Raw genomic sequence first — 71055 nt, 5'->3', positions numbered from 1 at the left:
CTCCCGAAGGCACTGACGACTTGACAAGGGATTGATCGAGACACATGAAGCCATTCTGCCCCTCGAGCCTGTTCGGGCTGATCTGTATCTTAACTCGATCTACCCGTAGTGGTTCCATAACCCTAAATACCCTTGCCAATATTCCGGCTCACAAGCTGTTGCCACTGGAGAGAGAGTTTGAGGGGGAAGAGAGGGTGAGAGAGAGTTTGAGGGGGAAGAGAGGGTGAGAGAGAGTTTGAGGGGGAAGAGAGGGTGAGAGAGAGTTTGAGGGGGAAGAGAGGGTGAGAGAGAGTTTGAGGGGGAAGAGAGGGTGAGAGAGAGTTTGAGGGGGAAGAGAGGGTGAGAGAGAGTTTGAGGGGGAAGAGAGGGTGAGAGAGAGTTTGAGGGGGAAGAGAGGGTGAGAGAGAGTTTGAGGGGGAAGAGAGGGTGAGAGAGAGTTTGAGGGGGAAGAGAGGGTGAGAGAGAGTTTGAGGGGGAAGAGAGGGTGAGAGAGAGTTTGAGGGGGAAGAGAGGGTGAGAGAGAGTTTGAGGGGGAAGAGAGGGTGAGAGAGAGTTTGAGGGGGAAGAGAGGGTGAGAGAGAGTTTGAGGGGGAAGAGAGGGTGAGAGAGAGTTTGAGGGGGAAGAGAGGGTGAGAGAGAGTTTGAGGGGGAAGAGAGGGTGAGAGAGAGTTTGAGGGGGAAGAGAGGGTGAGAGAGAGTTTGAGGGGGAAGAGAGGGTGAGAGAGAGTTTGAGGGGGAAGAGAGGGTGAGAGAGAGTTTGAGGGGGAAGAGAGGGTGAGAGAGAGTTTGAGGGGGAAGAGAGGGTGATAGAGAGTTTGAGGGGGAAGAGAGGGTGAGAGAGAGTTTGAGGGGAAGAGAGGGTGAGAGAGAGTTTGAGGGGGAAGAGAGGGTGAGAGAGAGTTTGAGGGGGAAGAGAGGGTGAGAGAGAGTTTGAGGGGGAAGAGAGGGTGAGAGAGAGTTTGAGGGGGAAGAGAGGGTGAGAGAGAGTTTGAGGGGGAAGAGAGGGTGAGAGAGAGTTTGAGGGGGAAGAGAGGGTGAGAGAGAGTTTGAGGGGGAAGAGAGGGAGAGGGAGAGGGAGAGGGAGAGGGAGAGGGAGAGGGAGAGGGAGAGGGAGAGGGAGAGGGAGGAGTCGAGAGAATTAGAGAGAGGGGAGAGAGAGTTAGAGATAGGGGGAGAAAGAGAGAAAAAACTAGAGAGGAATCAAAATTAAAGCGGGGAGTTAGAGGAGGGAAGAGGTTGGAAGTGAGCAGCGAGGGAAGTGTATCTATAGGATCTAGAACCAGAGACCTGACTGAATGAGAAGACATGGAGGCTGATTCAGGGTGATTTACAGCGGTTTTGTGTGCCTGTGAATCTGACATCATTTCAGTCGTAAGTGGGGCAGGTAGAATTTTAAAACGCTGTACCAACTGGGATATAAATCTCTTACTGACGACTGTTTCAATGCTGCCCGGCAGAAGTCTACTTCTCCGAGTAGAGCGCTTGTTTTGGGAGTCTCGTATCGGGCATGCGGACAATGTGGCCCGCCCAGTGGAGCTGGTCGAGCGTGGTCAGTGCTTCAATGCTGGGGGATGTTGGCCTGAGCGAGAACGCAGACGTTGGCGTGCTTACCCGGCCAGTGGATTTGCAGGAGCTTGCGGAGGCAGCTTCTCCAGTGCTTTGAGGTGCCTGTTGTACATAGTCCATGTCTCTGAGCCATATAGGAGGGCGGGTATCACTACTGCTCTGTAGACCATGAACTTGTTTATACACCACACGAGTCTCCGCCCATTCCATCGACCTCATCTCAGCCTTTCTGCACATCTTTCTATCCTCTTCTCGCGTGTACACAACAGTACTGTTTTTATTATAGAGCTGCAGGGTGACTTGGACAGATTAGGTGAGTGGGCAAATGCATGGCAGATGCAGTATAATGTGGATAAATGTGAGGTTATCCACTTTGGTGGCAAAAACAGGAAGGTGGAATATTATCCGAATGGTGACAGATTAGTAAAAGGGGAGGTGCAACGAGACCTGGGTGTCATGATTCATCAGTCATTGAAAATTGGTATGCAGGTACAGCAGGCAGTGAACAAAGCAAATGGCACATTGGCCTTCATAGCGTGGGAATTTAAGTATAGGAGCAGGAAGGTCTTGCTGCAGTTACTTGGTGAGACCATACCTTGAGTATTGTGTGCAGTTTTGGTCTCCTAATCTGAGGAAGGACATTCTTGCTATTGAGGGAGTGCAGCGAAGGTTCACCAGACTGATTCCCGGGATGGCAGGACTGACATATGAAGAAAGACTGGATCGACTAGGCTTATATTCACTGGAATTTAGAAGAATGAGAGGGGCTCTCATAGAAACATATAAAATTCAGACGGGATTGGACAGGTTAGATGCAGGAAGAATGTTCCCGATGTTGGGGAAGTCCAGAGCCAGGGGACACAGTCTAAGGATAAGGGGTAAGCCATTTAGGACCGAGATGAGGAGAAACTTCTTCAATCAGAGAATTGTGAACCTGTGGAATTCTCTACCACAGAAAGTAGTTGAGGCCAGTTCGTTAGATATATTCAAAAGGGAGTTAGATGTGGCCCTTACGGCTAAAGGGAGAGAAAGCAGGAATGGGGTACTGAAGTTGCATGATCAGCCATGATCATATTGAATGGCGGTGCAGGCTCGAAGGGCCGAATGGCCTGCTCCTGCACCTATTTTCTATGTTTCTATGTACACGTCTAGTTTCATTTAGAATGCATCTATGCTATTCGCCTCAACCTCTCCCTGTGGCAGCGAGTTCCACATTCACACCGCTCGCTGGGTAAAGAAGTTTCTCCTGGTTTCCCCGTGACTACCTTCTGTTTACAGCCCCTAAATTTTGGCAAAAGAACCAGAGGAGAGATAAAGGCCTGGAAATTCCAGCCTCCCGGGTCCGTACGGAGTGTGTACGGGAAGGCATCGCAAAAGCCGGCTTTCAGTGCACAATGCGCATGCGCAGATAACCGGCTTTTCCGATCGCTCAAGCTGGAACTGGAGCGCGACAGATCCAATGCACATCGGGAGCGAGGACATTTGCATGGGAAAGATTGCGGGATTTACCCATCTTGCCCAGCAAATGTCCTCAAACCTCTTGCGCCTGATAAAAGCAGACACAGGGAGATAGAGGGAAACAAAAAGGAGGCAAAAACAAAAGACAGAAAGGAGATGAGGAAAAGTGGAGGGCAGAGAAACCCAAGGCAAAGAACAAAAAGGGCCATTGTACAGCAAAATTCTAAAAGGACAGAGGGTGTTAAAAAAACAAGCCTGAAGGCTTTGTGTCTTAATGCAAGGAGTATCCGCAATAAGGTGGATGAATTAACTGTGCAAATAGATGTTAACAAATATGATGTGATGGGGATTACGGAGACGTGGCTCCAGGATGATCAGGGCTGGGAACTCAACATCCAGGGGTATTCAACATTCAGGAAGGATAGAATAAAAGGAAAAGGAGGTGGGGTAGCATTGCTGGTTAAGGAGGAGATTAAGGCAATAGTTAGGAAGGACATTAGCTTGGATGATGTGGAATCTATATGGGTAGAGCTGCAGAACACCAAAGGGCAAAAAACGTTAGTGGGAGTTGTGTACAGACCTCCAAACAGTAGTAGTGATGTTGGGGAGGGCATCAAACAGGAAATTAGGGGTGCGTGCAATAAAGGTGCAGCAGTTATAATGGGTGACTTTAATATGCACATAGATTGGGCTAACCAAACTGGAAGCAATACGGTGGAGGAGGATTTCCTGGAGTGCATAAGGGATGGTTTTCTAGACCAATATGTCGAGGAACCAACTAGGGGGGAGGCCATCTTAGACTGGGTGTTATGTAATGAGAGAGGATTAATTAGCAATCTCGTTGTGCGAGGCCCCTTGGGGAAGAGTGACCATAATATGGTGGAATTCTGCATTGGGATGGAGAATGAAACAGTTAATTCAGAGACCATGGTCCAGAACTTAAAGAAGGCTAACTTTGAAGGTATGAGGCGTGAATTGGCTGGGATGGATTGGCGAATGATACTTAAGGGGTTGACTGTGGATGGGCAATGGCAGACATTTAGAGACCGCATGGATGAACTACAACAATTGTACATTCCTGTCTGGCATAAAAATAAAAAAGGGAAGGTGGCTCAACCGTGGCTATCAAGGGAAATCAGGGATAGTATTAAAGCCAAGGAAGTGGCATACAAATTGGCCAGAAATAGCAGCGAACCTGGGGACTGGGAGAAATTTAGAACTCAGCAGAGGAGGACAAAGGGTTTGATTAGGGCAGGGAAAATGGAGTATGAGAAGAAGCTTGCAGGGAACATTAAGATGGATTGCAAAAGTTTCTATAGATATGTAAAGAGAAAAAGGTTAGTAAAGACAAACGTAGGTCCCCTGCAGTCAAAATCAGGGGAAGTCATAACGGGGAACAAAGAAATGGCGGACCAATTGAACAAGTACTTTGGTTCGGTATTAACGAAGGAGGACACGAACAACCTTCCGGTTATAAAAGGGGTCGGGGGGTCTAGTAAGGAGGAGGAACTGAGGGAAATCCTTATTAGCCGGGAAATTGTGTTGGGGAAATTGATGGGATTGAAGGCCGATAAATCCCCAGGGCCTGATGGACTGCATCCTAGAGTACTTAAGGAGGTGGCCTTGGAAATAGTGGATGCGTTGACAGTCATTTTCCAACATTCCATTGACTCTGGATCAGTTCCTATGGAGTGGAGGGTAGCCAATGTAACCCCACTTTTTAAAAAAGGAGGGAGAGAGAAAACAGGGAATTATAGACCGGTCAGCCTGACATCGGTAGTGGGTAAAATGATGGAATCAATTATTAAGGATGTCACAGCAGTGCATTTGGAAAGAGGTGACATGATAGGTCCAAGTCAGCATGGATTTGTGAAAGGGAAATCATGCTTGACAAATCTTCTGGAATTTTTTGAGGATGTTTCCAGTAGAGTGGATAAGGGAGAACCAGTTGATGTGGTATATTTGGACTTTCAGAAGGCGTTCGACAAGGTCCCACACAAGAGATTGATGTGCAAAGTTAGAGCACATGGGATTGGGGGTAGTGTGCTGACATGGATTGAGAACTGGTTGTCAGACAGGAAGCAAAGAGTAGGAGTAAATGGGTACTTTTCAGAATGGCAGGCAGTGACTAGTGGGGTACCGCAAGGTTCTGTGCTGGGGCCCCAGCTGTTTACACTGTACATTAATGATTTAGATGAGGGGATTAAATGTAGTATCTCCAAATTTGCGGATGACACTAAGTTGGGTGGCAGTGTGAGCTGCGAGGAGGATGCTGTGAGGCTGCAGAGCGACTTGGATAGGTTAGGTGAGTGGGAAAATGCATGGCAGATGAAGTATAATGTGGATAAATGTGAGGTTATCCACTTTGGTGGTAAAAACAGAGAGACAGACTATTATCTGAATGGTGACAGATTAGGAAAAGGGGAGGTGCAAAGAGACCTGGGTGTCATGGTACATCAGTCATTGAAGGTTGGCATGCAGGTGCAGCAGGCGGTTAAGAAAGCAAATGGCATGTTGGCCTTCATAGCAAGGGGATTTGAGTACAGGGGCAGGGAGGTGTTGCTACAGTTGTACAGGGCATTGGTGAGGCCACACCTGGAATATTGTGTACAGTTTTGGTCTCCTAACCTGAGGAAGGACATTCTTGCTATTGAGGGAGTGCAGCGAAGGTTCACCAGACTGATTCCCGGGATGGCGGGACTGACCGATCAAGAAAGACTGGATCAACTGGGCTTGTATTCACTGGAGTTCAGAAGAATGAGAGGGGACCTCATAGAAACATTTAAAATTCTGACGGGGTTAGACAGGTTAGATGCAGGAAGAATGTTCCCAATGTTGGGGAAGTCCAGAACCAGAGGTCACAGTCTAAGGATAAGAGGTAAGCCATTTAGGACCGAGATGCGGAGGAACTTCTTAACCCAGAGAGTGGTGAACCTGTGGAATTCTCTACCACAGAAAGTTGTTGAGGCCAATTCACTAAATATATTCAAAAAGGAGTTAGATGAGGTCCTTACTACTAGGGGGATCAAGGGGTATGGCGAGAAAGCAGGAATGGGGTACTGAAGTTGAATGTTCAGCCATGAACTCATTGAATGGCGGTGCAGGCTAGAAGGGCCGAATGGCCTACTCCTGCACCTATTTTCTATGTTTGTATGTTTCTACATAGCCTACTGTTACAGGCGTAAGAGTTTTAAAACATTCAAAAATATAATTAAATTACATTTTAAAAATACATTTTATTTTTTTAAAACCCTGCCAGCTACATTAAATTTATTTCAAACCATAATTAAAAAACTCAGAGAAAAAGCTTTTTATCTAAGATGTTTATTAACTTTAATTTTAATTATGTGAGGTGTGTTTTTTTATTTTTTATTATGGTGCTTAGTGTCTTTGTTTTTTTTTCTCATTAATAGCGATGAGAACTGGTCGATACGGAGTGCCCATTGCTATTAATGAGAAAGCTGTGGAATACTGTACCCTGATTGGCTGAGCCCTCACACGTGACTGCACCGTCTCCGTGGGAACCAGGAGGACGGGAACGCGCTCCGCAGCGCGGGAAGAGAAGGCCTCTCCACCGGAATCCCATGCTGCTCCCGGACCACCATGTACTTGTGTAGAAATGTTTCAGATCGCAGGCAGTTGCCCACGGGTAGACTCCGGCTCGAATTTCTGGGCCATTGGAACAGGAGGAGGCCATTTAGCCCCTCGAGCCCATTCCACCATTTAATATGATCATAGAAACATAGAAAATAGGTGCAGGAGTAGGCCGTTCGGCCCTTCGAGCCTGCACCACCATTCAATATGATCATGGCTGATCATTCCTGCTTTCTCTCCGTATCCCTTGATCCCTTTAGCCGTAAGGGCCATATCTAACTCCCTTTTTGAATATATCCAATGAACAGGCCTCAACAACTTTCTGTGGTAGAGAATTCCACAGGTTCTCAATTCTCGGAGTGAAGAAATTTCTCCTCAACTCGGTCCTAAGTGGCTTACCCCTTATCCTTAGACTGTGTGACCCCTGGTTCTGGACTTCCCCAACATCGGGAACATTCTTCCTGTATCTTACCTGTCCAATTATGGCTGATCAGTACCTCAACTCCATTTACCCAAACCTAACATAGAAACATAGAAAATAGGAGCAGTAGTAGGCCATTCGGCCCTTTGAGTCTACACCACCATTCAATATGATCATGGCTGATCCTCTATCTCAACACCATATTCCCACTCTCTCCCCATACCCCTTGATGCCTTTTGTGTCTAGAAATCTATCTATCTCCCTCTTAAATATATTCAGTGACTTGGCCTCCACAGCCTTCTGTGGTAGAGAATTCCACAGGTTCACCTCCCTCGGTGAAAACATTTCTCCTCATCTCAGTCCTAAATTTCCTACCCTGTATCCTGAGACTATGACCCCTTATTTTAGACTTCCCAGCCCAGGGGGAAACATCCTCCCCGCATCCAGTCTGTCCAACCCCGTCAGAATTTTATACGTTTCAATGAGATCCCCTCTCATTCTTCTAAACTCCAGTGAATACAGGCCCAGTCGACCCAATCTCTCCTCGTACGACAGTCCTGCCATCCCAGGAATCAGTCTGGTGAACCTTCGCTGCACTCCCTCTATGGCAAGTATATCCTTCCTTAGGTAAGGAGACCAAAACTGCACACAATACTCCAGGTGCGGTCTCACCAAGGCCCTGTATAACTGGAGTAAGACATCCTTGGCTCCTGTACTCAAACCCTCTCGCAATGAAGGCCAACATACCATTTGCCTTCCTAACTGCTTGCTGCACCTGCAGGTTTGCTTTCAATGACTGGTGTACAAGGACCCCCAGGTCCCTCTGTCCATTGACAAGCCTTCACCATTTAAATAATACTTTGTCCAAATGGAGAGTTTTAAACATTTTTAAATGCAGCGAGTTGTTGTGATCGGGAACGCGCTGCCTGAAAGGGCGGTGGGAGCAGATTCAATAGTGACTTCAAACGGGGAATTGGATAAATACTTCAAAAGGAAAAAATGTGCCGGGGAACGAGAAGCAAGGGCGGGATTAACTGGCTATCGCTTTCAAAGAGCTGGCACAGGCATAATGGGATTCTGTGATTGCATAGTATAATGTATTTGCTTCATGGGTTCTTTGCTTAAGAATTCACAGCAACACATTCTTATTAAGAACTAGTTAGTTCATTAGCAAAAGGTTTAACAATCACACTACACATTACCAGTTCATCCATTAGGCTCACAACTGCATACCTCATCCCCCGAACCCAACTGGCCGGGGTTTTATTGAGTCTTGTGAACATCACGTGATTGGTTAAGCCACTCATCACGCAACAGCTCCACAACTACGATTCTGCCTATTGTATCTGTGTCGGCCCTTCGGGAGATCATCCTCATAGGCAGATCCTCGAAGCGAGGATGACTTGCTTCCACGCCAGAACGGGATGAGTTCACACTTGTTTCAATGAAGGGCCTAATATTCCGGATCCCAAACTACATCCTGAAGGGTGGAAGATGCCTGTGGGTGGATTTTTTTTAACGTGGGGTGACCGTTGCACACCAGCCACCACACGGGGCTTGACAGAGCGAGGTCTTGGTCCCAGTGGCCAGGGTTAACCAGGACGACTGGCGTCCAGCTCTAATGCACGGACCCAGTGCGCACAGTGCCTGCTGCCCCTGGGCCCCTTGCCTCTTCTGGGCCCCAGACTCACGCCTCTCCTGGGCCCCGGTCACATCCCTCGACAATCTCTCGCCGCTCCTTCGCCCCCTCCTGCTGTGCCTGCCCGCACTGCAATCGGCGACCGGACTTCGCAGCCGTCGCCCTCCTGCAGCCCTTCGGGAGAGCGATCCAATTAAAGAACCGATTTCCCCCCCCCACCCACCGCCAACCCCACCCCCCTCATTCATGTTTGACTGACGTGCAGCAGGCTGAAGCTGGCAAGGGGAGGGGGGGGGGGCGGGGGGGGGATGTTGGGACTTGCAAAAGAGGTTTCTTTCCCTCCCGCTCAGAGCATTGTGAATCTTTGGAGTCCTCTCCCCCAGAGGGCTGTGGATACTCAGCCGTTGAACACTAGAACATACAGCTCAAGAAATCGGAGCAGGAGTCGGCCATTCAGCCCCTCGAGCCTGCTCCGCCATTCAATGAGATCACGGCTGATCTTCGACCTCAACTCCACTTTCCAGCCCGATCCCTCAATTCCCCTCGAGTCCAAAAATCTATCCATCTCGGCCTTGAATATACTCAACGACGGAGCCTCCACTCTCTGAGGTAGAGAATTCCAAAGATTCACCACCCTCCGAGTGAAGAAATTCCTCCTCATCTCAGTCCTAAATGGCCGACCCCTTATCCGGAGACTGTGTGACCCCTGGTTCTAGACTCCCCAGCCCGGGGGGAAACATCCTCCCCGCATCTACCCTGTCAATCCCCCTCAGAATCTTACATGTTTCAATGAGATCGCCTCTCATTCTTCTAAACTCCAGAGAGTATAGGCCCAATCGACTCAATCTCTCCTCATAGGACAACCCTCTCAACCCAGGGATCAATTTAGTGAACCTTTTGTTGCACCGTCTCCAAGGCATGTACGTCCTTCCTCAGATAAGGAGACCAAAACTGTGCACAGTACTCCAGGTCTGGTCCCACCAAAGCCTTGTGCTATTGTAGCAAGACTTCCTTGCTCTTATGCTCCAACCCCCCTTGCAATAAAGGCCAACATGCCATTTGCCTTCCTAATTGCTCACTTTCTGCAGGTACAGCATATTCAAGGCTGAGATAGATAGATTTTTGGACTCTAGGGAATATCAAGGGATCTGGTGGGAAGGTGGAGTTGAGTGAAGATCAGCCACAATTTTATTGATGGCAGAGCAGGCAGAACCCCTGCTCTTACCTTTTTAGGATAGTGTTTAAATAATTGAATGTTGCAAGGGGAGTGATGGATTGTCTGTCTCAGCTGTGACTTGGTCGGTCGCACTCTCTCGCCTCTGAGTCAAAGTCGTGAGTTTGGGTCCCGCTCTGCCATTCCCCATATACCACCTCGACCACTCCCATATACCACCGCCCACCATAATACCATCTCCTCCAATATACCACCTCTACCATCCCCCATCTACCACCGTCCACCATAATACCATCTCCTCCCATATACCACCTCTACCTCTCCCATATACCACCGTCCACCATAATACCATCTCCTCCCATATACCACCTCGACCACTCCCATATACCACCGCCCACCATAATACCACCTCTACCATCCCCCATCTACCACCGTCCACCATAATACCACCTCTACTTTCCCCCATATACCACCTCCACCTTCCCTCATATACCACCTCTACCACACACCCCCATATACCACCTCTACCACACACCCCCATATACCACCTCTACCACACACCCCCATACACCACCTCTACCACACACCCCCATACACCACCTCAACCACACACCCCCATATACCACCTCAATCACCAACCCACATACCGCCCCCTCCCATATACTACCTCCACCCCCATAATTCCACCCCCATATACCACCTCTACCACACAGCACCTCCACCCCCCAATATACTACCGCCACCCCCACATATCACCCCCCCATATACTATCTCTAATCATCACCATCATAGGCAGTCCCTCGTATCGAGGATGACTTGCTTCCACGCCAAAAATGGATGAGTTCACAGGTGTTTCAATGAAGGACCTAATATTCCGGATCCCGAACTCCATCCTGAAGGGTGGAAGATGCCTGTGCGTGGATTTTTTTAACGTGGGGTGACCGTTGCACACCAGCCACCACACGGGCTTGACAGAGCTAGGTCTTGGTCTGGTGGCAAGTGTTAACCAGGACGCCTGGAGACCAGCTCTGCTGCACGGACCTAGTGCGCCCACATATCGCTGTGCCTGCCTGCACTGCAATCAGCGACCTGTCTTCGCAGCCGTCGCCCTCCTGCAGTGGTATGCCATCGAACGCTGCTCCCTCTGATGGCCCCGGCCTGCTGATGGTCTTGCAGGCCGGGACGGTACCGATTTCCGGGCCGGGCGGCCGCACACTGCTTCCTCTAATGCAGCCTTTCAATCAACTACCTCTACCACCTCCCCCATATACCACCTCTACCCGAATATACCACCTCTATGTCCCATGTACCACCTCCCACAATATACCACCTCTACCACCTCCCCCAATATACCACCTCTACCCAATATACTACCTCTATGTCCCATGTACCACATCTACCATCTCCCCTAATATACTACCTCTACCACCTTCCCCAATATACTACCTCCACCTTCCCCAATATACCACCTCTACCTCCCCCCAAATATACCACCTCTACCTCCCCCCAAATATACCACCTCTACCTCCCCCCAAATATACCACCTCTACCTCCCCCCAAATATACCACCTCTACCTCCCCACAAATATACCACCTCTACCTCCCCCCAAATATACCACCTCTACCTCCCCCCAAATATACCACCTCTACCTCCCCCCAAATATACCACCTCTACCTCCCCACAAATATACCACCTCTACCTCCCCCCAAATATACCACCTCTACCTCCCCCCAAATATACCACCTCTACCTCCCCCCACATATACCACCTCTACCTCCCCCCACATATACCACCTCTACCTCCCCCCACATATACCACCTCTACCTCCCCCCACATATACCACCTCTACCCCCCCCCCCACATATACCACCCCCCACATATACCACCTCTACCTCCCCCCACATATACCACCTCTACCTCCCCCCACATATACCACCTCTACCCCCCCCCCCCAATATACCACCTCTACCCCCTCCCATATACCACCTCCCCCCAATGTACCACCTCTACCCACCCCCATATACCACCTCCCCCCGCCCCTCCGCAGTGTGCAGCAGCGGCCCCACAGCCCAGACAGACAATCAAAGCCCCGCCCCCTCCCTTCCCACCACACGTCAATCAGACGCGCGAGACGATGATTCCCGCCCAACACCACCTCCCCAGTGAAGCACGCACCGCACCGCACCGCCCCCCCCCCCCCTTGCCACGCCATTGGCGGACGACACGCCCTAGCGGCTCGGCTGGGGGCCGCCGATTGGCCGAGACGGACGTCAATCGGGGCGATGGGTGGGCTTGGGGAGGAGGAGGAGCAAGGAGGAGGAGGCGCGGCTCCAGGTGACAGCGGCGAGCGGCCATCTTTGGCGGGCGGTTGGCGTGAGGCGAGCGGGAGCGACGATTTCTCCCGGCAAATTCTTACTGTTCCCCCCCCCCCGCGCGCGATAAATCAATAACAAAACATTTAAAATCATCCGAGAAAAATCGAAATCGGCCCCAACAACCGCCGCCATGTCGGAAAACCGCGAGCTCGAGACGCAAGCTGAGGAAACCGGCGACGAAAAACAGGTAAAAAAAAACATCTTGATTTTACCTCACCAACAAACAAATCCCCCCCCACTTTTTTTTTCCTGGAGGTCGACGTCTTTCGGCGGAAATTTCGACTTCAAAGTGGGGAGTGTGTGGGGGTGGGGGGGGGTTTCCCCCCTTTTATTTAAAGCGAGAGCGAGAAATGGGGGCGTTCTCGGCGGCTCGGGCGGAGGTCCCGCCTCCCCGGGCCCCCGCTGATTGGCCGGCCGCGCCGACGCTGGGCGGGGCAGGGCGCTTGCGATTGGCCGGCGCGGCCCGTCGATCAAGCCGGGCGGCGCGGGCCGGCGCGGGCGGGGCCTGACCAGCAAGCAATTGCACGGCTTAAACTGTGTGGGACGCCAGCGCCCCGGGGGGGGGTCAGCTGTGCGGGCGGGCGGGGGTGGTGGGGAAAAAAAAAAGGACATGTTTCAAATTGAATTTTTTTTTTTTACATTTGAGCTTTATTGGTTAAAGAACCAGGGAGATTTTTGTCTTTTTTACGCAGCCAGTTATCTGATCTGAAAGAGAAGCACATTCTGTACAAACTTGCAAAAGGGAATTTGGATAAATACTTCAAAAAAGGCAAAATTTGTATTTTTACGGAATAAGAACAGCGGGCGGTAATGGGTCCAATTGGGTCACTCTTTCAAAGAGCCATAATGGGCCGAATGGCCTCCCCCCTAAGAGTGAAAGACTTTCATTTCGATAGCGCCTGTCACGACCGCCGGACGTCCCAAAGCGCTTCACAGCCAATGAAATGCAGTGGCTGTTGTAGGAAATGCGCCAACCAATTTGCGCACAGCAAGCTCCCACACACAGCGATGTGATAATGACCCGGATCATCTGTTTTAGTGATGTTGGTTGGGGGATAAATATTGGCCCCAGGACACCAGGGAGAACTCCCCCTGCTCTTCTTCCAATAGTGGCCCCGGGATCTTTTACATCCACCCGAGAGGGCAGACGGGGCCTCGGTTTAACGCCCCCTCCGACAGCGCTGAGCTCCCTCAGTACCGCCCCTCCGACAGCGCGGCGCTTCCTCAGTACCGCCCCTCCGACAGTGCGGCGCTCCCTCAGCACCGCCCCTCCGACAGTGCGGCGCTCCCTCGGCCGCCCCTCCAACAGCGCGGCGCTCCCTCAGCGCCGCCCCTCCGACAGCGAGGTGCTCCCTCAGCACCGCCCCTCCGACAGCGCGGCGCTCCCTCAGCGCCGCCCCTCCGACAGCGCGGCGCTCCCTCAGCGCCGCCCCTCCGACAGCGCGGCGCTCCCTCAGCTCCGCCCCTCCGACAGCGCGGCGCTCCCTCAGCACTGCACTGGGAGTGTCAGCCTGGATTATGGGCTCAAGTCTCCAGAATGGGACTTGAACCCACAACCTTCTGACTCGGGCGAGGGTGCTGCCCACTAAGCCACGGCTGACATGTTATGGGGAAAGAGTGGGGGAGTGGGATTAATTCGCTATTTCGAAGAGCCAGCGCAGACATAATGGGCCGAACCGCCTGCTTCTGTGCTGCAATCGTTCTACATAAGGAGCAGGAGTAGGTCATTTGGCCCCTCGAGCCTGCTCCGCCATTTAATATCATGGTTGATCTGATCATGGACTCGGCTCCGCTTCTCTGCCTGTCCCCTATGATAAATTATTTGAAACCATCTTCTCCCTACTGTGTTTTGACAGTTAGGCTCGGTCAGTAGTAATCCTCTGTGTCAGAGAGTCTGGAGTTCCCTCCCCCACTCCAGAGATTTCAGCCCATAATCTAGGCTGACACTCACAGTGCAGTACCGAGGGAATGCTGCGCTGTCGGAGGTGCCCTCTTTTGGTCAGCCTGTTGTGGATGTTGAAGCTCCCGTAGCAACAATTGGAAGACAAGCAGCATCCTGGACAGTATTTCCCCGACCATCGCAACTAAAACAAAAACCAGACTAACTGGTCTGATTGCTGTTTGTGACACCTTGCTATGTGGATATTGGGTGAGGGCCTGGCTGTCTGTGTCACCCTCACGGTTGAGTGGCAGGCTGGCACGCTGTCGGGCCTCGCACAGAGGGCTGCTGGGTGCCCGTGGAACTGTCCCTCCCCAAGAGTCTGTATTCAGGAACGGAGAGGCAATTGTCAGAGAAAAGTCTTCGCTTATAGAGTGATACAGTGCAGAAGGAAGCCAATTTGGCCCATCGTTTCAGTGCCTGCTCTTTGGTGGAGTTATCCATATAGCCTCACTCCCCTCCTCGTTCCCTGAAGTCCTGCAAGTATTTATTCAATCCCCCGTTTGAAAGTCACGATTGAATCTGCTCCCACCGCCCTTTCAGGCAGCGGGTTCCTGATCACAACAACTCGCTGCGTAAATAAAACGTTTCTTCATGGTTCTTTTGCCAATTGCCCTCAATCTGTGCCCTCTGGTTACCAACACTCCCGCTGCTGGAAACAACTTCTGTTTACTCTTATCAAAACCGTTCGTGATTCTGAACGCCTCTGGTCAATCTTCCCTTAACCTTCTCTGCTCTAAGGAGAACAACACCAGCTTCTCTGAACTTTATGGTTTAAATAGTGCTGACGAAATGGCTGCTACGCTCTATTAAATAGTTATCTATCAATGTTCAGAGCTCTTGTCAGGGCTACAGGTAATTAATTGCATCTCACAACCGATTCCCTCAGAGCTGAGCATACATTTGACCCAATTTGTGAGATTAGTGCAGTTAGAGTATGTACTGTCAAACTGGGGTGATTCTTTTGCATCAAAGGACTCAATACCTTGCTTTTCTTCTCTCTCACCTAAAAAGAAACACTCATTTATATAGCGCTTTTCACGACCACCGGATGTCTCAAAGTGCTTTTCAGCCAATGAAGTGCATTTGGAGTGTGGGCACTGTTGTACGAAATCAAGATGTGACGCCTAAATCAAGAAATTGGGGCACTTTAAGCTTTTGGCTGGCAGAACTTGGACAGCCCTGTCTGCTCTCTCAGGCAGACGGAAAAGATCCCACAGCCACTTGTTCAAAGAAAGACAGGGGGAGTTCTCCCCGGTGTCCTAGGCAATATTTATCCCTCATTCAACATCACTAAAACAGATGATCTGGGTCATTATCACATTGCTGTGTGTGGGAGCTTGCTGTGCGCATAATTGAGCTGCCGCGTTTCCCACAATACAACAGTGACCACACTCCAAAAGTACTTCATTGGCTGTAAAGCGCTTTGAAACGTCTGGTGGTCGTGAAAGGTGTTTTATAAATGCAAGTCTTTCGTTGTATGTTCGTTCTTAACGCCATCAGTTAATTGAGGACACATTGGTATTGCAAGCTGGGGACTGGGGGGGTGGAGCAGTTCTCCTCCTTCAGGGAGTCAGGGTTAATATTGATCACTCCCCGGCAACCTGCAGCACGAGTTAGCTGCAGAGTTAGCGGTCAGGATTACACTGCCCGGCCGAGCCTAATGTCACTGTGACACTGCCTGCCTTTCACGCTCTGCTGCTTTAGGCTTGCCACGATGACTGTTGTGTTCGTCAGCAGAGTCGGCTATGTCGCAGTGGCTTTCACCCTTGCCTCTTCAGTCAGAAGGTCACGAGCACAAGATCTGGACTGGCACTCGCTGTCAGGATGCGACATAAAACTCGAGGCCCCCGTCTGCCCTCTCAGGTGGATGTAAAGGATCCCACGACCACTATTGGAAAAAGAGCAGGGAGAGTTCTCCCCGGTGTCCTGGGGCCAATATTTATTTTATTTAAAAAAAAAGAAAGACTTGCATTTATATAACGCCTTTCATGACCACCGGACGTCTCAAAGTGCTTTACAGCCAATGAAGTACTTTTGGAGTGTGCTCACTGTTGTAATGTGGGAAACCCCAATTTGCGCACAGCAAGCTCCCACACAGCAATGTGATAATGACCCAGATCATCTGTGCCACGTGCTAGTCAGAGTAGGAATCGCAGGATAGCACAGATGAATACGTGGCTTGAGCAGTGGTGCAGCAGGGAGGGATTCAAATTCGTGGGGCATTGGAACAGGTTCTGGGGGAGGTGGGACCAGTACAAACTGGACGGTCTGCACTTGGGCAGGACTGGAACCAATGTCCTAGGGGGAGTGTTTGCTAGTGCTGTTGGGGAGGAGTTAAACTAATATGGCAGGGGGATGGGAACCAATACAGGGAGACAGAGGGAAACAAAAAGGAGACAAAAACAAAAGACAGAAAAGAGATGAGTAAAAGTGGAGAGCAGAGAAACCAAAGGCAAGAAACAAAAAGGGCCACTGAATATAAAAGGGCTGCAGGAGGGGTCAAAACTAAAAATCATGGTTTAAAAACTAGGATGAAAACATTCTACCTTAATGCACGCAGCATTCGAAATAAAGTAAATGAGTTGACGGCACAAATCATTACAAATGGGTATGATTTGGTGGCCATTACAGAAACATGGTTGCAGGGTGGCCAAGACTGGGAATTAAACATACAGGGGTATCTGACGATTCAGAAAGATAGGCAAGAAGGGAAAGGAGGTGGGGTAGGTCTGTTAATAAAGGATGATATCAGGGCAGTTGTGAGGGATGATATTGGCTCTAATGAACAAAATGTTGAATCATTGTGGGTGGAGATTAGAGATAGTAAGGGGAAAAAGTCACTGGTGGGCGTAGTTTATAGGCCCCCAAATAATAACTTCACGGTGGGGTGGGCAATAATCAAGGGAATAATGGAGGCATGTGAAAAAGGAACGGCAGTAGTCATGGGGGATTTTAACCTACATATCGATTGGTCAAATCAAATCGCACGGGGTAGCCTGGAGGAGGAATTCATAGAATGCATACGGGATTGTTTCTTAGAACAGTATGTTACAGAACCTACAAGGGAGCAAGTCATCTTAGATCTGGTCCTGTGTAATGAGACAGGAAAAATAAACGATCTCCTAGTAAAAGATCCTCTCGGAATGAGTGATCACAATATGGTTGAATTTGTAATACAGATTGAGGATGAGGAAGTTGTGTCAGAAACGAGCGTACTATGCTTAAACAAAGGGGACTACAGTGGGATGAGGGCAGAGTTGGCTAAAGTAGACTGGAAACGAGGACTAAACGGTGGCACAATTGAGGAACAGTGGAGGACTTTTAAGGAGCTCTTTCATAGTGCGCAACAAAAATATATTCCAGTGAAAAAGGAGGGCGGCAAGAGAAGGGATAACCAGCCGTGGATAACCAAGGAAATAAAGGAAAGTATCAAATCAAAGACCAATGCATATAAGGTGGCCAAGGTTAGTGGGAAACTAGAGGATTGGGAAAATTTTAAGCAACAGCAAAGAATGACTAAAAAAGCAATAAAGAAAGGGAAGATAGATTACGAAGGTAAACTTGCGCAAAACATAAAAACAGATAGTAAAAGCTTTTACAGATATATAAAATGGAAAAGAGTGACTAAAGTAAATGTTGGTCCCTTAGAAGATGAAAAGGGGGGTTTAATAATGGGAAATGTGGAAATGGCTGAGACCTTAAACAATTATTTTGCTTCCGTCTTCACAGTGGAAGACACAAAAACCATGCCATAATTTGCAGGCCACAGGAATTTGGGAAGGGAGGACCTTGAGACAATCACTATCACTAGGGGGTAGTGCTGGACAGGCTAATGGGACTGAAGGTAGACAAGTCCCCTGGTCCTGATGAAATGCATCCCAGGGTATTAAAAGAGATGGCGGAAGTTATAGCAGATGCATTCGTTATAATCTACCAAAATTCTCTGGACTCTGGGGAGGTACCAGCGGATTGGAAAGCAGCTAATGTAACGCCTCTGTTTAAAAAAAGGGGGCAGGCAAAAGGCAGGTAACTATAGGCCGGTTAGTTTAACATCTGTAGTGGGGAAAATGCTTGAAACTATCATTAAGGAAGAAATAGCGGGACATCTAGATAGGAATAGTGCAATCAAGCAGACCCAGCATGGATTCATGAAAGGGAAATCATGTTTAACTAACTTACTGGAATTCTTTGAGGATATAACGAGCATGGTGGATAGAGGTATACCGATGGATGTGGTGTATTTAGATTTCCAAAAGGCATTCGATAAGGTGCCACACAAAAGGTTACTGCAGAAGATAAAGGTACGCGGAGTCAGAGGAAATGTATTAGCATGGATAGAGAATTGGCTGGCGAACAGAAAGCAGAGAGTCAGGATAAATGGGTCCTTTTCGGGTTGGAAATCAGTGGTTAGTGGTGTGCCACAGGGATCGGTGCTGGGACCACAACTGTTTACAATATACATAGATGACCTAGAAGAGGGGACAGAGTGTAGTGCAACAAAATTTGCAGATGACACTAAGATTAGTGGGAAAGTGGGATGTGTAGAGGATTCAGAGAGACTGCAAGGAGATTTGGATAGGTTAAGCTAATGGGCTAAGGTTTGGCAGATGGAATACAATGTCGGAAAGTGTGAGGTCATCCACCTTGGGGGAAAAAAACAGTAAAAGGGAATATTATTTGAATGGGGAGAAATTACAACATGCTGTGGTGCAGAGGGACCTGGGGGTCCTTGTGCATGAAACTCTTTTTGGAGTTCATCTGCAAAACAAAAAACATTAAACCGTGCCACCTGACCTGGGTGACACACCAGACATTTACAAGGCCCTTTTTTTTTTTCCCCCTTTTTTTTGTGTTTTTCTTTTTTTGGTTTTTTTTTTGGGCACTAAAATCACAATTTTTCCCCAGTGCCCCCTATAAAAGGGAAGGGGGACACTAAAAGCACCGGCAATTAAAACAAATTAAACTTTAAAACGTAAAATCAAATTAAAATTTGGTTGCCGGGCGTGATGATGCACTCCAGTCCCTCCGGTGCCCACCTCTCGCGGAAGGCCGCGAGCGTACCGGTGGACACCGCGTGCTCCATCTCCAAGGACACCCTGGACCGGATGTAAGAGCGGAAGAGAGGCAGGCAGTCAGGTTGAACGACCCCCTCGACCGCCCGCTGCCTGGACCGGCTGATGGCACCCTTGGCCGTGCCCAGGAGCAGTCCTACGAGGAGGCCTTCGGACCTACCCGCTCCCCTCCGCACAGGGTGCCCAAAGATCAGGAGAGTGGGACTGAAGTGCAGCCAGAATTTCAGGAGCAGCCCCTTCAAATAATAAAACAGGGGCTGCAACCTTGTGCATTCCATAAAAACATGGAACACGGGCTCTTCCAGACCGCAGAAATTGCAGGCGGCCTGGGAGTCCGTGAACCGGCTTAAAAATTTGTTGCACGGCACTGCTCCGTGCACCACCCTCCAGGCCAAGTCCCCGATGAATAGTGGGAGGACCCCTGCGTAGAGTGCCCTCCATCGGGGACCCCCGCCTCCTCCGGACGGAAAATGCTGAGAATCGGAGTCGGCATGATTCGAACCTGCGCGGGATAACCCAATGGATTTCTAGTCCGTCGCCGTAACCACTCGGCCACGATTACTGCTAATGTTTCTGCCCGGTTTCGAACCGGGGACCTTTCGCGTGTTAGCCGAACGTGATAACCACTACACTACGGAAACGCTGTGGCTCCCAAAAGGTTAGTTTGCAGGTGCAGCAGGTAATCAGGAAGGCGAATGGAATGTTGGCCTTCATTGCGAGAGGGATGGAGTACAAAAGCAGGGAAGTCCTGCTGCAACTGTATAAGGTATTGGTGAGGCCGCACCTGGAGTACTGCGTAAGTTTTGGTCACCTTACTTAAGGAAGGATATACTAGCTTTGGAGGGGGTACAGAGACAATTCACTCGGCTGATTCCAGAAATGAGGGGGTTACCTTATGATGATAGATTGAGTAGACTGGGTCTTTACTCGTTGGAGTTCAGAAGGATGAGGGGTGAACTTATAGAAACATTTAAAATCATGAAAGGGATAGACAAGATAGAGGCAGAGAGGTTGTTTCCACTGGTAAGGGAGATTAGAACTAGGGGGCACAGCCTCAAAATACGGAGGAGCCAATTTAAAACCGAGTTGAGAAAGAATTTCTTCTCCCAGAGGGTTGTGAATCTGTGAAATTCTCTGCCCAAGGAAGCAGTTGAGGCTAGCTCATTGAATGTTTTCAAGTCAAAGATAGATAGATAGATTTTTAACCAATAAGGGAATTAAGGGTTACGGGGAGCGGGCGGGTAAGTGGAGCTGAGTCCACAACCAGATCAGCCATGATCTTATTGAATGGCGGAGCAGGCTCGAGGGGCTAGATGGCCTACTCCTGTTCCTAATTCTTATGTTCTTATGTTTTAGTGATGTTGGTTGAGGGATAAATATTGGCCCCAGGACACCGGGGAGAACTCCCCCTGCTCTTCTTCCAATAGTGGCCCCGGGATCTTTTACATCCACCTGAGAGGGCAGACGGGGCCTCGGTTTAACGTCTCATCCGAAAGACGGCCCCTCCGACAGTGTGGCGCTCCCTCAGACAATACTGCCCCTCCAGCATCGCTAAAACATACAAAAGCAAACCACTGCGGATGCTGGAATCTGAAATAAAAACAGAAAATGCCGGAAACACTCAGCGGGTCAGGCAGCATCTGTGGAGAGAGAGAGAGAGAGAGAGGTAACGTTTCTGGTCGATGACCCCCTCGTCAGAACTTGCTAAAACAGGTGATCTGGGTCATTATCACATTGCTGTTTGTGGGAGCTTGCTGTGTGCAAATTGGCTGCCCACATGACAACAGTGACTACACTCCAGAAGTACTTGATTGACTGTAAAGCGCTTTGCGATGTCCCTAGGTGCTGAAAGCGGCTGTTGAAATGAAAATCTTTGTCCACTTCACTCAAAGCTACAAATGAAAGTGTCCAGAATTCTGTGCGGTTTGCATGTAGGTCGGTAGCAATGAGGGGTTAGATTGAGATTGCCCAGGATACTCTGTCAGTGGGAGCGCAGATTGTCCTTCGGTCCAACTGCTGGATCAGAAACCGTGTCCGACATGGCGGTGCGAGTATTTATTCAGCACCACTTTGCCACCCTCTTCTCCCTGATAAACCAAGTTCTATGATCAAAGCTGCCACCTCACAGTGTTCGTTCCGATTCTTTGAGGCACGTTGTTTCTCGGAAAGAGAAGGAAAACCCAGCCAGCTGAGCCCTCTGTGAGGAATGGTCAAAGAGAACTTCAGTTCATCCACAACTCTCCCATCACCCCCTGTGCTCGCTGCCCCGTGTCCTAACTCGCACCGAGTCCCGCTCACCCATCACCCCCTGCTCACTGCCCCCATGTCCTAACTCGCACCGAGTCCCGCTCACCCATCACCCCCTGCTCACTGCCCCATGTCCTAACTCGCACCGAGTCCCGCTCACCCATCACCCCCTGCTCACTGCCCCCATGTCCTAACTCGCACCGAGTCCCGCTCACCCATCACCCCCTGCTCACTGCCCCCATGTCCTAACTCGCACCGAGTCCCGCTCTCCCATCACCCCCTGTGCTCGCTGACCTACATTGGCTCCCGGTTAAGCAATGCCTTGATTTCAAAATTATCATCCTTGTTTACAAATCCCTCCATGGCCCTCGCCTCTCCCTATCTCTGTAACCTCCTCCAGTCCCTACACCCCTCCCTATCTTTCTAACCTCCAGCCCCTACACCCCTCCCTATCTCTGTAACCTCCTCCAGCCCCTACACCCCTCCCTATCTCTGTAACCTCGTCCAGTCCCTACACCCCTCCCTATCTCTGTAACCTCCTCCAGCCCCTACACCCCTCCCTATCTCTGTAACCTCCTTCAGCCCCCACACCCCTCCGAGATGTCTGGTCTCTTGAGCATCCCCCGATTTCCTTCGCTCCACCATCGGCGGCCGTGCCTTCAGCTGCCTGAGCCCCAAGTTCTGGAATTCCCTCCCTAAACCTCTCCGCCTCTCTCTCCTTTTAAGACACGCCTTAAAACCGACCTCTTTGACAAAGCTTTTGCACATCTGCCCCACTGTTTCCTTGTGTGGCTCGGTGTCCAATGCTGTTTGATAATCGCTCCCGTGCCGTGGGACGTTTTACTACATTACAAGCACTGTATAAAGTTGTTGCGATTCTAACTTTGAGCAGTGAGGCTGCCCAGCAACAGTGCGTCAGCATCCGTGCATTGGTATAATCCAGAAAAGCAGCTTCGCTCCACTCTGCTTTGTAACGATAATGTGTGGTGTGCTTGTTGTCTGAAACTTTTAACTCCTCGCCCTCAAATTACTGCTGTGTACTCCAGACAGAGAAGATGGCACGTTATCTGATGGGTGATCCTTCTCAGCTGTCTGTTTTATCAGTGTAACTGTCATCATTGCACCTGTGTGGTCTCGACCCCTCTGAACTAACCCCTTTTATCCTCCAAATCCCCCACCCGACACAAGTTTCCTTCTGTTGAAATCAAGACGTGTGCCCTATCCCACGTGTTCTTTCCCAAGACCAAAGCTAGCCGCTGACTTGACTTGCTTCTCCTACACTCCAATATTGGTGCTGGACGCATAGAATTTTAAGAACTTCTATTCCTGCAGCGCCTTTGACAACTCCGGACGTCCCGAAGCACTTTACAGCCAATGAAGTACTTTTTGAAGTGCGGTCACTGTTGTATTGTGGGAAACGCAGCAGCCATTTTGCGCACAGCAAGCTCCCACACACAGCAATGTGATAATGACCAGATAATTTTTTGTTATGTTGATTGAGGGATAAATATTGCTCAGGATACCGGGGTGAACTCCCCCTGCCCATCTTCAAAATAGTTCCATGCGATCCTTTACGTCCACTTGAGAGAGCAAATGCGGCCTCTGTTTAAAGTCTCATCTGAAAGACGACACCTCCAACAGTGCGGCGCTCCCTCAGCACTGCCCCTCCGACAGTGCGGCGCTCCCTCAGCACCGCCCCTCCGACAGTGCGGCGCTCCCTCAGCACCGCCCCTCCGACAGTGTGGCACTCCCTCAGCACTGCCCCTCCGACAGTGCGGCGCTCCCTCAGCACCGCCCCTCCGACAGTGCGGCGCTCCCTCAGCACCGCCCCTCCGACAGTGCGGCACTCCCTCAGCACTGCCCCTCCGACAGTGCGGCGCTCCCTCAGCACTGCCCCTCCGACAGTGCGGCGCTCCCTCAGCGCTGCCCCTCCGACAGTGCGGCGCTCCCTCAGCGCTGCCCCTCCGACAGTGCGGCGTTCCCTCAGCGCTGCCCCTCCGACAGTGCGGCGCTCCCTCAGCACTGCCCCTCCGACAGTGCGGCGCTCCCTCAGCACTGCCCCTCCGACAGTGCGGCGCTCCCTCAGCACCGCCCCCTCCGACAGTGCGGCGCTGCCCCTCCGTAGATTTTTGTTGGGTATGGGTATCGAGGGGTATGGAGTTGAGTGCAGATCAGCCACGATCTGCTTGAATGGCGCAGCAGGCCCGAGGGGCTGAATGGCCTCCTCCACATATTCCCAAGTTGTCGCATGGTCCTTACAAAGATGATGTTGCCAGGTGTTTTGAGGGAGCTGTATCTTAAGAATGGCATTTTATTTATAAGTAAGATCTTGAACAACAAAGTAAGGTGACAACTGGAGGAGTTTGTGAGATGCTGAAAATTAATTGGACACCGAAGAATTACTGAGGGGCCTTTGGACCAGAGCAGGAAAAGGGGGAAGCAACGAAGTTGATTACTATGACTCAGAACTGTGTCGCACGGGAGGTGGCCATTGGAACTTTGTGTCTGCCCGCTCTTTGAGGGCGCTATCTGATTAATCCCGATCCTTCCCCCATAGCCCTGCAAATGTCTCCTTTTCAGGTGTATACCCATGAGATCACGGCCACCTTATTCAGGAGTTGCTACTGTCTGGATATGTTGCTGGGAGCAAATTGCAAGGCAGGAGAGAACTGATGTGACGGAGCGGATTACGGTAACAGACCGGGTGCAGTTCACCCGGGCGAGCAGAGGATCTGAAAGTACAGAGAGCCCTGCCTCGCGTCCTCCAGGGTGGAGAAGGTACGCTGTAGAAACATAGAAAATAGGAGCAGGAGTAGGCCATTCGGCCCTTCAAGCCTGTTCCGCCATTCAATATGATCATGGCTGATCCTCTATCTCAACACCATATTCTTGCTTTCTCCCCATACCCCTTGATGCCTTTTGTTTCTAGAAATCTATCTATCTCCCTCTTAAATATATTCAGTGACGTGGCCTCCACAGCCTTCTATGATAGAGAATTCCACAGGTTCACCACCCTGAGTGAAAACATTTCTCCTCACCTCGGTCCTAAATTTCCTACCCCATATCCTCAGACTGTGACCCCTTGTTCTAGACTTCCCAGCCCGGGGAAACATCCTCCCCGCATCCAGCCTGTCCAACCCAGTCAGAATTTTATACGTTTCAATGAGATCCCCTCTCATTCTTCTAAACTCCAGTGAATACAGGCCTAGTCGACCCAATCTCTCCTCATACGACAGTTCTGCCATCCCAGGAATCAGTCTGGTGAACCTTCGCTGCACTCCCTCTATGGCAAGTATATCCTTCCTTAGGTAAGGAGACCAAAACGGCTCACAATACTCCAGGTGCGGTCTCACCAAGGCCCTGTGTAACTGGAGTAAGACATCCTTGCTCCTGTACTCAAATCCTCTTGCAATGAAGGCCAACGTACCATTTGCCTTCCTAACTGCTTGCTGCACCTGCATGTTTGCTTTCAGTGACTGGTGTACAAGGACACCCAGGTCCCTCTGTACATCGACACTTCCCACGCCATCACCATTTAACCAGTACTTACAAACTGGGGTGGTTGAAGTCACTACGGGGCAGTGGAAAGTCTTAACCGAATTGAGTGGCGTCTAGCCGGTTGAGAGGGATTGCACACCAAGCTCATTTGGCAATCTCTGCTGAAATACCGAGGAATGCTCAAATGCAGCAATGATGTGTGGGGTAGCCAGAACCATTCCTGCATGCTCCCCACCATCTATCCTGTCACGGTTACATAGCTACCCTCGCCTGCCTGGAAATGGCGCAGGTGGGATTATATGGGATGGGCCAAGGGAGCGCCTTCCACACCTGGAGTACTTCGTACAATTTTGGTCTCCTTGTCTAAGGCGGGATAGACTTGCATTGGAGGCAGTTCAGAGAAGGTTCACTCGGTTGATTCCTGAGATGAAGGGGTTGTCTTACGAAGAAAGTTGAGTAGGTTGGGCCTCTACTCATTGGAGTTCAGAAGAATGAGAGGTGATTTTACTGAAACTTATCAGATAATGAGGGGGCTTGACAAGGTGGATGCAGAGAGGGTGTTTCCACTCATAGGGGGCACATAGTCTCAGAATAAGGGGCCGCCCATTTAAAACGGAGAAGAGGAAGAATTTCTTCTCTCTCAGGGTTGTAAATCTGTGAAATTCTCTGCCCCAGAGAGCTGTGGAGCTGGGTCATTGAATATATTTAAGACAGAGATAGACAGATTTTTGAGCGATAAGGGAGTGAAGGGTTATGGGGAGCGGGCGGGGAAGGGGAGCTGAGTTCATGATCGGAATGATCGTATTAAATGGCGGAGCAGGCTCGAGGGGCTGTATGGCCGACTCCTGCTCCTATTTCTTGTGTTCTTCCAATCTGTCTCTTGCCTCATTCGGGGCTTGTTAATCCCATATCCGTGTTCCAGGGTCCTGGCTGGGGATTATTCTTAACTTGGGCCAGGCTACTCTGCAGCGACAGTGGTCATCCACCTCCAAGTTAGTCGCGAACGTTTAGCTGGAGGCCCAGCCAGTGCCTTGCTCAAGGACTACCCTCGGCAGCACTGGGCCTTTGAATGACGGGGCGCGGGTCTGCTCCCACTGTTCCGCTACACCACACCCTGAGCTCCTCGCTCCAGTTGAGTTGCTGCAGGCAATTGTCAACCCCGGGCCGAGGAGAGAGAGAGAGAAAGAGAGAAGATAAACACTCCAGGGCCAGTGGGTCCATTTTTACTTGCTGGGCGGTGAGAATGTGGAACTCGCTACCACACACAAATGTAAGAAATAGGAGCAGGTTTCGGGCCCTCGAGCCTGCTCCGCCATTCAATAAGATCATGGTTGATCTTCGACCTCAACTCCATTTTCCCGCCTGATCCCCATATCCCTTAATGCCCCCCTCGTCCAAAAATCTTATCGATCTCCACTCTGAATATACTCAACGACTGAGCCTCCACAGCCCTCTGGCAGAGAATTCCAAAGATTCACCACCCTCGAGTGAAGAAATTCCTCCTCATCTCAGTCCTAAACGGCCAACTCCTTATCCTGAGACTGTGTGACCCCTGGTTCTAGACTCCCCAGCCCGAGGGAAACATCCTCCCTGCATCTACCCTGTCGAGCCCTCTGGGAATCTGATACAGGGAGTGGTTTGAGGCAAATAGCAGAGATGCATTTAAGGGGAAGCTGGATAAACACACGAGGGAGAAAGGAACAGAAGGATATGGTGACGGGGGAGGTGGAGAAGGGTGGGAGGGGGCTGGTGTTGAGCATAAACACCGGCACAGAGCGGTGGGGCTGAGTGTTTGCTGTGCTGTAAATGCGACGTCATACCAAGTATGGACGTAGAGATAACAGTGCGCCTGATGCCACTCCCTTGTCTTTTGCTGGCAAGCAAGACAAAGAGCGAAGAGAGAGAGAGAGAGCACAGTCGGTGTCCCGTACACCGGGCTGTGAATAGAGGGCGCCGTGAAGCAGCAAGCACTCCGAGGGTCACGGGTGAAGGTCTACCGGGCCCCAAATAGCTCCTGGCTTGTGTTACTAATACCACTGCTGTTCCAGCAACACGATCCTCCATTGTCTGCTGTCCCTCTTCTGCTCCTGTGGCCCGATTCAGCTCCTCTCCCCACCCACAACCTAACTACCTGCACTTTACCCCACGCGCTGATTCATAACCTTTGCTTCAAGTGCATGTTTTTGAGGTAAAAGGTCGCCTTAAAGAAAGACTTGCATTTCTATAGCGCCTTTCACCGACCAACGGACGTCCCAAAGCGCTTTACAGCCAATGAAGTACTTTTGGAGTGCGCTCACTGTTGTATTGTGGGAAACGCGGCAGCCAATTTGCGCACTGCAAGCTCCCACACACAGCAATGTGATAATGACCCAGATCATCTGTTTTAGTGATGTTGGTTGAGGGATAAATATTGGCCCCAGGACACCGGGGAGAACTCCCCCTGCTCTTCTTCCAATAGTGGCCCCGGGATCTTTTACATCCACCCGAGAGGGCAGACGGGGCCTCGGTTTGACGTCTCATCCTAAGGACGGCACCTCCGACAGTGCGGCGCTCCCTCAGTACCGCCCCTCCAACAGCGCAGCACTCCCTCAGTGCTGCCCCTCCAACAGCGCAGCACTCCCTCAGTACTGCCCTTCCGACAGTGCGGCGCTCCCTCAGTACTGCCCCTCCAACAGCGCAGCGCTCCCTCAGTACCGCCCCTCCGACAGTGCGGCGCTCCCTCAGTACTGCCCCTCCGACAGTGCGTCACTCCCTCAGTACTACCCCTCCGACAGTGCGGCGCTCCCTCAGTACTGCCCCTCCGACAGTGCGTCACTCCCTCAGTACCGCCCTTCCGACAGTGCGGTGCTCCCTCTACTGTCTCTGGGAGTGTCGGTCTGGATTATGTGCTCAAGCCTCTGGAATGGGACTCGGGCGAGTATGTGCCCACTGAGCCACAGCTGACTTGGCATAACTAACCTTGTTACCCCCAGAAAAACAATTATTCTGCAACACTGGAAGCAATGACTGGAATGTTGTCCAGGAAACTGTACTTGTGGGGGGTGGGGGAGAGAAATATCAAGGGAGTGTTCTTTGCCATCTGCTAATTACTGTATTCTGTTGATGACTGTATTTCTGATGGGTTGTACACACTGGCTGCCTCTCCTCCATCTCTGCTTGTTTTGATCTCTCGATCCGAATCAGGAGTCTGACCTCATAACCCCAGACGACGCAGTGTATCGTCAGTGGAGCAAAGCCTCCCCATGGCACGCTAAACCGAGGGCCCGTCGCCCTCTCCAGCTGGGATCTGGTTTGAGAGGGACCAAGTCCCAGAGTTAGTTAGTTCACCGAGGATTCGCAGACTCCCCCACCCCCCCCCCCCCCCCCCCCCCGTGCGTCAGTGTGGGCTGGGTTTGGAATCTAGGGTTCGGGAGGTACCAGGAAGGGGTGTCCCGTTTCTCAGCATGTGCGTCCTTCCCGCTCTGTCGTCGTGCAAAAGAAACTAGAGACCATGTTTTTTGTTCTTTTCTGTTGCCCATTGCCGTTTGCCAAAATGTTTCAATTCCGACGCTGACATTTTAGTTCTACAACTTTATGCTTCACGGCGGGCCACATTGTCCGCATGCCCGGCACGAGACTCCCAAAGCAAGCGCTCTACTCGGAACTCCTTCACGGCAAACGAGCCAAAGGTGGGCAGAGGAAACGTTACAAGGGTCACCTTCAAAGCCTCCCTGATAAAGTGCAACATCCCCACCGACACCTGGGAGTCCCTGGGCCAAAGACCAGTCCGCCCTAAGTGGAGGAAGTGCATCCGGGAGGGCGCTGAGCACCTCGAGTCTCGTCGCCGAGAGCGTGCAGAAACCAAGCGCAGGCAGCGGAAGGAGCGTGCGGCAAACTAGTCCCACCCTCCCCTTCCCTCAACCACTGTCTGTCCCACCTGTGACAGGGACTGTGGCTCTCCTATTGGACTGTTCAGCCAGCTAAGGACTCAATTTTAGAGTGGAAGCAAGTCTTCCTCGATTCCAAGGGACTGCCTGTGATGATGACAACTTGTATTTATATAGCGCCTTTAACGTAGTAAAACGTCCCACAGCGCTTCAAATAAGCGCTACATAACGAAGTTTGACACCGAGCCACAAAAAGAGATATTGGGGACAGGCGACCAAAAGCTTGGTCAAAGAGGTTGATTTTTAAGAAGGAGAGAGAGGCGGAGAGGTTTAGGGAGGGAGTTCCAGAGCTTGGGGCCCAGGCAGCTGAAGGCACGGCCACCAATGGTGGAGCGATTATAATCAGGGATGCTCAAGAGGACAGAATTAGAGGAACACAGACATCTCTGAGGGTTGTGGGGCTGGAGGAGATTACAGAGATAGGGAGGGGCGAGGCCACGGAGGGATTTGTAAATAAGGATGAGACTTTTGAAATCGAGGCGTTGCTTAACCGGGAGCCAATGTAGGTCAGCGTGCACAGGGGGTGATGGGTGAGCAGGACTCGGTGCGAGTTAGGACACGGGAGCAGTGAGCACAGGGGGTGATGGGTGAGCGGGACTCGGTGCGAGTTAGGACATGGGAGCAGTGAGCACAAGGGGTGATGGGTGAGCGGGACTCGTTGCGAGTTAGGACACGGGGGCAGCGAGCACAGGGGGTGATGGGTGAGCGAGACTCAATGCAAGTTAGGACATGGGGGCAGCGGGTGATGGGTGAGCGGGACTCGGTGCGAGTTAGGACATGGGGAATTTTAAAATCCAGGAGTTTGAGTTCTAACCATGGCCTAGCCAACACGGTACAAAGCCCTCTGCTGGACGGAGTGGGGGGGGGAGCTGGTTGGCAGAAGAGTCGAGGGATAGAGGCCACCAGACAAGTTTGCTCCACAATGACCGCACAAGACACCCCTGCCCACCACCGCTTTCCGCCTCCACTGGCCTACATCTTGCGTCCCGTACGTGGGATTAAGGTCGAGTGGTACAGCCAGAAAATGCTGGAGTCATGCAGCAGACCAGACCCACTGACTGGTCTACCTCCGACAGATTATCCCGTCTCCGGGAGCAGTGTGTTTTCAGCTTATCCTGTTTTTATTTTGGGTTGACAGCATTCGCTTGGTTGGCAGAACTCTCGCCTCCGAGGTCGTGGATTCAAGTCCCGCTCCATAGACTTAGACCCACAATCCACGCCGACACTCCCAGCGCAGTACTGAGCGAGCGCTTACTTTCCGTCTGTCTATATTTCCACACACAGTAGATACAGCAAGGCGGAATGCATCATCGGAGATTTTCCTTTTGCATAAAGAACCGTGCTTGAGCTAAATTTATACGGCGAAATACTGGTGGGAATGCCTGTGGTTTCTGATTACAGCGGGGCAGCGGATGTTCTGGTCAATGTGCTGTATAGTTTGGTAAATTACAATACAATTTGTTTTAGGATAGAGAATGATAGATTGGCAAAACGTTTCACAAAGGTTGTCAACTTGCTGAGGAAAACTGAATCGTGCAGTGCTTTTGTCATTCAGCCTGACGCTTGCAGAGCTGGCGAAGAGCATCTGGCACTGGAGTTAGTGTTCCTATTTCAATATCCCCCACCCCTCCTCTCCCCGAACAAGCTAGTTGTCAGCCGAAGCTCAGTGGGTCGCGCACTCGCCTCTGATTGATTTAAGAGGGTTGTGGGTGCAAGTCCCACTCCAAGACTTGAGCATCAGGCCAACACTCCCGGTGCCTGTGTGAAGGAACGCCGTACTGTGTTGTCGGAGGGGCGGTACTGGGGGAGCGCCGCGCTGTCGGAGGGGCGGTGCTGAGGGAGCGCCGCACTGCGCTGTCGGAGGGGCGGTGCTGAGGGAGCGCCGTACTGCGCTGTCGGAGGGGCGGTGCTGAGGGAGCGCCGCGCTGTCGGAGGGGCGGTGCTGAGGGAGCGCCGCGCTGTCGGAGGGGCGGTGCTGAGGGAGCGCCGCGCTGTCGGAGGGGTGGCACTGTCGGAGGGGCGGTGCTGAGGGAGCGCCGCACTGTCAGAGGTGCTGTCTTTCGGATGAGACGTTAAACTGAGGCCACGTCTGCCCTCTCAGGTGGATGTGAAAGATCCCATGACACTATTGGAAGAAGAGCAGGGGGAGTTCTCCCCGGTGTCCTGGGCCCAATATTTATCCCTCAATGTATGAAACCGATGAGTTGGTCATTATCACATTGCTGTTTGTGGGAGCTAGCTGTGCGTAAATTGTCTGCCACTTTTCCTAAATGACAACAGCGACTACACTTCAAAAAGTACTTCACTGGCTGTAAAGCGCTTTGGGGCGTCCGGTAGTAGCGGGTTCCAGATCCTAACCACTCGCCGCGTAAAAACGTTTTTCCTCGAGTCGCCTTTGGTTCTTCTGCCAATCGCCTTAAATCTGTGTCCTCTGGTTCTCGACCCTTTGCCAATGGGAACAGTCTCTCTCTCTATCTACTCTGGCCAGGCCCCTCATGATTTTGAACACCTCGATCAAATCTCCTCTCCGCCTTCTCTGCTCCAAGGAGAACAACCCCAGCTTCTCCAGTCTCTCCCCGTCACTGAAGTTCCTCATCCGTAGAACTGTTGTTGTCAATCTTTTCTGCTCCCTCTCGAAGGCTGTGACATCCTTCCTAAAGTGCGATGCCCAGAATTGGACACAATACTCCAGTTGATGCCGGACTAATGTTTTATACAGGTTCATCATAACTCCCTTGCTTTTGTACTCTGTGCCTCTATTTATGAAGCTCAGGATGCCGTATGCTTTTTTTAAAACTGCTTTCTCAACCTGCCCTGCCACCGTCTCTCTGTTCATGCAGCCCCTTTAGAATTGTACTCTTTAGTTTATATTATCGCTCCTCGTACTTGCTACCAAAACGTATCACCTTTGGATGTTGCTATGTTAAATTTCATCTGCCATGTGCCCACCTGTTCCTGTCCATGTCCTCGAAATCTTATCACGGTTCTCTCGTGCACATTTTAAGCAGGGATCACTGGGTAGGAATAATCAGGCGGGGAACCCTGACTCTCTTTCCCCCCCCCCAAGGGCGTCGAGGGCAATTGGAGCCCCCCCCCCCACCCCCCCCAGCTGCCCTGACCGAGATGAACTGACACCGCACAGGCCGACAGCTCGGACCCTCTGCTCTGTCTGGTTTGGCGCTGCGCTGCGGTGTTTTCGCCCACCGCGCTCCTGTTAAATGCTGTTTACTGCGCTGTTCTGAGCTTCAGCTGCCACCCACACCCATGTGGGGAAGGCCTCAATTCTCTCTGGTCCCCGGCAGCAGTGTTTTTGCGTTCAATCCGTGCACTCTCTTGTCACTGGGCTGATTTCCAGCGGGAAGTACCTTCTGACACCCTTCTCCTCGCTGCATCCTCACCGTGCTGAAGTTCAGGCTCAAACCCGCTCTCTCCGCCCCTGGACGTCCGAAGTCTGGAACTCTCACTCTCCCCTTCCTTCGAAAGTCTGCAGGCGTTTAAAAAGCCGAGCTCTGACCCCCCTCGCCACTGCTTGGGTTTTGCCCGCCTTGAATTGTCCCCAGTTCTTCACCTCAGTTCAGACAAGACTACTGCACTAAGTCTGTGTGTGCAGTAAATCGGGAGAGGTTTCGCCAAATTGGGCTCCTGGTTTTTCCAACCATCGAGAGCTTTAAGCCCACCAAGCTGTTCGCCCAGCCCCAAGGAGCGAAATCTACTGTGTGAAGAAGGGCTGAAAGGGTTAAATCCCGAGGGCAGGCCGCACAGACTGGGCTTGCGTTCCCTCGAGTGTAGAAGATTGAGGGACGATCTGATCGAGGTGTTTAAGATGATTTGAAGGATTCGATCGGGTGGATCGAGAGAGGAACTGTTTCCTCGGGGGGAGTGTGGGGCGTTCAGAACACGGGGACGTCACCTTAAAATTAGAGCCCGGCCGTTCAGGGGATGATGTCAGGGAGCACTTCTTCACACAAAGGGCCGTGGGAATCTGGAACTCTCTCCCCCAGAAAGCTCAGGCCGGGGTCAATTGGAGCTTTCAAAACTGGGATTGTTAGATTTTGGTTGGGTATTATGGGATATGGAGCATGGGGGGGTAAATGGAGTTAAGATACAAATCAGCCGTGATCTGATTGAGTGGCGGGACAGGCTCGAGGGGCTCAACGGCCTCCACCTGTTCCTGTGTAACAGGCTCGAGGGGCTGAATGGGCCTCCTCCTGTTCCTGTGTAAGGCTCGAGGGGTTGAATGGACCTCCTCCTGTTCCTGTGTAACAGGCTCAAGGGGCTGAATGGGCCTCCTCCTGTTCCTGTGTAACAGGCTCAAGGGGCTGAATGGGCCTCCTCCTGTTCCTGTGTAACAGGCTCAAGGGGTTGAAAAGGCCTCCTCCTGTTCCTGTGTAACAGGCTCGAGGGGCTGAATGGACCTCCTCTTGTTCCTGTGTAACAGGCTCGAGGGGCTGAATGGCCTCCTCCTGTTCCTGTGTAACAGGCTCGAGGGGCTGAATGGCCTCCTCCTGTTCCTACGTTCCCCATAATACCTCGTGGGGCTCTGATATGGCGATTAACTTGGAATCCCTTTCATGTCCTCGGGCCTCTCAGGCAATGGTGAGCCCCTGTACGTTAATACTGCGCTGTGGACGGCACATTGTCGGGGTGCGAGAGCCCTCTGGCCTCGCGAGTCGGGCAAAGCGTGAATCTTTGTCCTGTTGGTCCTCCGGGGGTGGGCGGGCACACAATAAAAGGGGCTCTTGTGATTTGCAGGTGACCGTTGAGCCGGCCAACACGCGATTGGCGAATCGTCGCACCAATATCGCGAGTTACTGTACTTTGTTTTATTGTTTCACCGCTCCGGTGTTCCGCAAGTGCACAAGAGGAGCCACTTTTCTCAAAGTTTAATCTTTTGTTTCCTCTCCCCTCTTGCACTGCTTTACAGGACACACAGGAGAAAGGGGCGATGAGCCCCGAGAAGGCCGAGGAGGTCAAGCTAAAAGCCAAGTACCCCGTCCTGGGGCTGAGACCCGGAGGCTCTGAGTTCCTCATGAAGAGGCTGCAGAAAGGGGTAAGGAGCGTGTACTGCAGGCCTTGGTCAGTCGCTGCTACAGCCTAATGCGGTAATCGTTTCTCTGTCCCGTAGCCCCACACCCCCACCTCCAGCCTATAGGTTGCTCACCACCTTGTCTCAGGGAGCTGACACCCTGGGGTCTGATCCCTCAACAAACCCGGCAGCCAAGCCCCGAGAGGGAATCTGACCCTGGCCCCTCACAGTTGCCCTTTGGATGGTGATCACTGCTGGAAGGAAGCCCCAGCTGATGACCCTTCTTCCCCCCCCCCCCCCCCCCCCCCTCCCTCCCCCTGAAATGCATCGATACTATTCGCCTCGACCCCTCCCTGTGGTAGCAAGTTCCACATTCTCACCGCTCTCTGGGTAAAGAAGTTTCTCCTGAATTCCCCCACTGGATTTATTAGAGACTGCCTTGTATTGATGGCCCCGAGTTCTGGTCTCCCCCACAAGGGGAAACATCTACCCTCCTTTCATAATCTTTCTGACCTATAAGAACATAAGAAATAGGAGCAGGAGTCGGCCATTCGGCCCCTCGAGCCTGCTCTGCCATTTAATACGATCGTGGCTGATCCGATCATGGACTCAGCTCCACTTCCCTGCCCACCCCCTTATCCCCTTATCGGTTAAGAAACTGTCTATCTCTGTGTTACATATATTCAATGTCCTGGCTTCCACAGCTCTCTGAGGCAGAGAATTCCACAGGTTTACAACCCTCTGAGAGAAGAAATTTCTCCTCATCTCAGTTTTAAATGGGCGGCCCCTTATTCTAAGATCATGCCCCCTAGTTCTAGTCTCCCCCATCAGTGGAAACATCCTCTCTGCATCCACCCTCCTTTCATAATCTTTCAGATCTGTATCAGATCATCCCTCAGCCTTCTCTTTTCTAGCCTGTTCAATCCTTCCTGATAGATTATAAGCTCTCGGTTCTGGTACCATTCCACAAAATCTTTTTTTCCACCGGTATTGAGGGAGTGCCGCACTGTCGGAGGGGCGGTACTGAGGGAGTGTCGCACTGTCGGAGGGGCGGTACTGAAGGAGCGCCGCACTGTTGGAAGGGCGGTACTGAGGGAGTGTCGCACTGTCGGAGGGGCGGTACTGAGGGAGTGTCGCACTGTCGGAGGGGCGGTACTGAGGGAGCGCCGCACTGTCAGAGGGGCGGTACTGGAAGAGACATTAAACCGAGGCCCCGCCTGCCCTCTCAGGTGGATGTAAAAGATCCCGGGGCCACTATTGGAAGAAGAGCAGGGGGAGTTCTCCCCGGTGTCCTGGGGCCAATATTTATCCCTCAACCAACATCACTAAAACAGATGATCCGGCTCATTATCACATCGCTGTGTGTGGGAGCTTGCTGTGCACAAATTGGTTGCCACGTTTCCCACAATACAACAGTGACCACACTCCAAAAGTACTTCATTGGCTGTAAAGCGCTTTGGGACGTCCGGTGGTCAGTGAAAGGCTGAAGTCTTTCTTTTTTTCCCTTTTATAAAGTAAACCCTCGCTTTTAATTCCTGCTATGCCTGTCGTCGTCTCCTCCTTCCCCCCCCTCCCTCCCCGTTTTCCTTTCTCCTTTTTTTTCTTTTCTTTAAATTGTTTTGCTTTGTAGCAGAAGTACTTCGACTCTGGGGACTACAACATGGCCAAAGCCAAGATGAAGAACAAGCAGCCGGCAAACAGCGGGACCGACAAGAACCTGGTGACGGGCGACCATATTCCGACGCCGGAGGACCTGCCACAGCGGAAGTCCTCGCTGGTCACCAGCAAGCTCGCGGGCTGACCCCAGCGGAGCCCTCCCCAACCCCCCCCCCCGCCACACCCTCCCCGTGTGGTCGCAGCTGGAGCGGACGCTTAACTACCATGTCTGATGGAGCGGGGGCTGGCTGGCGAGCGGGCGGGGGAGAAATAGGGCTCTGTTGAAACGTTGTGAATTTGTTTTTTTTATATATATATTATATATATACGTAAATCTATAGAAATCCAGCCCTCGCACTGGTGAACCAACAGAACCCATCGGGCTTCATTCCGATCTCCACTCCCCTCCCGGCGCTCCGTGCGCCCCCCCCATCCAGCGGCTCCTGCCGTCCGGAAGAAAGATCCTCTCGGGGAGCAATTTTGTTGGGAGGGGTGGGTGGGGTGGATGATCGCAGCAGGCTCTTGCCCCGTCCACGTCCCTTAAACACCTGTAAAACGGGCAGAGACCATCGTTGCGTCGAGCCTTGGGGGGGGGGGTTTTGGGGCTTTTAGTACCTTCCACCCCGCTTTGCGCAGTTTCCGTGTGCTTTTTTTCCCCAAAGGAGCTGTTTTTTTAACCCCGTTAGGTTCTCACGGGATCGGCTACTGCTTTGTGTGTGTGTGTGTGTGTGTGTGTGTGTGCGCGCGCGCGCGAGACTTTTGACTCTGGAGTGGGAGGGAGGGAGAGGGAGAAAGGGCCATGTGTCGGAGGCCAGCCAGCGGGCTGGGCTCTAAAGGACCCACGGCCACCGAGGTTGGCATGCCGCGCGCGCCCACCTGCAGCAGCTCCGGCTCTCCCCCTCCCGGTGGGCGTGCCCCGACCATCCGCAGGAGGCCACGCAGGGCGCGTGTGCAGGCGAATGCCGCTGGCCTCTCGCATATCGGCGTGGCGCTGTTCCTCGTGCGTCGCCGCTGCGGGAGTCTGCCACACGCACACCAAAAAAAAAACACGAGCGACTGAGCTGCTGGGGCCCAGTCGCCCGAGAGATCGCGGGGTGGGGGTAAATTGTACAGCCTGCTCCCGTAGGCCAGCCGCCGTCGCAATGCCCCTTCTGATCCTTCCCTCGTGTCTCTGTTCAGCCACACTGCCAGACGGGCTTACGCCTTCCTTCCGGCCACGTATCCTGCAGCCCCAGTTTTTAAAAAAAAAACACTCAAACGTGAACTTTGCCACCTCGTTTCTCGTAGCAGAGCTCCGATGACTGCGAGTTCGTCCCGCGCGATGTTTTAGCCGGGCGCCGACAGCGGCAGAACCGTACGCTAATGCTAGCGAATTGCGTCTGTCACAGTCAAATCGCTGAATGTTATTGGCGGGGGGGGGTGTGTGTATGTGTACAAGATGGCGAAGGAATTGGGGAAGAGTAAAACTTGCTCCGCTGACCTCCACCTAGTGGTCGGAGTCTGTAACTGCAGCATGACTGTTGACATAGCAAAATTGAATGGGTCCAGAAAAGCCCGATGTTCAACGTAACGAATCAGTATTAAGCAGTGAGCCACCATATATATACATATATATATATATATGTATATATATATTTTAAAAAAACTCCCCCTCTTGGGTGTTTAATGGGCGGTGGGGATGGAGTTGAGAGTTAACGCCTGCCCAGTCTAGTGACCGATTCGGGTAAGGATGGCACTCCACTGTTTGCGAAGGGCGTCCAGAAACAAAGAGCCGAGCGGTCCTGTTGGTTCAACGAATTTCCCCTCCCTCTCTTTCTCTTTCTCTCTCGTTTTTTTTTTTTAGTTTTGTTTTGCGTAGAAGCTCTGAACTTTGGGTACAAATCTCGTGGGCCTGGCCCGAGGAGGCGGCCCGGGGCGTGGCGAGGCCCGGAAATGGAGCGGTCATTGCCCCAGCGGGTTCCGTCTCCCCCTTGACTGCCGGCCCACGCGACGAGCGAGTGTCGCCTCGAAACTGGAAGTCGCAGACTGCGCTCTGCAAGTATGTTGGCAGCGGTGGGGAGGGAGGTGACTTTACAGGGAGTTTAGGGTTTTGTGTGTGTGTGTGTGTGTGTGTGTGTGTGTGTGTGTGGGGTGGGGGTGAGATGTGGTGAGAGGCTTCAGGGAAAATTGGCTTCCGATTCACGGCTGGCGCCGTTTTAACCTTTGCTCGGGCCTCCCCAAAATCAATTGCGATGTTTTAATTTTCCCTGAGACATGCAACTCTCAACTATTGTTGCATGCGCACTTGCCGGTTTTATTTAACCCTCCTCCCCGGCTGCTCCCTCACCCCACCCGCCCTCCGAGAGAGAGAAAAAAAAAAACCCTCGACTGCTTCCCTTTGCTGCTGCAGATATTTATATTAAAAGGAAGAACTACGCACAAACTTGGGATGATTTTTGATTTTAAAGAGAGGTTTGTGAGGTGGGGAGGGGGGGGGGGTGGCACGGAGGGGGTCGGGCCAAGAGTGACTGTCCCCGGGCCGTTTGCGTTCGTGGCAGAGTGCACACCCCTTGTTCCTGTCGCGTACCAGCCGCCGATTGGCACCGAGCTCTGTGGGGGGGGGGGGGGGAGGGAGAGAGGGGGGTAGATTGCCCCGTGAGAGGTGGTGCTGCAATTGCCGATGGTTTCGCCCCATTAACCCGAGGGTTGCGTCGCTTTAGAATTCTAACATGCAGGACACGGGGACTTGGACAGAAGGGTTGAAAACGGACCATCCATGTTCTCGGCCTGTCCTCTACACAGTTCGACCAACCTGACTCCCGGGAGCGTGTAAAGACCTGTGGTTTCAGGAGCTCCTTTGGGCAAAGTTCCCCCCCTCCACCCCCAGGGTAATCGAGCAAGCCTCTGGGATACCCCAACCTGATCCTTCCCCAAGAACTGCCCTCTCTTTCTCCTCCGCCCCCCCCCCCTCAATACCCGTCTGGGTTTCCCTTCGAAATGTGGGACTGTGCAGCACTGGCAGTGGCCTCTGCTCGCTCGCTCGACCCGCGGTCTGTCCTAAACGTGCCTCCCGTCGCGCTTTGCGATCGATCTTTTCCGCGCCGTTGGCTTGTCTTGTCCGAGGCTCTCCCCCCCCCCCCCCCCCCCCTCTCTCTCTCTCTCTCTCTCTCTCTCGCTGTCTCCTCCTCCACATTGTCAGAAAGCCCATGTTCCTCCAGTCCCGCTCGTCAACGCCCGTCCCAGGGCTGGGCCTTCAGCATGACCCTCGGGCCGCGCTCGGAGCCCCCGCTTCGCGCCGCACGCCCGCCGCGGCGGATCCATCCCCCTCCGGGGAGAGGCCAAACGAAGAAACGGACTTGCCGCCAAAAAAAAAAAACGCAAAGTGCGGGCGTGGACCGAACTGCGGCTCCCCGAAAATATTCCATCCAGAGTTTGTTTTCTTGTTTTTCCGCTGCTTCAAACTTGCTCCATCGCTTGGGGGGGGGGGGGGGGGGGGGCAATTGTGGGTTAAACAGCGACCTTTCACCTCGGACCTGGCTTCGAACCCAGCTCTGGACCCATGGGAGCGACGCCCACGCTCGTCTGTTGCCCACGTTCGGACAGTCTCAACCCGCCACACCCACCTCCTCGTTCAGCACTCAGTTGTCGGTCTGTGAGAGGGCACAGAACGATGGTCTCTGTGCCAACCGAAATACATCGCGCCCTTGTGCAGTCATGGGCCATTTTTCTGATTCTGGGGCACAGTGGGGAGATCAGAGGGAGTTTTACTCTGTATCTAACCCCCTGTACCTGCCCTGAGAGTGTTTGATGGGACAGTGTAGAGGGAGCTTTACTCTGTATCTAACCCCCTGTACCTGCCCTGGGAGTGTGTGATGGGACAGTGTAGAGGGAGCTTTACTCTGTATCTAACCCCCTGTACCTGCCCTGGGAGTGTTTGATGGGACAGTGTAGAGGGAGCTTTACTCTGTATCTAACCCCGTGCTGTACCTACCCTGGGAGTGTTTGATGGGGACAATGTAGAGGGAGCTTTACTCTGTATCTAACCCCATGCTGTACCTGCCCTGGGAGTGTTTGATGGACAGTGTAGAGGGAGTTTTACTCTGTATCTAACCCCGTGCTGTACCTGCCCTGGGAGTGTTTGATGGACAGTGTAGAGGGAGCTTTACTCTGTATCTAACCCCGTGCTGTACCTGCCCTAGGAGTGTTTGATGGGACAGTGTAGAGGAAGCTTTACTCTGTATCTAACCCCGTGCTGTACCTGCCCTGGGAGTGTTTGATGGGGACAGTGTAGAGGGAGCTTTACTCTGTATCTAACCCCCTGTACCTGCCCTGGGAGTGTTTGATGGGACAGTGTAGAGGGAGCTTTACTCTGTATCTAACCCCGTGCTGTACCTGCCCTGGGAGTGTTTGATGGGACAGTGTAGAGGGAGCTTTACTCTGTATCTAACCCCATGCTGTACCTGCCCTGGGAGTGTTTGATGGACAGTGTAGAGGGAGTTTTACTCTGTATCTAACCCCGTGCTGTACCTGCCCTGGGAGTGTGTGATGGGACAGTGTAGAGGGAGCTTTACTCTGTATCTAACCCCGTGCTGTACCTGCCCTGGGAGTGTTTGATGGGACAGTGTCGAGGGAGCTTTACTCTGTATCTAACCCCCTGTACCTGCCCTGGGAGTGTGTGATGGGACAGTGTAGAGGGAGCTTTACTCTGTATCTAACCCCCTGTACCTGCCCTGGGAGTGTTTGATGGGACAGTGTAGAGGGAGCTTTACTCTGTATCTAACCCCGTGCTGTACCTGCCCTGGGAGTGTTTGATGGGACAGTGTAGAGGGAGCTTTACTCTGTATCTAACCCCGTGCTGTACCTGCCCTGGGAGTGTGTGATGGGACAGTGTAGAGGGAGCTTTACTCTGTATCTAACCCCGTGCTGTACCTGCCCTGGGAGTGTTTGATGGGACAGTGTAGAGGGAGCTTTACTCTGTATCTAACCCCCTGTACCTGCCCTGGGAGTGTGTGATGGGACAGTGTAGAGGGAGCTTTACTCTGTATCTAACCCCGTGCTGTACCTGCCCTGGGAGTGTTTGATGGGACAGTGTATAGGGAGCTTTACTCTGTATCTAACCCCGTGCTGTACCTGCCCTGGGAGTGTTTGATGGGACAGTGTAGAGGGAGCTTTACTCTGTATCTAACCCCGTGCTGTACCTGCCCTGGGAGTGTGTGATGGGACAGTGTAGAGGGAGCTTTACTCTGTATCTAACCCCGTGCTGTACCTGCCCTGGGAGTGTTTGATGGGACAGTGTATAGGGAGCTTTACTCTGTATCTAACCCCGTGCTGTACCTGCCCTGGGAGTGTTTGATGGGACAGTGTAGAGGGAGCTTTACTCTGTATCTAACCCCGTGCTGTACCTGCCCTGGGAGTGTGTGATGGGACAGTGTAGAGGGAGCTTTACTCTGTATCTAACCCCGTGCTGTACCTGCCCTGGGAGTGTTTGATGGGACAGTGTAGAGGGAGCTTTACTCTGTATCTAACCCCCTGTACCTGCCCTGGGAGTGTGTGATGGGACAGTGTAGAGGGAGCTTTACTCTGTATCTAACCCCGTGCTGTACCTGCCCTGGGAGTGTGTGATGGGACAGTGTAGAGGGAGCTTTACTCTGTATCTAACCCCCTGTACCTGCCCTGGGAGTGTTTGATGGGACAGTGTAGAGGGAGCTTTACTCTGTATCTAACCCCGTGCTGTACCTGCCCTGGGAGTGTGTGATGGGACAATGTAGAGGGAGCTTTACTCTGTATCTAACCCCGTGCTGTACCTGCCCTGGGTGTGTGTGATGGGGACAGTGTAGAGTGAGCTTTACTCTGTATCTAACCCCCTGTACCTGCCCTGGGAGTGTGTGATGGGACAGTGTAGAGGGAGCTTTACTCTGTATCTAACCCCCTGTACCTGCCCTGGGAGTGTTTGATGGGACAGTGTAGAGGGAGCTTTACTCTGTATCTAACCCCCTGTACCTGCCCTGGGAGTGTGTGATGGGACAGTGTAGAGGGAGCTTTACTCTGTATCTAACCCCCTGTACCTGCCCTGGGAGTGTGTGATGGGACAGTATGAACTCGCTCCAGCGGCCTGTGATCCCCTCGGTGTAATTCGGCTCCAAAGCATTTCACTTTTGTATGCAGTGCCCTGCTGGTGCTAAAAGCACTTGCCGCATGTGTCTCTCACACACAGACGCTCACTCACTCACTCACTACCCTCGCTTGCTCCATCTGTAAGCTCTCTGAAGGTTGCAATGTTTGCCTCAAATCACACTGTAAATATATAAAAGCTTTAATTGTCTCTCTCTTTTTATCCCATGCTCTCTCTCGATTTCTCTGTTTTTATGTCTCACCTTTGCCCCCCCCCCCCCCCTCCCCCCGGCCCAGGGTTCGTTTTATTTTTCACTACTGTACCCTCTCTCTACCCGACGGCCAGTCAGCCAGACAACCTGCTGCTGAGAAAAGCTGAGTGTGTAGCTCAGAGGTTGAGGCTGTTTCTGTATTGTGTGTGTGTGTGTGTGTGACCTCTTTGCCACCAGGAATTTGGCTTCAGCTCGACGGGCGGAGAGGGCGGGAGAACGAGAGGGACTCGTATCGTGATAAGCACTCCTTGCAGTCGGAGGGAGGGATGTGTTGCTATGTTGGCGCGCTTCATAACATAACACAAGAAATAGGAGCAGGAGTCGGCCATTCGGCCCCACGAGCCTGCTCCGCCATTTAATAAGATCCTGGCTGATCCGATCATGGACTCAGCTCCACTTCCCCGCCCGCTCCCCATAACCCTTCACTCCCTTATCGTTCAAAAATCTGTCTATCTCCACCTTAAATATATTCAATGTCCCGGCCTCCACAGCTCTCTGGGGCAGAGAATTCCACAGATTTAAACCCTCGGAGAAGAAATTCCTCCTCTGTTTTAACATAGAAAATAGGTAAAGGAGTCGGCCATTCGGCCCTTTGAGCCTGCACACCATTCAATATGATCATGGCTGATCATTCCCTCAGTACCCCATTCCTGCTTTCTCTCCATACCCCTTGATCCCTTTAGCCGTAAGGGCCACATCTAACTCCCTTTTGAATATATCTAACGAACTGACCTCAACAACTTTCTGTGGTAGAGAATTCCACAGGTTCACAATTCTCTGGGTGAAGAAGTTTCTCCTCATCTCGGTCCTAAATGGCCTACCCCTTATCCTTAGACTGTGTGACCCCTGGTTCTGGACTAAAATGGGCGACCCCTTATTCTGAAACTATGTGCACCCTAGTTCTCGATTCCCCCACGAGGGGAAACATCCTCTCTGCATCTACTCTGTCCAGCCCCCTCAGAATCTTACACGTTTCAATAAGATCGCCTCTCATTCTTCTAAACTCCAATGGGTACAGGCCCAACCTGCTCAACCATTCTTCAAAAGACAACTCCCTTCATCTCAGGAATCAACCGAGTGAACCTTCTCTGAACTGCCTCCAATGCAGGTATATCCCTCCTTAAATATGGAGACCACAGAGACGCACAGACAGAAATGTTCTCGAACTTATACTTGACAGTGCAGACTCTTGTTTTTAAATGGACACTCCCATTCGCTCAGCTGTAATCCCAGGAATCCAACCGAGTGGCGAGTTCCTTGTCTTGGAAAGGTGAAACCAGTCGGAGGGTCTGATGCCACAAGACATGGATTGGCGCCTTTGGGGGGGATTATTGATCATGGACACTTGTGGTGTCACATCAGCAGCCCCTCATCGATGATCCCACCTTCCAATCTGCTCCGATAGGGAATGTGTGCACAGCTAACGGGATGAATCCAGGATTCACTCTGGGAGCAGCTCCAAGGGTCCGTAGAATCCACAGTGCGGACATCAACCTAGTACGCCCTGCTCCGGAAACATGCTCATCTAATACAGGCCCCCGCCCCCCCGAGAACAGGATCTCGCGAGAGGATAATATATCTGGGCACTTCTGAGACAATCAAAGAGTTGCTGGAAGGGGCCACCTTGTGTTCCACGTTGATGGCGGGACACTCTTTGTTGGCCCAGTCTCGAGGGTTGGTGCTGAAGGTTGCAAATGCTGCTGAGTGATAAATTCCCCTTTTGTCCGGGTCTAGCGTTGCTTTTCCTCCTGCCCACTGGGTTGGAGAAAGCTGTGAAGAACTGTATGCGGTCGGTGGGGAGGGGGGAGGGGGAGAGATCTGGCGGAGTGGAAACAGTTGGGAAAGTTCCACCGAAGAGCCAACGAGGGTGGGAAGGGCCGAATGGCCTCCCTCAGTCCCAACGTCGTTCTACGATTCCGGAGTCCGCCACCCTTTGAAGAAGTCGAGCCAGAACCGAGCCGTGCTAGAAAGCTTTGCAGGAGCTAATCAGACCCAACTCCTGCTGCAGGTTCTGTCAATCCTGCAAAGCTTGCTCAAAGCTACCGCCGCGGGAAAGCCGATTATTCTCCAGCCGCGAGCTGGGGCGGACCGGGTCCCCAGGCTGACTGGGCGGGTGCCAGGGTCCAAGGCAGGAGCCCGGGTCTGACCAAACCCTCCCCAGTTTGGGCACCGGCGAGGCCGGGATGGGTAACTCGGCGGGTGAAAGGTCATGCAGCACGGCCTACCGCCGGTGATTAGGGAGCCCTGTCCATTGCGGATTCCCTGTGGGGACGGCCTATTTATAGGCTCCATCTCCTCCCAATTCGGAGCGACTGTTTTGTTCCATCTCTGCCCACTGGCTCTGTGTGTGTGTGTGGGGGCCCGTGCCTCCAGTGGGCCCACAGCGATCCACGCCACACTGAGGGAGAGGTGGGTGTGCTGGTAGAAGAATGGATCTCGGAAGCCAAGCTCCTGTCCCAAAGAGGTCCCAGCGAGTGAAGTAATGCAGTGTGACCCCACAGTGGGGTGACTTCGGAAGAAAACTCGAGCTCTGAGACTCCATGTGACTTAACCTCATTGACAATAATGTAAAATGACTTGTTTCATAGAGTAGTACTAGAACCAACGAGTAACTTTTTGTCAGTATTTTAAATAAATTTTACATCCTTTTTGCTGTCGCCCCTGTGTGTTTCTGACGCGTTCTGTGATCGTTTCTACAGGACAGAGAAAAGGCCACCGGTCTCAGTCTGGGGGGGCATCTTATGGTCAAGGTTAGAAGTGTCTGTTTGGTACCACTCTCACCTCTTGAGTCAGAAGGAAATGGGTTCAAGTCCCACTCTAGAGACTTGAACACAGAAATCCAGCCCGATACTCCCAGTGCCAGTACTGAGGGAGCGCCGCACTGTTGGAGGGGCGGTACTGAGGGAGCGCCGCACTGTCGGAGGGGCGGTACTGAGGGAGCAGCGCACTGGTAGAGGGGCGGTGCTGAGGGAGCGCCGCACTGTCGGAGGGGCGGTACTGAGGGAGCGCCGCACTGTCGGAGGGGCGGTACTGAGGGAGTGCCGCACTGTCGGAGGGGCAGTACTGAGGGAGCGCCGCACTGTCGGAGGGGCGGTACTGAGGGAGCGCCGCACTGTCGGAAGGGCGGTACTGAGGGAGCGCCGCACTGTCGGAGGGGCGGTACTGAGGGAACCCCGCACTGTCGGAGGTGCCGTCTTTCGGATGAGACGTTAAACCGAGGCCGCGTCTGTCCTCTCGGGTGGATGTAAAAGATCCCAGGGCCACTATTGGAAGAAGAGCAGGGGGAGTTCTCCCCGGTGTCCTGGGGCCAATATTTATCCTCAACCACCATCACTAAAACAGACGATCCGGGTCATTATCACATTGCTGTGTGTGGGAGCTTGCTGTGCGCAAATTGGCTGCCGCATTCCCCACAATACAACAGTGACCACACTCCAAAAGTACTTCATTGGCTGTAAAGCGTTTAGGGACATCCGGTGGTTGTGAAAGGCGCTATATAAATGCAAGTCTTTTAATATCGTGAAAACCGATTAACTCACCTGGTAACCTGCTAAATTCCACGAATACAACCCTAGTTTTTATAATCCTCATAATTTAACTCTTGGAGTCCAGGTGTCTTTCTGGTGAACCTATGCTCCACTCCCTCCAAGACCAATATATCCTCCCTAAGGTGTGGTATCCAGAACTGCTCACAGTGCTCCAGTTGTGGTCTAACCGGGCTCTGCCAAGCTGATGAATTGGAAACAGCGAATCGGGTACGTGACTGGGAACACAGCGTACTATTTGCTGTACAGGAGCAGGTAAGCTGCCTTTAAACATAACAAGAGGGGGAGTTTCACAAAGCAGAGGAATGGACCTGTGTGTGAACTCAGTGGGAGGACTGGTAACTTGGCCAATGCTACCCTCTGATGGAGCCAAGTGCGACGACACCAGTGACAACATGTCCTGATTTTCTGTGCAGCGATATGTCTTCGGGTGACCGTGACTTTATCGCCTTCAGCACCCAATTCCCTCCGCCTGAGAATTCTCTGGCTGGCAATCTTTTGTGCACTTGTGTTACAAAGGCTTAGGTGCCCGCCATGCCTCAGTGGGCAGCTCTCTCTCTCGCCTCGGAGTCAGAAGGTCGTGGGTTCGAGTCACCACTCTTCACCACATAATCCAGGCCGACACTCCCAGTGCCAGTACTGAGGGAGTGCCGCACTGTCGGAGGGGCAGTACTGAGGGAGCGCCGCACTGTCGGAGGGGCGGTACTGAGGGAGCGCCGCACTGTCGGAGGGGCGGTACTGAGGGAGCGCCGCACTGTCGGAGGGGCGGTACTGAGGGAGCGCCGCACTGTCGGAGGGGCGGTACTGAGGGAGCGCCGCACTGTCGGAAGGGCGGTACTGAGGGAGCGCCGCACTGTCGGAGGGGCGGTACTGAGGGAGCGCCGCACTGTCGGAGGGGGGGTACTGAGGGAGTGCCACACTGTCGGAGGTGCCAACTTTCGGGTGAGACGTTAAACCGAGGCCCCGTCCGTCCCCTCGGGTGTATGTAAAAGATCCCAGGGCCATTATTGGTAGAAAAGCAGCTGAGTAGCAAGGATGTCACGGCCCTGGGGGAGGTTGCGGAAGAGATTGACCAGAATGGTCCCGGGGGATGAGGACCTTCAGTGACGGGGAGAGACTGGAGAAGCTGGGGTTGTTCTCCTCGGAGTAGAGAAGGTTAAGGGGGAGATTTAATCGAGGGGTTCACTATCACGAGGGGTTTTGAGGAGTAAATCAGGAGAGACTGTTCCCGGGGGCAGGAGGGTGGGTAACCAGGGGGACACAGATTGACGATAATCGGTGATGGAACCAGAGGGGGAGATGGGGAGAATGTGTTTTTACCCGAAAGATATTAATTTTCATGACCTGAGGGTGTCTCAAAACGTTTTGCTGCCACTTTTTTTGGAGTGTCGTCACTGTTGTATTGTGGGAAACGCGGCAGCTCAATTTGCGCACAGCAAGCTCCCAAACACAGCGATGTGATAATGACCCGGATCATCTGTTTTAGTGATGTTGGTTGAGGGATAAATATTGGCCCCAGGACACCGGGGAGAACTCCCCCTGCTCTTCTTCCAATAGTGGCCCCTGGATCTTTTACATCCACCCGAGAGGGCAGACGGGGCCTCGGTTTAACGTCTCATCCGAAAGACAGCACCTCCGACAGTGCGGTGCTCCCTCAGTACTGCCCCTCCGACAGTGCGGTGCTCCCTCAGTACTGCCCCTCCGACAGTGCGGTGCTCCCTCAGTACCATCCCTCCGACAGTGCGGTGCTCCCTCAGTACTGCCCCTCCGACAGTGCGACGCTCCCTCAGTACCATCCCTCCGACAGTGCGGTGCTCCCTCAGTACTGCCCCTCTGACAGTGCGGTGCTCCCTCAGTACTGCCCCTCCGACAGTGCGACGCTCCCTCAGTACCATCCCTCCGACAGTGCGGTGCTCCCTCAGTACTGCCCCTCTGACAGTGCGGTGCTCCCTCAGTACCGCCCCTCCGACAGTGCGGTGCTCCCTCAGTACTGCCCCTCCGACAGTGCGGTGCTCCCTCAGTACTGCCCCTCTGACAGTGCGGTGCTCCCTCAGTACCGCCCCTCCGACAGTGCGGTGCTCCCTCAGTACTGCCCCTCCGACAGTGCGGTGCTCCCTCAGTACCGCCCCTCCGACAGTGCGGGGCTCCCTCAGTACCGCCCCTCCGACAGTGCGCCGCTCCCTCAGTACCGCCCCTCCGACAGTGCGGTGCTCCCTCAGTACTGCCCCTCCGACAGTGCGGTGCTCCCTCAGTACTGCCCCTCCGACAGTGCGCCGCTCCCTCAGTACTGCCCCTCCGACAGTGCGCCGCTCCCTCAGTACCGCCCCTCCGACAGTGCGGCGCTCCCTCAGTACCGCCCCTCCGACAGTGCGGCGCTCCCTCAGTACCGCCCCTCCGACAGTGCGGTGCTCCCTCAGTACTGCCCCTCCGACAGTGCGGTGCTCCCTCAGTACTGCCCCTCCGACAGTGCGCCGCTCCCTCAGTACCGCCCCTCCGACAGTGCGGTGCTCCCTCAGTACCGCCCCTCCGACAGTGCGGTGCTCCCTCAGTACTGCCCCTCCGACAGTGCGCCGCTCCCTCAGTACTGCCCCTCCGACAGTGCGGCACTCCCTCAGTACTGCCCCTCCGACAGTGCGGCGCTCCCTCAGTACTGCCCCTCCGACAGTGCGGCGCTCCCTCAGTACTGCCCCTCCGACAGTGCGGCGCTCCCTCAGTACTGCCCCTCCGACAGTGCGGTGCTCCCTCAATACTGCCCCTCCGACAGTGCGGTGCTCCCTCAGCACTGCCCCTCCGACAGTGCGGTGCTCCCTCAGTATCGCCCCTCCGACAGTGCGGCGTTCCCTCAGCACTGCTCCTCCGACAGTGCGGCGCTCCCTCAGTACTGCCCCTCCGACAGTGCGGCGTTCCCTCAGTACTGCCCCTCCGACAGTGCGGTGCTCCCTCAGTACTGCCCCTCCGACAGTGCGGCGCTCCCTCAATACTGCCCCTCCGACAGTGCGGCGCTCCCTCAGCACTGCCCCTCCGACAGTGCGGCGCTCCCTCAGCACCACCCGTCCGACAGCGCAGTACGGCAATCCCCCAGCACCACCCCTCCGACAGTGCGGCGCTCCCTCAGCACTGCCCCTCCGACAGTGCGGTGCTCCCTCAGCACTGCCCCTCCGACAGTACGGCGCTCCCTCAGCACCGCCCCTCCGACAGCGCAGTACGGCAATCCCCCAGTACCGCCCCTCCGACAGTGCGCAAAACTGGACGCAATACTCCAGCTGAGGACGTTTAACATGTCCTTATGGCTTCCCTGTGCCGATGGGTTTTATCAGCCATGGTAATCCATGGGATTTGGCGACACCTTGGGACGTTTTACTGAGCAAAAGGCACTATATAAATGCAAGTTGTCATTGACTGTCAACACGAGGCAGTGACTGGACACAGGCGGAGGTATCAGTCGATTGGAAACGGGCTGATTTCGTGCCTGTGTTCTATACTGGTGCTACAGGTCTTTCCAGCTGCAATCCCAGGTAAAAAATTAACTTAAGTCGAATATCGGGAGTAAAGATGGTCTTACTGCAATTATATCGGGCACCTGGAGTATTGTGTGCAGTTTTGGTCTCCTTACCTAAGGAAGGATATACTTGCCATTGAGGGAGTGCACCGAAGGTTCACCAGACTGATTCCTGGGATGGGGGGATTTTCCTATGAGGAGAGATTGAGCAGACTGGGCCGATATTCTCTGGAGTTTAGAAGAATGAGAGGTGATCTCATTGAAACATACAACATTCTGACAGGGATCGACAGGGTAGATGCAGGGAGGGTGTTTCCCCCCGGGCTGGGGAGTCTAGAACCAGGGGTCACACAGTCTCAGGATAAGGGCTCGGCCATTGAGGACTGAGATGAGGAGGAATTTCTTCACTCAGAGGGTGGTGAATCTTTGGGATTCTCTGCCCCAGAGGGCTGTGGAGGCTCAGTCGCTGAGTATATTCAAGACAGAGATTGTTGGACTCTCGGGGAATCGAGGGATATGGGGATCGGGCTGTAGGTGGACTTGAGGTCGAAGATCAGCCGCGATCTTATTAAATGGCGGAGCAGGCTCGAGAGGCCGAATGGCCGACTCCTGCTCCTAATTCTTATGTTATGAGCATTATCTTCATAGTAGGGCAGTAAACAGCACATAACCCAGGTGTAAAGGGGAAGTTCCGGACTCAGCAGTCTTCTTGGTATATTTGAGGGAGTGTCGACAAGAGTGGACTGGTAAACATGATGACATTAAAGATTTCGAAATGGATAAATTCCCACGCCAATGATTGCTAGCTCATCGGAAAGCTGCAGGAAACAAATGCACCTGCATTTATATAGCGCCTTTCACAACCACCGGACGTCCCAAAGCGCTTTACAGCCAATGAAGTGCTTTTGGAGTATGGTCACTGTTGTATTGTGGGAAACGTGGCAGCCAATTTGTGCACAGCAAGCTCCCACACACAGCAATGTGATAATGACCCGGATCATCTGTTTTAGTGATGTTGTTTGAGGGATAAATATTGGCCCCAGGACACCGGGGAGAACTCCCCCTGCTCTTCTTCCAATAGTGGCCCCGGGATCTTTTACATCCACCCGAGAGGGCAGACGGGCCCTCGGTTTAACGTCTCATCTGAAAGACGGTACTGAGGGAGCGCCGCACTGTCGGAGGGGCAGTACTGAGGGAGCGCCGCACTGTCGGAGGGGCAGTACTGAGGGAGCGCCGCACTGTCGGAGGGGCAGTACTGAGGGAGCGCCGTACTGTCGGAGGGGCAGTACTGAGGGAGTGCCGCACTGTCGGAGGGGCAGTACTGAGGGAGCGCCGCACTGTCGGAGGGGCGGTACTGAGGGAGCGCCGCACTGTCGGAGGGGCGGTACTGAGGGAGCGCCGCACTGTCGGAGGGGCAGTACTGAGGGAGCGCCGCACTGCGCTGTCGGAGGGGCAGTACTGAGGGAGCGCCGCACTGTCGGAGGGGCAGTACTGAGGGAGCGCCGCACTGTCGGAGGGGCCGTCTCTTGGATGAGACGTTAAACCGAGGCCCTGTCTGCCCTCTCAGGTGGAATGTAAAAGATCCCGGGGCCACTATTGGAAGAAGAGCAGGGGGAGTTCTCCCCGGTGTCCTGGGGCCAATATTTATCACTAAAACAGATGATCCGGGTCATTATCACATTGCTGTGTGTGGGAGCTTGCTGTGCGCAAATTGGATGTCGCTGTTCCCACATTGCAACAGTGACTGCGCTCCAAAAAGTACCTCATTGGCTGTAAAGCGTTTTGGGGCGTCTGGTGGGCGCTATATAAATGCAATTCTTTATTCCTGTTTCAACCTGGAAATCCGAACCATGGTGTGATGCTGGGCAGCCAGCAGGGGGCAGCAGTAGGCTTCTTATCAGGCTGCAGGGTCCTTGTGCCCTCCGTGTTACACTGACCTGTGGCAGTAGAGTGATACAAAGAGGGAGATCCCAGTCAGGGAACGGTAACCAGTTTGATTTCCGGAACAGCTCTCCCTGACACATTGGTCCCAAGGGGAAATTAGTGCTGAGGCAAATCTGGATGTGCCTGACGATAGATTATATCTAAGGACATACTTGCTTGGGAGGCGATGCAACGCAGGTTCGCCAAACGTTTCCTGGGATGACGGGGTTTTCCGATAAGGAGAGATTGAGTAGATTGGGCCTGTACTGTCTGGGGTTTAGAAGAATGAGAGGTGATCTCATTAAAACGTATAAGATTCTGATGTGGATTGACAGGGTAGATGCAGGGAGGGTGTTTCCCCCGGGCTGGGGAGTCTAGAACCAGGGGGTCACACAGTCTCAGGATAAGGGGTCGGCCATTGAGGACTGAGACGAGGGGGAATTTCTTCCCTCAGAGGGTGGTGAATCTTTGGGATTCTCTGCCCCAGAGGGCTGTGGAGGCTCAGTCGCTGAGTATATTCAAGGCTGAGATCGGTAGATTTTTGGACTCTCGGGGAATCGAGGGATCGGGCGGGAAAGTGGAGCTGAGGTCGAAGATCAGCCGTGATCTTATTGAATGGCGGAGCAGGCTCGAGGGGCCGAATGGCCGACTCCTGCTCCTAATTCTTCTGTTCTTATGAAGTATGTCTGGAGTGCGATGAACGTGACATTGGGGGAGGGGGGGGGAGAGGGATAGGCTGGTGCTCGGGGTGGCGACCTTTAATCGGGACACCGTGTTGGGTCGGCCCACATCCTTGGTGCCAGCCCAGTTCCTGCTTCTCCGAGGTCCTCTGGGTTGCTGGAAGATCCTCTAGCCTTGCCGGCTGTGCCGTTCCTACCCGTCTCGTTTCTAAAATGGCAGCGGGCGCATGGGAACACCACCACCTCCACGTTCCCCTCCCCGTCTCACACACACACACCATCCCGACTCGGAAATATATCGGCCGTTCCTTCATCGTGGCTGGGTCACAATCCTGGAACTCCCTCCCTAACAGCACTGTGGGAGCACCTTCACCACACGGACTGCAGCGGTTCAAGAAGGCGGCTCACCACCACCTCCTCAAGGGGCGATTAGGGGATGGGCAATAAATGCTGGGCCTGGCCAGCGTACGCCCACATCCCAGGAATGAATTAAAAGCAGGGAGATTCTTTGTGCAAAGGTAGACTCTCCTGCCCAGCCCTCCCACCCTCTGTAATCTTCAGCTCATCCGAAACTCGGCTGCCCCACCGTGTCCTGACTCTCACCAAGTCTCGTTCGCCCACCATCATCATATCATCGCAGGCGGTCCCTCGAACGAGGGCGAGTTGCTTCCACGGGTTCACAGATATTTCGATGAAGGACCCGATGTTCCAGTCCTGAACTCCAGTTGAGGGGGGTGGAAGATGCCTGTGGGTGGATTTTTTTAACGTGGGGTGACCGTTGCACACCAGCCACCACACGGGGCTTGACAGAGCAAGGTCTCGGTCCAGGGGCAAGGGTTAACCCGGACGACTGGAGACCAGCTCTGCTGCACGGACCCAGTGCGCCCCCACATATCGCACAGTGTGGGCTGGGCCCGTGCTGCCCCTGGGGCCCTCGCCTCTTCTGGGCCCCGAGCCCTCATTCACCGCTCCTCCGCCCCCGATCTCTCACCGCTCCTCCTCCCACCGTGTTCCAGGGCCCAGTGCTCCAGCTCTATTCATAGCCCCGACCTGCAGTGGTGTTCTCTCACAGGTCGGGGCGGACCATCAGCCCCTGTGCTCGCTGACCTACATTGGCTCCTAGTCCGGCATCGTCCGATTTTAGCAATCTTTGCTTTTGAAATCCCTCCACGGCCCACGGTCAATCTGTGTCCCCCTGGTTACCCACCCTCCTGCCCCCCGGGAACAGTCTCTCCTGATTTACTCCTCAAAACCCCTCGTGATAGTGAACCCCTCGATTAAATCTCCCCCTTAACCACCTCTGCTCCGAGGGGAACAACCCCGGCTTCTCCAGTCTCTCCCCGTCACTGAAGGCCCTCATCCCCCGGGATCATTCTGGTCAATCTCCTCCCCACCCTCCCCCAGGGCCGTGACATCCTCCCTAAAGTACGGTGCCCAGAATTGGCCACAATCCTCCAGCTTGGGGCCCAACCCGGTGATTTATAAAGGTTTAGCGTAACTTCCTGGCTTTTACAAGCCCCGATGGAGTTCCTTGTACATGAGTATAATTTGACGTCACTCTCATAAACACTGTACATTGCTGGGTTGCAAAAGAACAGACTTGCATTTCTATAGAAACATAGAAAATAGGTGCAGGAACAGGCCATTCGGCCCTTCTAGCCTGCACCGCCATTCAATGAGTTCATGGCTGAACATGAAACTTCAGTACCCCATTCTTGTTTTCTCGCCATACCCCTTGATCCCCCGAGTAGTAAGGACTTCATCTAACTCCTTTTTGAATATATTTAGTGAATTGGCCTCAACCACTTTCTGTGGTAGAGAATTCCACAGGTTCACCACTCTCTGGGTGAAGAAGTTTCTCCTCATCTCGGTCCTAAATGGCTTACCTCTTATCCTTAGACTGTGACCCCTGGTTCTGGACTTCCCCAACATTGGGAACATTCTTCCTGCATCTAACCTGTCTAAACCCATCAGAATTTTAAACGTTTCTACGAGGTCCCCTCTCATTCTTCTGAACTCCAGTGAACACAAGCCCAGTTGATCCAGTCTTTCTTGATAGGTCAGTCCCACCATCCCGGGAATCAGTCTGGTGAACCTTCGCTGCACTCCCTCAATAGCAAGAATGTCCTTCCTCAGGTTAGGAGACCAAAACTGTACACAATACTCCAGGTGTGGCCTCACCCAAGGCCCTGTACAACTGTAGCAACACCTCCCTGCCCCTGTACTCAAATCCCCTCGCTATGAAGGCCAACATGCCATTTGCTTTCTTCACCGCCTGCTGTACCTGCATGCCAACCTTCAATGACTGATGTACCATGACACCCAGGTCTCGTTGCACCTCCCCTTTTCCTAATCTGTCACCATTCAGATAATAGTCTGTCTCTCTGTTTTTACCACCAAAGTGGATAACCTCACATTTATCCACATTATACTTCATCTGCCATGCATTTGCCCACTCACCTAACCTATCCAAGTCACTCTGCAGCCTCATAGCATCCTCCTCGCAGCTCACACTGCCACCCAACTTAGTGTCATCCGCAAATTTGGAGATACTACATTTAATCCCCTCGTCTAAATCATTAATGTACAGTGTAAACAGCTGGGGCCCCAGCACAGAACCTTGCGGTACCCCACTAGTCACTGCCTGCCATTCTGAAAAGTACCCATTTACTCCTACTCTTTGCTTCCTGTCTGACAACCAGTTCTCAATCCACGTCAGCACACTACCCCCAATCCCATGTGCTTTAACTTTGCACATTAATCTCTTGTGTGGGACCTTGTCGAAAGCCTTCTGAAAGTCCAAATATACCACATCAACTGGTTCTCCCTTGTCCACTCTACTGGAAACATCCTCAAAAAATTCCAGAAGATTTGTGAAGCATGATTTCCCTTTCATAAATCCATGCTGACTTAGACCGATCCTGTCACTGCTTTCCAAATGTGCTGCTGTTTCATCTTTAATAATTGATTCCAACATTTTCCCCACTACTGATGTCAGGCTAACCGGTCTACAATTACCAATTTTCTCTCTCCCTCCTTTTTTAAAAAGTGGTGTTACATAAGCTACCCTTCAGTCCATAGGAACTGATCCAGAGTCGATAGACTGTTGGAAAATGATCACCAATGTATCCATTGTTTCTATGGCCAATTCCTTAAGTACTCTGGGATGTAGACTATCAGGCCCCGGGGATTTATCGGGCTTCAATCCCCTCAATTTCCCCAACACAATTTCCCGACTAAAAAGGATTTCCCTCAGTTCCTCCTCCTTACTAGACCCTCTGACCCCTCTTATATCCGGAAGGTTGTTAATGTCCTCCTTAGTGAATACCGAACCAAAGTACTTGTTCAATTGGTCTGCCATTTCTTTGTTCCCCGTTATGACTTCCCCTGATTCTGACTGCAGGGACCTACGTTTGTCTTTACTAACCTTTTTCTCTTTACATATCTGTAGAAACTTTTGCAATCCGTCTTAATGTTCCCTGCAAGCTTCTTCTCGTACTCCATTTTCCCTGCCCTAATCAAACCCTTTGTCCTCCTCTGCTAAATTTCTCCCAGTCCCCGGGTTCGCTGCTATTTCTGGCCCATTTGTATGCCACTTCCTTGGCTTTAATACTATCCCTGATTTCCCTTGATAGCCACAGTTGAGCCACCTTCCCTTTTTAATTTTTAAGACAGACAGGAATGTACAATTGTTGTAGTTCATCCATGCGGTCTCTAAATGTCTGCCATTGCCCATCCACAGTCAACCCCTTAAGTATCATTCGCCAATCTATCCTAGCCAATTCACGCCTCATACCTTCAAAGTTAGCCTTCTTTAAGTTCTGGACCTTGGTCTCTGAATTAACTGGTTCATTCTCCATCCTAATGCAGAATACCACCATATTATGGTCACTCTTCCCCAAGGGGCCTCGCACAACGGGATTGCTAATTAATCCTCTCTCATTACACAACACCCAGTCTAAGATGGCCTCCCTCCTAGTTGGTTCCTCGACATATTGGTCTAGAAAACCATCCCTTATGCACTCCAGGAAATCCTCCTCCATCGTATTGCTTCCAGTTTGTTTAGCCCAATCTATGTGCATATTAAAGTCACCCATTATAACTGCTGCACCCTTATTGCATGCAACCCTAATTCCCTGTTTGATGCCCTCCCCAACATCACTACTACTGTTTGGAGGTCTGTACACAACTCTCACTAACATTTTTTGCCCTTTGGTGTTCTGCAGCTCTACCCATATAGATTCCACATCATCCAAGCTAATGTCCATTCTAACTATTGCATTAATCTCCTCTTTAACCAGCAATGCTACCCCACCTCCTTTTCCTTTTATTCTATCCTTCCTGAATGTTGAATAACCCTGGATGTTGAGTTCCCAGCCCTGATCATCCTGGAGCCACGTCTCCGTAATCCCAATCACATCATATTTGTTAACATCTATTTGCACAGTTAATTCATCCACCTTATTACGGATACTCCTTGCATTAAGACACAAAGCCTTCAGGCTTGTTTTTTTAACACCCTTTGTCCTTTTAGAATTTTGCTGTACAGTGGCCCTTTTTGTTTTTTGTTTTGGGTTTCTCTGCCCTCCACTTTTCCTCATCTCCTTTCTGTCTTTTGCTTTTGTCTCCTTTTTGTTTCCCTCTGTCTCCCTGCATTGGTTCCCATCCCCCTGCCATATTAGTTTAACTCCTCCCCAACAGCACTAGCAAACACTCCCCCTAGGACATTGGTTCCGGTCCTGCCCAGGTGCAGACCATCCGGTTTGTACTGGTCCCACCTCCCCCAGAACCGGTTCCAATGCCCCAGGAATTTGAATCCCTCCCTGCTGCACCACTGCTCAAGCCACGTATTCATCTGCGCTATCCTGCGATTCTTACTCTGACTACCACGTGGCACTGGTAGCAATCCCGAGATTACAACTTTTGAGGTCCTACTTTTTTATTTATAGCGCCTTTCACACCCACCGGACATCCCAAAGCGCTTTACAGCCAATGAAGTACTTTTGGAGTGCGGTCACTGTTGTATTGTGGGAAACGCGGCAGCTCAATTTGCGCACAGCAAGCTCCCACACACAGCAATGTGATAATGACTCAGATCATCTGTTTTAGTGATGTTGGTTGACGGATAAATATTGGCCCCAGGACACCGGGGAAATCTCCCCTGCTCTTCTTCCAATAGTGGCCGTGGGATCTTTTACATCCACCTGAGGGGGCAGACGGCGCCCCGGTTTAATGTCTCATCCGAAAGACGGCATCTCCGATAGTGCGGCGCTCCCTCAGTACTGCCCCTCCAACAGTGCGGCGCTCCCTCAGTACTGCCCCTCCGACAGCGCAGTACGGCACTCCCTCAGTATCGCCCCTCCGACAGCGCAGTACGGCACTCCCTCAGTACCGCCCCTCCGACAGTGCAGTACGGCGCTCCCTCAGTACCGCCCCTCCAACAGTACGGCGCTCCCTCAGTACTGCCCCTCCGACAGCACAGTATGGCACTCCCTCAATACCACCCCTCCGTCAGTGCGGCGCTCCCTCAATACCATCCCTCCGTCAGTGCGGCGCTCTCTCAATACCACCCCTCCGTCAGTGCGGCGCTCCCTCAGTACTGCCCCTCCGACAGTGCGGCGCTCCCTCAGTACTGCCCCTCCGACAGCGCAGTACGGCACTCCCTCAGTACCGCCCCTCCGACAGCGCAGTACGGCACTCCCTCAGTACCGCCCCTCCAACAGCGCAGCGCTCCCTCAGTACTGCCCCTCCGACAGCGCAGTACGGCACTCCCTCAGTACCGCCCCTCCGACAGCATAGTACGGCGCTCCCTCAGTACTGCCCCTCCGACAGCGCAGTACGGCACTCCCTCAGTACCGCCCCTCCAACAGCGCAGTGCGGCGCTCCCTCAGTACCGCCCCTCCAACAGTACGGCGCTCCCTCAGTACCGCCCCTCCCACAGCGCAGTATGGCACTCCCTCAGTACCGCCCCTCCGACAGTGCGGCGCTCCCTCAGTACCGCCCCTCCGACAGCGCAGTACGGCACTCCCTCAGTACTGCCCCTCCGACAGCGCAGTACGGCACTCCCTCAGTACTGCCCCTCCGACAGCGCAGTACGGCGCTCCCTCAGTACCGCCCCTCCAACAGTACGGCGCTCCCTCAGCACTGCACTGGGAGTGTCAGCCTGGATTATGTGCTCAAGTCTCTGGAGTGGGACTCGAACCCACAACCTTCTGACTCCGAGGCGAGAGAGAGAGAGCTGCCCACTGAGCCATGGCTGGCAGCAGTATTAGCGTGTTTAAAAGGAAGGTTATTAATCCTCCGTCTCTCTGCCTCTCGAGTCCGCGAGCCCGTATTGACGCAAAAGGAGGTGGATTATGCTGAACCTAACACTAAGCTTAAGCAGCTCAAACTGCACAGTATCTCCACGGGGGCAGAACTGCCCAGCCCACTTGCGGGGGCATTGGCCCGCCAGAGTATCTGGAGTCGTTAACGTAGCTCCTCGATACAGATTGAACCCCGCCCCCCAATCCCCTCCCCTCCCACTCCTTCCAGGTCCCGGGCTAGCTTGTTTGTTCCGAGCACCGTAACCGGGATAATGGAGATTGGAGCCTAGGGTTGATTCACTCCGATCTTCCGCAACCAGACGTGGCCTTTATGGAAATCACTCAGCAGGTCAGGCAGCATCTGCGGAGAGAGAGAGAGAACATAAGAACATAAGAAATAGGAGCAGGAGTCGGCCATTCGGCCCCTCGAGCCTGCTCCGCCATTTAATACGATCATGGCTGATCCGATCATGGACTCAGCTCCACTTCCCTGCCCGCCCCCTTATCGGTTAAGAAACTGTCTATTTCTGTCTTAAATTTATTCAATGTCCCAGCCTCCACAGCTCTCTGGGGCAGCGAATTCCACAGATTTACAACCCTCTGAGAGAAGAAATTCCTCCTCATCTCAGTTTTAAATGGGCGACCCCTTATTCTAAGACCGTGCCCTCTAGTTCTAGTCTTCCCCCATCAGTGGAAACATCCTCTCTGCATCCACCTTGTCGAGCCCCCTCATAATCTGATACGTTTCGATAAGATCACCTCTCATTCTTCTGAATTCCAATGAGTAGAGGCCCAACCTCCTCAACCTTTCCTCATAAATCAACCCCCTCATCTCCGGAATCAACCGAGTGAACCTTCTCTGAACTGCCTCCAAAGCAAAGTATATCCTTTCGTAAATATGGAAACCAAAACTGCACGCAGTACTCCAGGTGTGGCCTCACCAATACCCTGTATAACTGTAGCAAGACTTCCCTGCTTTTATACTCCATCCCCTTTGCAATAAAGGCCAAGATTCCAGAGTTCCAGAGAAAGAGAGTTAATGTTTCGGGTCAGCGACCCTTCGTCGGAGCTGGGAGAATGTTCGAGAGGTGAGCGGTTTTTAAGCGAGTGCAGGGGCTGGGAAAGGGGGGGAAGGGAGGACAGAACAAAAGGGAAGGTCTATGATCGGGGGGAAGGCAGGAGAGATTCGAGAGACAAAGGTCTGATGGTGCGGGGCGAACGGAGATGGCAATGGGACAAGTTAAGTGACCTTACTTAAGGAGGGATCATCATGAGAGGCGTTCCCTCGAACGAGGATGACTTGCTTCCACGAGTTCACAGATGTTTCGATGAAGAACCCGATGTTCCAGTCCTGAACTCCAATCGAGGGGGTGGAAGATGCCCTGTGGGTGGATTTTTTTAACGTGGGGTGACCGTTGCACACCAGCCACCACACGGGCTTGACAGAACGAGGTCTTGGTCCAGGGGCAAGGGTTAACCAGGACGACTGGAGACCATTTGAGGCAAATGAATAAGGAGGGATATACCTGCATTGGAGGCAGTTCAGAGAAGGTTCACTCGGTCGATTCCTGAGATGAGGGGGTTGTCTTATGAGGAAAGGTTGAGCAGGTTGGGCTTCTACTCATTGGAGTTTAGAAGAACGAGAGGCGATCTTATTGAAACGTATAAGATCCTGAGGGGGCTGGACAGGGTGGATGCAGAGAGGATGTTTCCCCTTGTGGGGGAATCTAGAACTAGGGGGCACAGTTTCAGAATAAGGGGTCGCCCATTTAAGACGGAGAGGAGGAGGAATTTCTTCTCTCAGAGGGTTGTAAATCTGTGGAATTCTCTGCCCCAGAGAGCTGTGGAGGCTGGGACATTGAATATATTTAAGGTGGAGATAGACGGATTTTTGAACGATAAGGGAGTGAAGGGTTATGGGGAGCGGGCGGGGAAGTGGAGCTGAGTCCATGATCGGATCAGCCATGATCGTATTAAATGGCGGAGCAGGCTTGAGGGGCCGTATGGCCGACTCCTGCTCCTATTTCTTATGTTCTTATAAACTTTATGGGGCCACCTTGACCCTTGCCCTAAAGAGATCCTCATGGCATGTGTTAATCTAGTTGTGGAATATCACTTAACAATAGTGCCTGGCGTTAAAGTGTCTCTAGGTGTGAACCCACTAACTTTCAGACCTAATATCTAATTATATTGAATTACATCGAATGTACAGCTCAGAATCAGGCCGATGGGCCCACTGCTCCGTGCCGGGGTATATGCTCCACACCAGCCCCCTCCCACCCCTCTCCCTCCCCCCCAATCCCCATATCCTTCTATTCCTTTCCCCCTCATGTGTTTATCCAGCCTCCCCCTTAAATGCCTCGATACTATTCGCCTCAACCCCTCCCTGTGGCAGCGAGTTCCACACTCTCACCGCTCTCTGGGTAAAGAAGTTTCTCCTGAATTCCCCATTGGGTTTATCAGTGACCGTCTGATATTGATGGCCCCGAGTTTTGGTCTCCCCCACACAAGAGGAAACATCTTCTCTCCGTCAACCTTTTCATAATTTTAAAGACCTCTATCAGGTCACCCCCCTCAGCCTTCTCTTTTCTAGAGGAGCGGCGAGAGATCGGGGGCGGAGGAGCGGCGAGAGATCGGGGCGGAGGAGCGGCGAGAGATCGGGGCGGAGGAGCGGCGAGAGATCGGGGCGGAGGAGCGGCGAGAGATCGGGGGCGGAGGAGCGGCGAGGGATCGGGGCGGAGGAGCGGCGAGGGATCGGGGGAGGAGGAGCGGCGAGAGATCGGGGGCGGAGGAGCGGCGAGAGATCGGGGGCGGAGGAGCGGCGAGAGATCGGGGCGGAGGAGCGGCGAGAGATCGGGGCGGAGGAGCGGCGGGAGATCGGGGCGGAGGAGCAGCGAGAGATCGGGGGCGGAGGAGCGGCGAGAGATCGGGGCGGAGGAGCGGCGAGAGATCGGGGCGGAGGAGCGGCGAGAGATCGGGGCGGAGGAGCGGCGAGAGATCGGGGGCGGAGGAGCGGCGAGAGATCGGGGGCGGGGGAGCGGCGAGAGATCGGGGCGGAGGAGCGGCGAGAGATCGGGGCGGAGGAGCGGCGAGAGATCGGGGGCGGAGGAGCGGCGAGAGATCGGGGCGGAGGAGCGGCGAGAGATCGGGGCGGAGGAGCGGCGAGAGATCGGGGCGGAGGAGCGGCGAATGAGGGCACGGGGGCCCAGAAGAGCCGAGGGCCCAGGGGCAGCACGGGCCCAGCCCACACTGTGCGATATGTGGGCGCACTGGGTCCGTGCAGCAGAGCTGGTCTCCGGTCGTCCTGGTTAACCCTTGCCCCTGGACCGAGACCTGGCTCTGTCAAGCCCCGTGTGGTGGCTGGTGTGCAACGGTCACCCCACGTTAAAAAAATCCACCCACAGGCACCTTCCACCCTTCAGGATGTCGTTCGGGATCCGGAATATTAGGTCCTTCATTGAAACACCTGTCAACTCGTCCCTTTTTGGCGTGGAAGCAAGTCACCTCGCTTCGAGGGACCGCCTATGATGATGAGAAATATCGGAACAGGAGGAGGCCTTTCAGCCCCTCGAGGCTTTTCCACCATTCAATGAGATACCACCAACGCTGTCTCCGCAAGATCCTGCAAATCCCCTGGGAGGACAGACGGACCAACGTTAGCGTCCTCAACTAGGCCAACATCCCCAGCATCGAAGCACTGACCACACTCGACCAGCTCCGCTGGGCAGGGCCACATTGTCCGCATGCCCCAGACACGAGACTCCCAAAGCGAGCGCTCTTACTCGGAACTCCTTCACGGCAAACGAGCCAAAGGTGGGCAGAGGAAACGTTACAAGGGACCACCCTCAAAGCCTCCCGCTGATAAAGTGCAACATCCCCACCGACACCTGGGAGTCCCTGGGCCCAAAGACCAGTCCGCCCTAAGTGGAGGAAGTGCATCCGGGAGGGCGCTGAGCACCTCGAGTCTCGTCGCCGAGAGCGTGCAGAAACCAAGCGCAGGCAGCGGAAGGAGCGTGCGGCAAACCAGTCCCACCCTCTCCTTCCCTCAACCACTGTCTGTCCCACCTGTGACAGGGACTGTGGCTCTCGTATTGGGCTGTTCAGCCACCTAAGGACTCGTGTTAAGAGTGGAAGCAAGTCTTCCTCGATTCCGAGGGACTGCCTGTGATGATAATGAGCTGATCTGCAACCTAACCCCATCCACCTGTCTTTGGCCCATATCCCTTGTTACCGTCGGGTAACAGAAAGCTATCAATCTCCGATTTAAAAAGCAGAAAAGAGCCCTGGCTGGTGGGTCTTTCTGATATTTGTAATCTCTTTAACACCGCTTGTAAATTTGCCTCTAGATCCAATTTCTCGATGTTAATTAGCACAATTAGGGTTTAGCTTCCAGCCTGTTTAAGGGTTTGTCCTCCAAGGACAATTTATAGGCTTCAGATGAGCGGCGTATGCAAGAATGTTCAGCACATCACCGACTGAGAACAGAATGTCCTCTCGATGATTGCTTGGCCAACCAGGTTAATCAGGCACACACCTTACTTGCGTATTACTTCCTGCTGGAATTCTTTTGAGATTTTTACCGGTAACTATGGAATTCAATCACAGGAAGTGGGCGTCGCTGACCAGATCAGCATTTATTGTCCATCCCTACTTTACGCAGGGTTACATCGGATAAAGGGCACAGAAACAGGCCATTTGGCCCACCCAGTCCGTGCCGGCGTTTATGCTCCACTCGAGCCTCCTCCCATCTTTCCTCATCTAAATCTATCCGCATAACCCTCTATTCCCTTCTCCCCCATACGCTTGTCCAGCCTCCCCTTAAATGCCTCGACACTATTCGCCTCAACCCCTCCCTGTGGCAGCGAGTTCCACATTCTCACCGCTCTCTGGGTTAAAGAAGTTTCTCCTGAATTCCTTAGTCAGAAGGTCGTGAGTTTGAGACCCACTCCTCAAACTCGAGGCCATAATCCAGGACGACACTCCCAGGGCAGGGCTGAGGGAGCGCCGCGCTGTCAGAGGGGCGGTACTGAAGGAGCGCTGTACTGCGCTGTCGGAGGGGCAGTACTGAGGGAGCGCTGTACTGCGCTGTCGGAGGGGCAGTATTGAGGGAGCGCTGTACTGCGCTGTCGGAGGGGCGGTACTGAGGGAGCGCCGTACTGTCGGAGGGGCAGTACTGAGGGAGCGCCGTACTGTCGGAGGGGCAGTACTGAGGGAGCGCCGCACTGTCGGAGGGGCAGTACTGAGGGTGCGCCGTACTGCGCTGTAAGAGGGGCAGTATTGAGGGAGCGCCGCACTGTCGGAGGGGCAGTACTGAGGGAGTGTCGGAGGGGCGGTACTGAGGGAGCGCCGCACTGTCGGAGGGGCAGTATTGAAGGAGCGCCGTACTGCGCTGTCGGAGGGGCAATACTGAGGGAGCGCCGCATGGTCGGAGGGGCAGTACTGAAGGAGCGCCGCACTGTAGGAGGGGCAGTACTGAGGGAGCGCCGCACTGTCGGAGGGGCAGTACTGAGGGAGCGCCGCACTGTCGGAGGGGCAGTACTGAGGGAGCGCCACACTGTCGGAGGGGCGGTACTGAGGGAGTGCCGCACTGTCGGAGGGGCGGTACTGAGGGAGCGCCGTACTGTCGGAGGTGCCGTCTTCTGGATGAAACATTAAATCGAGGCCCCGTCTGCCCCCTCGCGTGGATGTAAAAGATCCCGGGGCCACTATTGGAAGAAGAGCAGGGGGAGTTCTCCCCGGTGTCCTGGGGCCAATATTCATCCTTCAACCAACATCACTAAAACAGATGATCCGGGTCATTATCACATTGCTGTGTGTGGGAGCTTGCTGTGCGCAAATTGAGCTGCCGCGTTTCCCACAATACAACAGTGACCACACTGTTTTAAAAAGCACTTATTAGGCTGTAAAGCGCTTTGGGACGTCATGAGGTTGTGTAAGGCGCTATAGAAATGCATTTCATTTCACTGCCCTATGGAAATCCAAGTTTTTTCAACGAAAAAAGGATGTGCGGATTTAATGCCCGCAGGATGTGAATACTGGATTCGGCAGTGTCTGGATGCCTGCACTAAAGATGGGCTGAATGGCCTCCCTCAGCGGAGATTAGCTTGCCGAAAATTACGCTGGCGTTTGACGAGAAGGGAAGGGCAAGGGATAGGAGAGTTCAGTGAGGCCTTGGCACATTCCACAGAAGGGATCGGGTTCCTTGCCCGCCAGTGAGTCGGGGCCCAGGTATTTTTGTGGCTTTTCTTAAGCTGTCTGGAAAAGAGCAGACCCGAGATTATTTTCTTTTGATGATAGGAAAACAAAGGAACCACAGACTGGATTGGCTGCCAGGCTCCCCTTCCACAAGCAGCCAGCAAGTAGCAATCAGCGAGCTGGGATATTTCGAAGACTCTCGCTGGCCCAGGATTCAATATTTGAACAAAAGACCGTTGCCACCTCAGCCTCTCCCCTCGCGGCACGGGTCTCCGCAGGCGCCATGCCCGAACCGGCCGCGCCCCCCGCACGAGGTGGGCTATTCGACTGTGGGAGCGTCACAACCATCCCGTTTCTGCCCCCCCCCCCCCCCCACACAGCCACGTTCTCGCACTGGCTGGGGCAAGGGAGGGCCTTGGCGATGTAGGATTCCTGCTCCCCAACCCCCCACCCTCCACACACACCCACCCCCCCCCCCCCCCCGGATAATCCTCGCCTAAGGCCACCAAGAAGAAGAAGGCTGTCGGTGCCCCACCTGGTCGAGCAGCACGGACCAGAAGCAAGTGCCACATGACTAGCCACATACGCCATCTTGACCCCTTTTTGGCCCTCGCGGGGCTTAAAGCTGTTGGGTTCTGTGAGAACGAATCGCATTTCTATCGCGCCCCAATACGTCCCAAAGCGATTTACAGCCAATGAAGTACTTTTTTTTTGGAGTGCGGTCACTGTTGTATTGTGGGAAACGGGGCAGCCAATTTGCGCACAGCAAGCTCCCACACACAGCAATGTGATAATGACCCGGATCATCTGTTTTAGTGATGTTGGTTGAGGGATAAATATTGGCCCCAGGACACCGGGGAGAACTCCCCCTGCTCTTCTTCCAATAGTGGCCCCGGGATCTTTTACATCCACCCGAGAGGGCAGACGGGGCCTCGGTTTAATGTTTCATCCAGAAGATGGCACCTCCAACAGTGCGGCGCTCCCTCAGCACCGCCCCTCCGACAGTGCGGCGCTCCCTCAGTACTGCCCCTCCGACAGTGCGGTGCTCCCTCAGCACCGTCCCTCCGACAGTACGACGCTCCCTCAGTACTGCCCCTCCGACAGTGCGGTGCTCCCTCAGTACCGTCCCTCCGACAGTGCGGCGCTCCCTCAGTACTGCCCCTCCGACAGTGCGGCACTCCCTCAGTACCGCCCCTCCGACAGTGCGGCGCTCCCTCAGTACTGCCCCTCCGACAGTGCGGTGCTCCCTCAGTACTGCCCCTCTGACAGTGCGGTGCTCCCTCAGCACCGTCCTTCCGACAGTACGGCGCTCCCTCAGTACCGCCCCTCCGACAACGCAGTACGGCGCTCCCTCAGTACCGCCCCTCTGACAGCGCAGTACGGCACTCCCTCAGTACCGCCCCTCCGACAGTGCGGCGCTCCCTCAGTACCGCCCCTCTGACAGCGCAGTACGGCGCTCCCTCAGTACCGCCCCTCCGACAGTGCGGCGCTCCCTCAGTACCGCCCCTCCGACAACGCAGTGCGGCGCTCCCTCAGTACTGCCCCTCCGACAGTGCGGCACTCCCTCAGTACTGCCCCTCCGACAGTGCGGCGCTCCCTCAGTACTGCCCCTCCGACAGTGCGGCACTCCCTCAGTACTGCCCCTCCGACAGTGCGGTGCTACCTCAGTACTGCCCCTCCGACAGTGCGGTGCTCCCTCAGCACCGTCCCTCCGACAGTACGGCGCTCCCTCAGCACCTCCCCTCCGACAGCGCAGCACAGCGCTCCCTCAGTACAGGCGCTGCGTAGCGTCGGCCTGAATTGTGCGCTCAAGTCTCAGGAGCGGGGGCTGGAACTCACGACCTTCGGGCTCGAGAGGCGACAGAGAGCTGCCCACTGAGCCACAGCCGACACCCTCGAGCGATCAGCGTGAACTCAGAGCGTCAGCGCGTCGCAGCAAAGCCAAAAGATAAAATATTGGACCGAAAGGGGCAGAAGCGGCTGAAACATTTCACCAGCAGCCTAAGTGATCGGGAAAATGCACAGGGGGGAGGTCGGGCCACGAGATGTCAGTGCCAACACTCGCTGGCTGCACAGATCATTCATGAATGGTGTGGGGAGGAAGCGAACAGTTCCAGCAGCATCTCATCGCTGGCTCAGCTGTGGGATCATGTGAGTATCACGCTGTTCCCTTCCCCCTCTCTCCAGGGAAAACTGCTGATCTGCATTGATGTGGTCACTGGTTCCGGAGGCATTTTCCGAGGCAAAAACACTGCTGTATCCAGTATTCACATCCTGCAAGGATGCAATAATCCTCACATCCTTTTTTTTGTAAGCGAGCCCTTGCATCGCTACATCTTTCACAACCTCAGGACGTCTCGTAAGAACATAAGAAATAGGAGCAGGAGTCGGCCATTCGGCCCCTCGAGCCTGCTCCGCCATTTAATACGATCACGGCTGATCCGATCATGGACTCAGCTCCACTTCCCCGCCCGCTCCCCATAACCCTTCACTCCCTTATCGCTCAAAAATCTGTCTATCTCCACCTTAAATATATTCAATGTCCCGGCCTCCACAGCTCTCTGGGGCAGAGAATTCCACAGATTCACCACCCTCTGAGAGAAGAAATTCCTCCTCATCTCAGTTTTAAATGGGCGGCCCCTTATTCTGAGACGATGTCCCCTAGTTCTAGTCTCCCCCATCATTGGAAACATCCTCTCTGCATCCACCTTGTCAAGCCCCCCTCATAATCTTATGTTTCATAGAAACATAGAAAATAGGTGCAGGAGCAGGCCATTCGGCCCTTCGAGCCTGCACCACCATTCAATAAGTTCATGGCTGAACATGCAACTTCAGTACCCCATTCCTGCTTTCTCGCCATACCCCTTGATCCCCCGAGTAGTAAGGACTTCATCTAACTCCCTTTTGAATATATTTAGTGAATTGGCCTCAACTACTTTCTGTGGTAGAGAATTCCACAGGTTCACCACTCTCTGGGTGAAGAAGTTTCTCCTCATCTTGGTCCTAAATGGCTTACCCCTTATCCTTAGACTGTGACCCCTGGTTCTGGACTTCCCCATAAACATAGAATAAGATCACCTCTCATTCTTCTAAACTCCAATGAGTAGAGGCCCAACCTGCTCAACCTTTCCTCATAAGTCAACCCCCTCATCCCCGGGATCAACCGAGTGAACCTTCTCTGAACAGCCTCCAATGCAAGTATTTCCCTCCTTAAATACGGAGACCAGAACTGCACGCAGTACTCCAGGTCTGGCCTCACCAATACCCTGTACAGTTGCAGCAGGACTTCCCTGCTTTTATACTGTATCCCCCCTGCAATAAAGGCCAACATTCCATTTGATCGGAGGTGCCGTCTTTCAGATGAGACATTAAACCGAGGTCCCGTCTGCCCTCTCGGGTGGATGTAAAAGATCCCGGGGCCACTATTGGAAGAAGAGCAGGGGGAGTTCTCCCCGGTGTCGTGGGGCCAATATTTATCCCTCAACCAACATCACTAAAACAGATGATCTGGGTCATTATCACATTGCTGTGTGTGGGAGCTTGCTGTGTGCAAATTGGTTGCCGTGTTTCCCACAATACAACAGCGACCGCACTCCAAAAGTACTTCATTGGCTGTAAAGAGCTTTGGCATGTGCTGAGGTGTTGAAAGGCGCTATATAAATGCAAGTTCTTTCTTTCCCCCCCGCAGGCGTAACGCCTGCTTCCTGTCACACTTTCCCTTGTCATGCCTGCTTCCGTCACACTTTCCCCGTCACGCCTGCTTCCTGTCACACTTTCCCCCGTCACGCCTGCTTCCTGTCACACTTTCCCCGTCACGCCTGCTTCCTGTCACACTTTCCCCGTCACGCCTGCTTCCTGTCACACTTTCCCCGTCACGCCTGCTTCCTGTCACACTTTCCCCGTCACGCCTGCTTCCTGTCACACTTTCCCCGTCACGCCTGCTTCCTGTCACACTTTCCCCGTCACACTTTCCCTGTCACGCCTGCTTCCTGTCACACTTTCCCCGTCACGCCTGCTTCCTGTCACACTTTCCCCGTCACGCCTGCTTCCTGTCACACTTTCCCCGTCACGCCTGCTTCCTGTCACACTTTCCCCGTCACGCCTGCTTCCTGTCACACTTTCCCCGTCACGCCTGCTTCCTGTCACACTTTCCCCGTCACGCCTGCTTCCTGTCACACTTTCCCCGTCACACCTGTTCCTGTCACACTTTCCCCGTCACGCCTGTTCCTGTCACACTTTCCCTGTCACACTTTCCCTGTCACACTTTCCCCGTCACGCCTGCTTCCTGTCACACTTTCCCTGTCACACTTTCCCTGTCACGCCTGCTTCCTGTCACACTTTCCCTGTCACACTTTCCCTGTCACGCCTGCTTCCTGTCACACTTTCCCTGTCACACTTTCCCCCGTCACGCCTGTTCCTTACACACTTTCCCTGTCACGCCTGCTTCCTGTCACACTTTCCCCGTCACGCCTGTTCCTGTCACACTTTCCCTGTCACGCCTGCTTCCTGTCACACTTTCCCTGTCACACTTTCCCCGTCACGCCTGCTTCCTGTCACACTTTCCCTGTCACACTTTCCCTGTCACGCCTGCTTCCTGTCACACTTTCCCTGTCACACTTTCCCTGTCACGCCTGCTTCCTGTCACACTTTCCATGTCACACTTTCCCCCGTCACGCCTGTTCCTTACACACTTTCCCTGTCACGCCTGCTTCCTGTCACACTTTCCCTGTCACGCCTGCTTCCTGTCACACTTTCCCCATCATGCCTGCTTCCTGTCATGCTCTCCCTTGTCACGCCTGCTTCCTGTCACACTTTCCCTGTCACACTTTCCCTTGTCATGCCTGCTTCCTGTCACACTTTCCCCCGTCACGCCTGCTTCCTGTCACACTTTCCCCCGTCACGCCTGTTCCTTACACACTTTCCCTGTCACGCCTGCTTCCTGTCACACTTTCCCCCGTCACGCCTGCTTCCTGTCATGCTCTCCCTTGTCACGCCTGCTTCCTGTCACACTTTCCCCCGTCACGCCTGCTTCCTGTCACACTTTCCCCGTCACGCCTGCCTCCTGTCACACTTTCCCTGTCACGCCTGCTTTCTGTCACACTTTCCATGTCACACTTTCCCCCGTCACGCCTGTTCCTTACACACTTTCCCTGTCACGCCTGTTCCTTACACACTTTCCCTGTCACGCCTGCTTCCTGTCACACTTTCCCCCGTCACGCCTGTTCCTTACACACTTTCCCTGTCACGCCTGCTTCCTGTCACACTTTCCCCCGTCACGCCTGCTTCCTGTCATGCTCTCCCTTGTCACGCCTGCTTCCTGTCACACTTTCCCCCGTCACGCCTGTTCCTTACACACTTTCCCTGTCACGCCTGCTTCCTGTCACACTTTCCCCCGTCACGCCTGCTTCCTGTCACACTTTCCCCGTCACGCCTGCCTCCTGTCACACTTTCCCTGTCACGCCTGCTTTCTGTCACACTTTCCCCCGTCACGCCTGCTTCCTGTCATGCTCTCCCTTGTCACGCCTGCTTCCTGTCACACTTTCCCATGTCATGCCTGCTTCCTGTCACACTTTCCCCGTCACGCCTGGCTGCCACCGTGATTGCGAGCATCACTATAGGGTGATCAGCCAGCCAGAGGCTAAGGACAGTGGGGGCCCTTTAAGAGCGGCCAGCTGGTTTCACTTTGAGCAGATCCTTGAATGAGCATATTAAAGTCTGTGGCTGCAAGCTTTTCTCTGACTACAGCTACAGGAAGCTCGTGACTCGGGCAAAACAGCGCTTGACAGAACTTTCTCCTCAATGGGAGCTGTGGTTTTTGCTCTCTCTCTCTCTCTCTCCCTCTCCTCCTGTAACCAAGGTCCTGCTGCCATGGGAATGCCGGCCTTTATATCATATAGAATCATCATCATCATCATAGGCAGTCCCTCGGAATCGAGGATGACTTGCTTCCCACTCTTAACATGAGTCCTTAGGTGGCTGAACAGTCCAATACGGGAATTACAGGTGGGACAGACAGTGGTTGAGGGAAGGGGAGGGTGGGACTGGTTTGCCGCACGCTCCTTCCGCTGCCTGCGCTTGGTTTCTGCACGCTCTCGGCGACGAGACTCGAGGTGCTCAGCGCCCTCCCGGATGCACTTCCTCCACTTAGGGCGGACTGGTCTTTGGGCCAGGGACTCCCAGGTGTCGGTGGGGATGTTGCACTTTATCAGGGAGGCTTTGAGGGTGGTCCCTTGTAACGTTTCCTCTGCCCACCTTTGGCTCGTTTGCCGTGAAGGAGTTCCAAGTAGAGCGCTCGCTTTGGGAGTCTCGTGTCGGGGGCATGCAGACAATGTGGCCCCTGCCCAGCAGAGCTGGTCGAGTGTGGTCAGTGCTTCGATGCTGGGGATGTTGGCCTGGTCGAGGACGCTAACGTTGGTGCGTCTGTCCTCCCAGGGGATTTGCAGGATCTTGCGGAGACAGCGTTGGTGGTATTTCTCCAGCGATTTGAGGTGTCTACTGTACATGGTCCACGTCTCTGACAGACGTCTATAATAGAATCAGAGAACGGTTACAGCACGGGAGGCCATTGGGCCCATCGAGCCCGTGCCGGCTCTCTGCAAGAGCGCTTCAGCCAGTCCCACACCCCCTCCGGCCCTTTCCCCTAATGTCTTTTCCTTCAGATACTTATCCAACTCCCTTTTGAAAGCCACGATTGAATCTTCCTCCAACACTATATAAATACAGCACCTTTAAGCAAAATGACCCAAGCTGCTTCACAGAGTGTCATAAGACACACACAAAAAACTGACACCGTAAGTAAAAATTAGCGCAGGCAACCAAAAGTTGGGACAAAGAGGTCGGTTTTAAGGAGCGTCTTGAAGGAGGAGAGAGAGGCGGAGAGGTTTAGGGAGGGAGTTCCAGAACAAAACTTGCAGATGACACTAAGATTAGTGGGAAAGCGGGTTGTGTAGA

General features: G+C 53.2%; 1 protein-coding gene and 1 non-coding gene across 3 annotated transcripts; one reads left to right on the top strand and one right to left on the bottom strand.

Annotated features, from left to right (window-relative positions):
* The first annotated feature begins 12182 nt into the window (after positions 1-12182).
* ensab (endosulfine alpha b) lies at positions 12183-37201 on the top strand. Of its 2 annotated transcripts, none has more exons than XM_070868635.1 (3): positions 12183-12415; positions 33838-33963; positions 35573-37201. In XM_070868635.1, exons 1-3 carry the CDS (start codon positions 12359-12361, stop codon positions 35738-35740), a joined length of 351 nt encoding a protein of 116 aa, XP_070724736.1. In that variant the 5' UTR covers positions 12183-12358; the 3' UTR covers positions 35741-37201. The 2 variants fall into 2 exon arrangements, with proteins under 2 accessions (XP_070724736.1, XP_070724735.1); XM_070868634.1 differs by having other exon boundaries at positions 35570-37201.
* Positions 19811-19883, bottom strand: trnav-aac (transfer RNA valine (anticodon AAC)). Its single transcript has one exon. It is a non-coding gene; the product is annotated as a tRNA-Val (tRNA).
* Positions 37202-71055: the final 33854 nt, after the last annotated feature.

This window comes from Pristiophorus japonicus, chromosome 30, assembly GCF_044704955.1.
Source record: "Pristiophorus japonicus isolate sPriJap1 chromosome 30, sPriJap1.hap1, whole genome shotgun sequence".
NCBI classification, from domain to species: Eukaryota; Metazoa; Chordata; class Chondrichthyes; family Pristiophoridae; genus Pristiophorus; species Pristiophorus japonicus.
This window is presented reverse-complemented; position numbering and strand designations above follow the sequence as displayed.

Excerpts from the sequence above, each read along its gene's own strand:
- ensab (XM_070868634.1), top strand. The coding sequence starts at position 12,359 with ATGTCGGAAAACCGCGAGCTCGAGACGCAAGCTGAGGAAACCGGCGAC. Across the intron at positions 12,416-33,837 it reads AAACCGGCGACGAAAAACAG|GACACACAGGAGAAAGGGGC; the intron begins GTAAAAAAAAAC and ends ACTGCTTTACAG. Across the intron at positions 33,964-35,569 it reads TGAAGAGGCTGCAGAAAGGG|CAGAAGTACTTCGACTCTGG; the intron begins GTAAGGAGCGTG and ends TTTGCTTTGTAG.